The following is a 60,948-nucleotide window of genomic DNA, read 5'->3' as shown; positions in this document are numbered from 1 at the left end:
GAGACACAATCGAGTGTCAGTGCTCCTGCTGTCCTCAGCCATTTGAATATTGCCCCACACTCAGAACCTACCTTCTCCATGTGCCAGACACCATCACCTGGGCCCCCTCCTCCTCAGTTGAGTTCTTTGAACCATTCACTAGACCAGGTATCCATTTTCTCCAAGATCGACAGGGCCTGTGAGGAGATCTTGAAAAAGAATAAGAGATCCAGGGAGCAGACGCCGCAGAGGAAGAAGGCTAGAGAACTCCCACAGCTGGGAGGCCAGGATTCTCATGCTGAATGTGCCAGCCCCGATGGTACTGTCCTCATGGCCTCGGTTTGTGAGGATTCCTCATCCCAGAGACAAATGGGTGTCGATTTTCCTCCTCAAGTCAGCCCCTCCATTATTTCTCCAGACTCAGAATCCATGTTCTCCATGTGGGGGAGCACATTCCATGATAGCTTTCCTCCTCCCCTCAGCCCAAGTATTTTCCCAGACCCAGATTGCACCTTTTCTATCAATCAGACCAAGGAATGCCTCTTACCTGAAACATTGAAGTATGCACCAGCTGGCCAATCCCTGGCAGCTGAAGACAGATTCCCCGGTCAGTCTGCCAAGTGTGCGACATCTCCCCACCCGACACCCACCCAAGATCCAGACCCAGTCTGTCCCCCAGTTTCCAGCACAGCTTCAACAGCAGCTGCAGAGGCAGCCACCAAGACCGCTGGAACAGAAAGTGAGAAAGAATCAGCTGACCCCACTCCAGTCCCCGAGAATGATCAAGGCTACAAGGAGAACGCAGATCAACTCTTTATTGAAAATCTCTGTAAACTGGATGCCCTCCTAGGCCATGTGCCACAACCTGACTTATGTGACGACTTTCCAGTGCTTGACTTCTTCTAAGAACTCCTGATCCTGATGGTGCTTACACCCGTGCCTTCAACTACCACAGAATGGAGATCACACACAGCTTCCAACACCCAGTTCAGTTCTCTTTGCTGAGACAACATTCTAACTCTATGTATCCCAGGTTGACCTTTAATATTCAGAGAACTGCCTGATTTCATTCCCACAATTCTGTTACTGCGATTTGAGGCTGAGAATTTGGACACAGGGTATTAATTGTTCAGTGTTTTTGTTTCTGTTCGGGGTTAACTGTTTATAATGCATATGCAATATGTAAAAGTTGTGCAAATATTGTGAGAGAGCATTTCTTTGCATGGCTCAGGATGCCTAGACATTCTGGTTATCCTCTTTCTGCACATAGAATTGTGAGTTTCTCAGTGTGAGCTAATACACCTGGCCTATGAGCATCTCTCCTGAATTAGCAGATTGTATTAATCTATTGTTTTATTCATACCTTATCTTTAAATCAATAAATTGATTTTAGTGAATTTTATGTCTCTCTCACTATTTCATATTGTGTTACCACAATCAGAAAATTAAAATATTGGGCACTTGAGATGATTAGATCTAAAGGACTCTGGAAACACTTCATTTCCCAACATCTCTGTTCTGTGGCCCTGTGCTTACACGACAGGGCTATGACACACGTACCTCCAGTGCCATGTTCATATACTGCATTCATCCCCACAATGAAAGAGGTGGAATACTGAACAGGCCCTTGGCTTTCTCAAAGGGTTGACTGAGCTAAGCAGGGTGGCCTAAACTTTTAATTCCAGCAGAAAGAATCCATACGCAGGAGGCACTGAGATTGAGGCTAGCTTAGTCTATATAGTGAGTCCACGGCAGCCAGAACTATGGATAGAGACACACTCTCATTTAAACAACAGAAAGAAAGGAGTCCAAAGTAATACGAAGCAATGAGCATTACCCATGTGCCGCTTGCTGTATAGAAAACTGTTATCTGAGATGGTCTCCGACCATAATTCTCAAATTTATTTCATGCTGTATCACAAATAAACCAGGTCCCAGTCCCTGCTAATTTCTCAGCTTCCAAACTAATCAGCACTTTATACTCATGAAAGAAAGATGGTGTTGAGAGGAGCTGCTGGCCTGCTTTTCATCCCGCCCGGCTCCCTCACGGCCAGCTTTACACCAGAAATAACAAAACACAAACTGTATTCATTTAAACACTGCTTGGCCCATTTATATTAATGTGTGAAGCACCATGATGTGGTGACTTACCAGGAAGATTCTAGCCTACATCCATCCTGGGATGGAGCTTCATTGCATCTGCCCTGGAGAGGGGAGGCATGGCGTCTGCCTCACTTCCTCTTCCTCCCACCATTCTGTTCTGTTTACTCCACCCCACCTATGTTCTAACCTATCAGGCAAAGAATTTTCTTTATTAATTAAGCAATGACCTTCCTCCATCATTTTCCCTTTTTCTGTTTCAAACAAAACAAAATAAAAGGAAGGCTTTAACTTTAACATAGCAAAATTACATATAACAAAACAGTTATCAAGCAAGAATTATAATTACGATATTTATATCTACTTTATCTCTTATCATAACTAAGGAAAACAACAACTATCTATATATTCTTCAACTCCATCAAAGACTCTCGATGGATATACTATTACTTAAGCAAACAAGAAATAAGCAACTTCGAAACTCTAGAAATGACAGAGACATCTTGCTGCCTGGACAGTCACCCAAAGTTCCTCTATACCTTATGGGCATGCATCTTTGGCCTACAGGCCCATAGTATCCAGCAGACATTTCAATGAAGCAGTAGTTCAGTGACTATCTGCTGTGTCCTGCAGAATGTCTCGCAGAATCTTTCATGAATCAGGAACCCCAAAAGACCATCTTACCTTTCTCCAAGTTCAGCAGTCCTCTTTCTGTGGGTTCTCTGTGTCCAGTTTATGCAATAGTCCAGGCAAGGGCAGTTTCTTACCCAAATGGCTCTCAAACTCCATAAGGTGCCTCTTCGATGCCCATCTTCTTCTCGAAGTAGATTGGTTGTTGCCAGGAGCAGACGTGTCTCATTGTCATGAAAAACCGTAAGTTATTAAAACATTAAATGTCGGGAAGGAACCCGGTCGCGGTGGCGGACGGAACCCGGTCGTGGCGGCAGACGGAACCCAGTCGCGGCGGCGGACAGAGGTCGCCTTCCGCAGCCTGTGGGGACAGGTTGGGACCCAAGAGACAGCAGAGGATGCAAGCCGTAGGCCGCAAGAACTGTCCTGCAGCAGATACAGGCTGCAGAGTCCGCACACAGAGACCAGATCGCCCCAGTACAATTAAATCAAAGAGGTAGGCCTTTGGATGGCGAAGTCCCTGGCAAAGGAGGAACCAGGCACTATTCCTGAAGACCCTTCTGTGGGGTGAGAGGGACCTTGCCCCCCCCCGGAGGAACCAGGAAACAGAGTGAGGGCATTTTGTAAGAGGAGCCCCTGGCAAGCAGGGAAACTTGAACCAGCTTTAAAAGACCCATTAGATAGCATCAATAGGAGGAGATGGGCAGGCACCAAGGCAAGAATTCACCCAATAATCCGAAAAATAACATCAAAACACCAGAACCCAACGATCTTACAACAGAAGATCTTCAACACCCTAACACAGGAGAAGTGGAAAAAATTGACTTTATGAAAGTAATAGAGTCCCTTAAACAACATGTGAAAAATGCCCTTATAGTAATGGATGAGAAATATAACAAAATTTGAAGAAATGAGTAAATACGTACATAATACCCTGGGAAACCAAGAAAGAACGATCAAACAGGTAATGGAAACAGTTCAAGAATTGAAAACTGAAATGGAAGCAAGGAAGAAAACACAAACTGAGGAACAGTTGGATATGGAAAATCTAGGTCAACGAGCAGAGCCTACAGAAACAAGCACAATCAACAGAATACAAGAAATAGAAGAAAGAATCTCAGATTCTGAGGACCCCATAGAGAAAATAAATGCACTGATCAAAGAAAATTGCAAAGCCAACAAATTCTGATCACAAAACATTCAGGAATTATGGGACACAATAAAAAGACCAAACCTAAGAATAATAGGAATAGAAGAAGGAGAAGAGTCACAGCTCAAAGGGCCAGAAAATATTTTTAACAAAATTATGGAAGAAAACTTTCCCAACATACAGAAAGATATTCCTTTGAATATTCCAGAAGCATACAGAACACCAAACAGACTGGGTCAAAGAAAAACATCCCCTCACCATATAATAATCAAAACACAAAATATACAGGTTAAAGAAAGAATACTAAGAGCTAAAAGGAAAAAGGCCAAGTAACATATAAAGGTAAACTGATCAGACCTACACCTGATTTCTCTATGGAAACAATGAAAGCCAGAAGGTCCTGGATAGAAGTACTGCAGAAGCTAAGAGACCATGGATGCAAGCCCAAACTACTATACCCAGCCAAGCTTTTCTTCACTATCAATGGAGAAAACAAGACATTCCAGGATAAGAACAAATTTAAACAATACGTTGCCACGAATCCAGTCCTACAGAAAATAATAGAAGGAAAATCGCAACCCAAGGAAATCAACATTGCCAACACTGCCTACAATAACTGAGGCATCTAGCAACCTTCACCAGCACAACTCAAAGAAGGGAGACACAGAAATTCTACTTCCAAAAACAATAAGAATATCCGGCATAAACAACCACTGGTCATTAATATCACTTAATACTAATGGTCTCAATTCACCTATAAAAAGGCACAGGCTAAGAGATTGGATACGAAAACAGGATCCAACATTCTGCTGTTTGCAAGAAACACATCTCAACCACAAAGACAGGCATCTACTCAGAGTAAAGGGTTGGGAAAAGGTCTTTCAAGCAAATGGTCCTAAGAAAAAAGCAGGTGTGGCCATATAAATTTCTAACAAAAATGACTTCAAACTAAAATCAATCAGAAGAGATCGAGATGGACACTTTATACTCATAACAGGAACAATTTGTCAGGATGACGTCTCAATCCTGAATATCTACGCCCCTAATATAAAAGCACACACTTATGTAAAAGAAATATTACTAAAACTCAAGGCAGACATCAAACCACACACACTAGTAGTAGGAGACTTCAATACACCTCTCTCAGCAATGGACAGGTCAATCAGACAGAAACCTAATAGAGAAGTAAGAAAATTACTGGAGGTAATGAAGCAAATGGACTTAACAGACATCTATAGAACATTCCACCCAAATAGGAAAGAATATACCTTCTTCTCTGCAGCTCATGGAACCTTCTCAAAAATTGACCACATACTCGGAATCAAAGGAAACCTCCACAGATACAAAAAAATATCAGTGTCTACCTGTGTCTTATCAGATCACCACGGATTAAATTTAGAAGGCAACAACCACACTACCCCCAGAAAACCGACAAACTCATGGAAACTGAACAGTCAACTACTGAACCACACCTGGGTCAAGGAAGAAATCAAGAAGGAAATTAAAGTCTTCCTTGAATTCAATGAAAATAAAGGGACAACATACTCAAACCTATGGGACACTATGAAAGCAGTGCTAAGAGGAAAGTTCATAGCACTAAGTGCCCACTTAAAGAAAACGGAGAAAGCATACATCGGAGACTCAACAGCACACCTAAAATCTTTAGAAAAAAAGAAGCAGATGCACCCAGGAGGAGTAGAAGACTGGAAATAATCAAACTGAGGGCAGAAATCAACAAAATAGAAAAACAGAAAACACTCCAAAGAATCAATGGAACAAAAAGTTGGTTCTTGGAGAAAATCAACAAGATCGACAAACCACTATTCAAACTAATTAAATGACAGAGAGAGAACACGCAAATAAATAAGATCAGAAATGAAAAGGGGGACATAACCACAGACACAGAGGAAATTCAGAGACTCATTACATCTTACTACAAAAGCCTGTATGCCACAAAACTAGAAAATGCAAACGAAATGGACATTTTTTTAGATAAGTACCAAATAGCAAAGCCAAACCAAGACCAGGTGAACGATCTAAATAGACCTGTTAGTCGCGAAGAACTAGAAACTGTTATCAAAAATCTCCCTTCCAAAAAGAGCCCAGGACCAGATGGTTTCAATGCCGAATTCTACCAGAACTTCCAGGAAGAGCTAATACCTATACTCCTTAATGTATTTCACAAAATAGAAACAGAAAAGGCATTGCCAAATTCCTTTTATGAAGCTACAGTTACCCTGATACCAAAACCACACAAAGACCCAACCAAGAAAGAGAATTACAGGCCTATCTCACTCATGAATATCGAAGCAAAAATTCTCAATAAAATACTGGCAAACTGAATCCAAGAACACAATAGAAAAATTATCCATCATTGAAGACGTAAGTCATAAACAATGCCACACCAGTTTGGAATTATGATTAATAGGGTGGTATTGATTTAAAGGGGAAAAAACTTACAGATCAACGTCAGCCCTCTGCGTAACCAGGAAGGAAGTCAAGTCACCGGCGGAGCAGGAAATGAAGAGAGAGAGGAGAGGGAAGTGGCTGCTTTTTTAAAGGGAGAGAGACCACGCCCCAAGGGGCTGGTATCTCAGTGGCGATAGGCTGGAGGAGTGGGAGGACCTCCCGTAACACCTCCCCCTTTTGTTTAAATAAGAGAGTTCTAAACCTACTATGAAATTATATACAATAAGTACAAATATCCTATTCTAACTAGCTTAGGTCTTGTATAATAAATAACTTGGCTAAGTCATGAGAGAAAAGTAACTACATTTATATAGTCTTCAACCCCATCGAAGATCTGAGAAGGGAAATAATGTTAGCTGGTTAATTAGGAAGTTCAGTAAAACAACTTCCAAAACATGCAACAAATCACAGAAACAACTAGCTACCTAGGCAATCACCCAAAGTCACATTAGCAGCGTTGAAGCAACCAACTTTGGCTAAGGCCTAACATAACTGACACACCATTTTCAAAGGCAAGCAACTTTTCAAAACTATCTTACCCTGTCTTGGCAGGATAAGACAGCCCTGTTTTATCCATTGATGCACGCTCTGTATCTTTGTCAGTGGTTGAGGTATGGGCATTTCTTTGCCCCAAGGCCAGTTCTGCCAAAAGGAAAGGCTCCAGGTAGAGTGTCTTTGGTGCTCAACATTCTCTCGGGAATAGAGTGGTGTTGCCAGGAGCAATTGTGTCTCACTACCACAAAACTCTGAGTTAGATTAAAGGCCATTTTCTACAGCTCTTTGAAGAAGTTGAAGATTATCTATCTATACTGAGTATAATCTCTATATATCTAAAGAACCTGATTAGTCTAATTATAAATGACAAACTTAGATGACTATTAGTCTATATAATTCTCAATACTATCTAACTTAAAGTCTAAGACAATAAACGACTGTGAAACAAATGAGGACAATGACCTCCAAAGATAAACAATGTACAAATATACATTGCAGGAGGTAAATATATATCAATACACAAACATTATATAAGTATCTTAATCAGAGGTAGAAATGTACACTGCAATATGGTAAATATATGCAATATATATATATATATATCAATACAATATATGTCAATACATAAGAATGTTTTAAACAGAGGTAGAAACATGCATGCATACAATAGTCAATATAATTTAACTTTGTATCAATATACAAGAATCTATACCAATATATTTGTCTAAAAACAGTAACTCACAATTACAAATCTATTATCCCATCATCCCTCTTTTTTTTTCCAAAATGATCCCTGAGCTTATAAAATTCCTCCCCCAACCCTCAATCGTATACTAATTATAATCAACCCCTAAATGATGTCCCTAAACCCAAGGGCAAACTTTACTGGGAGAGGGGACGTCGTCCTCTAGAATTACTTCCAGCTGTCATGGGGGCGACGTTCTTTCTGGGGGATCCTGTGAAAGTAAAATGATGGTTAAACTTCAAGATCAATGTCTTTTAAAATTGCCAATAGTCTCTGAGTATTTTGTGCAGGTCTGGCCAAAATGTTGTATAAGATGTGCACCATTTCAGCTAACCAAGTTGGAACTGTCTTGGGCAGCTGGTACCCAAAGCAGGTCTTGTTGTAGCGCTATCAGTATCATGACATCATATCAACCAGGTGTAGTTGTTGTTATGGGGCCCCATCTTCTTCCTGGAAACTTCAAATGTCACTTCGGGAAAAACTCATTGTTCATTATGAAAAACTTAAGCATTAATCATATAGACATATATATATATATATATATATATATATATATATTCAATGAAAGACATGATAGATATATTCAATGAAAAGTATGATAGATATGAAGAAAAGCAAAGATGTTTTCTAAACTCATATTTCTTTCTGTCCCACATCATGGCTCTTGACATGAGAGAGAAACTCCAGAAGCTCTGGGTTTTTCTCTTACTAACAGGCTTGGAATTGGAGAGGGACTGAGCCAGAGTCCAACTTCAAAACCAGCTTTATAAATTTAGAAATATGGTTTAATATTACTTACACAACCCATTCAGTTTTCTTGATATTTCCTATCTGGCAGGTATTTTTCCATCTGTCAGTATCCAAACATCCAGGGTCCCTTGAATTTCTCAAAGATGAGTGTTTTCCTGTGGAGATAAGAACAGAACCCTGCCCCCATTCTATATGTTTTTCTTACCACCTGTATGAATATCATCATTGTGGATGAGTTGCCATTTCTCCTTTCCAAGAGGTTTCTCCTCTTCAAATCGAAACTTTATTAATTTTGATGGTATCCACAATTTTTCTTCTCCTGTGGAAACAAGAGCAAAACCCCTTCCCCAACGTAGCACATCTCCTGGCTTCCACTGAGAGGTCAGCACATCCTTGAAATAAATCGGTTGATTTAGTTCAGCAGACTTTTCCATTATCCAATGTCTTTCTGCTGCTGTCGTTCCTTTCTCATTAGCGTTAAGAAAATTCAAGGTTAATAAAGCATTATGTAATCTATTTCTGGGGGTATTTTTGGTCCCTTTCTGTTTGTTCAGCATATCCTTTATAGTACGATTTGATCTTTCTATAACTGCCTGACCTGTAGGATTATTTGGTATACCTGTAATGTGTTTTATATTATAATAATCAAAAAAGCGTTTCATTTTCTTAGATACATATGCTGGACCATTATCTGTCTTTATTTGCGCAGGTATACCCATGATGGCCATAACTTCCAATAAATGTGTGATTACTGAATCAGCCTTTTCTGAGCTCAGGGCAGTAGCCCATTGAAAACCTGAATACGTGTCTATGGTGTGGTGTACATATTTTAATTTACCAAATTCTATAAAGTGGAACACATCCATCTGCCAGATTTCATTTCTCTTAGTGCCCTTTGGGTTACTCCCTGCAGGCAACGGTGTTGATTATAGAAAGAACAAGTAGGACATCTCTTTATAATGTCCTTAGCTTGTTGCCAAGTAATGGAAAATTCTTTCTTTAGGCCTTTACTATTGACATGATGCTTCTTATGAGATTCTGAGGCCTGCAACACACTTCCAATCAATAATTGATCAATCTCAGCGTTGCCTTGGGCTAGAGGACCAGGCAGACCTGTATGGGAACGGATGTGTGTTATGTACATCGGACAAAGCCTGTTCCTGATTATGTCTTGTACCTGGATAAACAATGAAGTCAACTCTGTGTCATCTGGTATAAATTCAGCGGTGTCAATATGCAAGATAACTCTTTCTGCATATTGTGAATCTGTAACTATATTAAGAGGTTCTTTAAAATCCCTTAGCACCATAAGAATGGCATATAATTCTGCCTTCTGGACAGAATTATAAGGGCTTTGTTCCACCTTACTCAATTCATCTGACTTGTAACATGCTTTCCCTGATTTATTTGCATCAGTATAGAACGTACGGGCTCCAGTTATTGGAGCATCACATACAATTCTAGGAAGAATCCAAGAAGTTCTTTTTATGAGGTTAAGTCTACCACTTTTGTGATAGTTGCTATTAATTTCTCCCAAAAAATTAGCACAAGCTCTTTGCCACGGTTCATTGTCTTCCCATAACTTTTTTATTTCTTCAGTAGTAAAAGGCACTATAATTTCTGCTGGGTCTATACCTGCTAGTTGACGAAGTCTCAGCTTACCTTTTATAATTAATTCAGAGACTTTTTCCACATAAGTTTTTAATTTTTTACTTGGTTTATTAGGTATAAATATCCACTCTAAAATAATATCTTCCCTCTGCATTAGAATCCCTGTAGGAGAAATTCTGGAAGGCAATATGACTAGGATGCAGCTAAGATTTGGGTTCACCCTATACACATGTGCCTCCTGTAATTTTTCCTCAATCATTGTCAGTTCCTTTTCTGCTTCAGCTGTCAGTTTTCTTGGACTATTCAAATCTTTATCACCATCTAAGGTTTTGTTTAAATGGACTATTAGATCAGGTGTTATCCCAACAGCTGGTCGTAGACTGGAAATGTCTCCTAACAATCTTTGGAAGTCATTAAGAGTCTTTAACCGGTCTCTCCTAATTTGTGCCTTTTGCGTTTTAATTTTCTCTAACCCTATTCTGTAACCTAGGTAATTAATAGAATTTCCTCTTTGAATCTTTTCAGGGGCAATTTGTAATCCCCACCTAGGCAAGACTTTCTTTACTTCTTCAAACATCCTTTCTAAAGTATCTTTATTTGAATCAGATAACAAGATGTCATCCATGTAATGATAAATAATGGACTTGGGGAATTGTTTACGAATTATTTCCAATGGCTTACTTACAAAATATTGAAACAGTGTAGGACTATTGAGCATACCCTGTGGGAGGACAGTCCATTGATATCTCCTATTGGGCTGAGAATTATTATAAGTAGGCACTGTGAAGGCAAATTTTTCTCTATCCTTTTCTTGTAACGGTATAGTGAAAAAAACAATCTTTCAAATCAATAACTATAAGAGGCCATCCTTTTGGTAACAGAGAAGGCAAAGGAATTCCAGATTGTAGTGAGCCCATAGGTTGAATTACTTTGTTGACCGCTTTTAGATCTGTCACCATTCTCCATTTACCAGATTTCTTTTTTACAACAAACACAGGAGAATTCCAAGGGCTGGTTGATTCTTCAATGTGGTGAGCATCTAGTTGCTCCTGCACCAGCTGTTCCAATGCCTGTAGTTTATCTTCAGCTAGAGGCCACTGTTTGATCTATATTGGCTTCTCAGCCATTTTAAAGGTAGGGCTGTTGGTACCTCTAAAGGTTTGGTATTTGCTGTATGTTCTTGTACAGCCTGAATGGCTGGTGACCTTTTTCCATAATACCTCATCATATACTTTCCAGAATTATGAGTTCCTGGAACTACAGGAATCTTAATCTGGGTATTCCATTGCTGTAGCAGGTCACGGCCCCATAAATTTATGGCAATATTGGCTATATATGGCCTTAGTCTTCCTATTTGCCCTTCGGGCCCTATGCATTCAACCCATCTTGTGCTTTGTTTTACACGAGATAGGGTTCCAATTCCCAGGAAATGAACATCTACCTCTTGAAGAGGCCAATTCGGATGCCAAGATTCTGGGGTAATGATACTTACATCCGCACCTGTGTCTAATAAGCCTTCAATAAAAGTGCCATTTATACAGACTCTTAGCTTTGGTCTTTGATCATTAATAGAAGTCTGCCAAAATATACGTTTACTCTGTCCAACTGGGTTTTTTGACTCATCCTCCACATGGATTTCATCATTTAGACCAGTATTACTTTTTACAGCAGAAATTGGAGCTTTTAATTTTCTTGGTGAGGCACGTTCTCCACTGTGACTGGGAATGACTGGGCCACTGTTGGCTTGGGGGCCTGCGAGAGGCCCCTCAAGGAGTTTCCCAACGGTATCGCGTTGCCTTGTTTGTCTGTTGTTGACCTGCATTCATTGGACCAATGTCGGCCTTTACCGCATCTCCTACATATACCTGAAGGCCTAGGTCTCCTATTTTTGTCATTCCCAGAGGAGATAATATTCCTAGAAATTCTGTGCCTGCAATCCCTTTTCAGATGTCCTAATTTACCACAATTAAAACACCTGGCAGTTTGATGTCTCCTCATTGCTGTGGAAATCGCTTCTCCTACCCAAGATTCATCGTTATAGCTAAACGTCTCAACATTCATCGTATGCTGAATCCATTCATCCATAGGTGCTGATCTAGACTTTAAAGGCCCAATTATCTTTTTGCATTCTATGTTTGCATTCTCAAAAGCTAGAGATTCAAGAAGTATTCGTCTAGCTTCTGGGTCTGTTACCCCTATGTCCAGAGCCTTAATTAATCTTTGCAAAAAGTCAATAAAGGGTTCTCTCTGTCCCTGCCTAATTCTGGTATATGATTCAACCCTTTTTGCTGGATCTTGTATCCTATTCCAAGCATTTAAAGCTGCTTGGTGACATAGACACAGTACTTCATCATCATAAAGAGCTTGGACCTGTGGATCAGCATATTCTCCTGCACCAAGAATTTGATCTTGGGAAACCTCAATACCTTTTGCTCTTCCTTGCTGTTCCATATGTTTGGATTCTTCTCTGAAATAAATTCCAAACATCAAGGAAGGTCCATTATCTAAAACTGCAGAAACTAACTGATGGAAATCATGGGGGGTAGCTCTAGCATTAGAAGCCCAAGTCTTTATCATTTCCTTTACATATACAGAGTGCAAGCCAAAATTAACAATAGCTTGCTTAATTTCTTTTAGATCATTCATTGCTATTGGCGTCCATCTAGCTTCTCTGACTCCCTTTGAGCCTTTAGAAGTTGACGCTTTGTCAGAATTAAGTATAGGGTATGCTGCTAAAACCTTTGGTAAGCCAGTTCTAATAGCTGGTGTTGGCATTGTATCCTGTCCTTGTGCCTTATTACTCTGTTCACCAGCTCCAATCATTTCTTCAATCATTTCAAGTCTTTTTATTATTGTCTCTTTTGAATCCTTAATCTCCTGACCTGCATGAGTTTCTAGTAAAGATTGTATGGTTCTTAGGAGTGCCATGATCTTCCTAAATGATAGAATATGCAAAAGAATACTGAAACCTAGTAACCAGTAAATTAAGTTATCCCCATAGTCATATAAACCTTGCATGATATAACCCATTGTATTGGTAACCAGAACAGTAAAATTCGCCTTGGAAACGAGAACTGCCATATTACCTATTATCCAGCAGGTGGCACTGTTGCCAAGTCTCGACGAAAACATGGTCCTGTTTCAGAGTCCGCCTAGTATTTGTTAAAAACTGGAAAATGTAAGTTGCTCAACAATGTAAATGTAATTAAATCAATTCCAGAGATGGAACCAGAAACCAGAATCCAGGGGTAGAGAAGAGCAACCTGGAAGCCACTTATGCCTCCATGTGACAGAGTCACCCTGAGGGGTTGCAGCTTTCAGCAACCACGTGCTCTGGTTCGCGCCACTTAAGAGCTGTGCTTGCAAGGGAGATTTAAAAACGACTCAGAAAAGAGCAAACCAGGCGGGCAGAGACTACGCAGGCCTGTGGAGTTTAAATCCGACTTGGGGAGGCCAAGGCCGCAGCCGCAAGGCACAGGTGGCGGCTGAGGAAGGGAGGGCTCCCGCCAAGCCGCGGCCGGCAGCCGAGTGGGGAAAGGATAGGTTCTAAAACCAAACGTTGGGTGCCAATTGAAGACGTAAGTCATAAACAATGCCACACCAGTTTGGAATTATGATTAATAGGGTGGTATTTATTTAAAGGGGAAAAAACTTACAGATCACCGTCAGAGTGCCCTCTGCGTAACCAGGAAGGAAGTCAAGTCAACAGCGGAGCAGGAAGTGAAGAGAGAGAGGAGAGGGAAGTGGCCGCATTTTTAAAGGGAGAGAGACCACGCCCCAAGGGGCTGGTATCTCAGTGGCGATAGGCTGGAGGAGTGGGAGGACCTCCCGTAACACATCATGATCAAGTAGGCTTCATCCCAGAGATGCAGGGCTGGTTCAACATACGCAAATCTATCAATGTAATCCATCATATAAATAAACTGAAAGAAAAAAACCATACGATCATTTCATTAGAGGCTAAAAAATCATTTGACAAAATTCAACACCCTTGAATGATAAAAGTCTTGGAGAGATTAGGGATACAAGGGTCATACCTAAACATAATAAAAGCTATATACAGCAGGCAGACAGCTAACATTAAGTTAAACGGAAAAAAACTCAAAGCCATCACACTAAAATCAGGAACACGACAAGGATATCCACTCTCTCCATAACTCTTCAATATAGTGCTGGAAGTTCTAGCAATAGCAATAAGACAACATAAGGGGATCAAGGTGATTCGTATCGGAAAAGAAGAAGTTAAGCTCTCTTTATTTGCAGATGATATGATAGTATACATAAGCCACCCAAAGAACTCTACCAAAGAACTCCTACAGCTGAAAAACACCTTTAGTAATGTGGCAGGATATAAGATAAATTCCAAAAAATCAATGGCCTTCCTATACACTAAGGATAAGGAAACAGAGAGGGAAATCAGAGAAGCATCACCTTTCACGATAGCCACGAATAGCATAAAATATCTTGGGGTAACTCTGATCTACTTGACAAGAACTTTAAGTCTTTGAAGAAAGAAATTGAAGAGGTCACCAGAAAATGGAAGGATCTCCCTTGCTCTTGGATTGTGATGATCAACATAGTAAAAATGGCAATTTTACCAAAAGCAATCTATAGATTCAATGCAATCCCCATCAAAATCCCATCAAAATTCTTCACAGATCTGGAGAAGACAATAATCAACTTTATATGGAAAAACGAAAAACCCAGGATAGCCAAAACAATCTTATACAACAAATGATTGTCTGGAGGCATTACCATCCCTGACTTCAAACTCTACTACAGAGATACAGTATTGAAAACAGCTTGGTATTGGCATAAAAACAGAGAAGTTGACCAATGGAATCAAATAGAAGACCCTGACATTAACCCACAAACCTATGAACACCTGATTTTCGATAAGGAAATAAAGTATACAATGGAAAAAAAGAGAGCATCTTCAACAAATGGTGCTGGCAAAACTGGATGTCAACCTGTAAAAGAATGAAAATAGATCCATATCTATCACCACGCACAAAACTCAAGTCCAAATGGAATAAAGACCTCAATATCAGTCCTAAAACATTGAACCTGATAGAAGAGAAAATGGGAAATACTCTACAACACTTGGGCACAGGAGACCACTTCCTACGTATAACCCCAGCAGTACAGACATTAAGGGCCTCATTGAATAAATGGGACCTCCTGAGACTGAGAAGCTTCTGTAAAGCAAAGGACACGGTCACTAAGACACAAAGGCAACCCACTGACTGGGAGAAGATCTTCACCAACCCAGCAACTGACAAAGGTCTGATCTCCAAAATATATAAAGATCTCAAGAAACTAGACCGTAAAAGGCTAATCAAACCAATTATAAAATGGAGCACTGAGCTGATCAGAGAATTCTCAACAGAAGAACTTCAAATGGCCAAAAGGCACTTAAGGTCATGCTCAACTTCCTTAGCGATCAGGGAAATGCAAATCAAGACAACTTTAAGATACCATCTTACACCTGTCAGAATGGCTAAAATCAAAAACTCCAATGATAGCCTTTGCTGGAGAGGTTGTGGAGAAAGGGGTACACTCATCAATTGCTGGTGGGAATGCAAACTTGTGCAAGCACTTTGGAAAGCAGTGTGGTGGTTTCTCAGAAAATTCGGGATAAACTTACCCCTCGACCCAGCAATACCACTCTTGGGATTATACCCAAGAGAGGCCTTATCATACAACAAAAGTATATGCTCAACTATGTTCATAGCAGCATTGTTTGTAATAGCCAGAGCCTGGAAACAACCTAGATTCCCTTCAATGGAAGAATGGATGAAGAAAGTATGGAATATATACATATTAGAGTATTATTCAGCAGTAAAAAACAAGGACTTCTTGAATTTTGCATACAAATGGATGGAAATAGAAAACACTATCCTGAGTGAGGTAAGCCAGACCCAAAATGAGGAACATGGAATGTACTCACTCATATTTGGTTTCTAGCCATAAATAAAGGACATTGAGCTTATAATTCATGTTCCTAGAGAAGCTAAATAAGAAGGTGAACCCAAAGAAAAACATATAGGCATCCTCCTGAATATTAACCTTCATCAGGTGATGAAAGGAGACAGAGACAGAGACCCACATTGGAGCACTGGACAGAAATCTCAAGGTCCAAATCAGGTGCAGAAGGAGATGAAGCACGAGCAAGGAACTCAGGACCGCGAGGGGTGCACCCACACACTGAGACAATGGGGATGTTCTATCGGGAACTCACCAAGGCCAGCTGGCCTGGGTCTGAAATAGCATGGGATAAATTTGGACTAGCTGAACATAGCGGACAATGAGAAAGAACGGGAACTCAAGAACAATCGCAGGGGGTTTTTGATCCGACTGCACGTACTGCCTTTGGGGGAGCCTAGGCAGTTTGGATGCTCACTTTAGGAGACCTGGATAGAGGTGGGCGGTCCTTGGGCTTCCCACAGGTCAGGGAACCCTGATTGCTCTTCAAGCAGATGAGGGAGGGGGACTGGATCGGGGGAGAGGGAGGGAAATGGGAGGTGGTTGCGGGGAGGAGGCAGAAATCCTTAATAAATAAATAAATTAAAAAAAAACAAAAAAAAATTTTCAATTGCTTAAAATAACCCTGACACCAAAAGGTAGAAGTAAGATAAAAACTACATTAACATTATACAAGAAAATGAACAAACCAGTGGAGTTTGCGGGCTACATTCATAGTTAAACATTCTGTTTCTAGAACAAATTAAGTCCTGCTCATAGACCAAAGCATTCTACAGGCACACCATTCCTTAGGTGGAATCCAAAGTTATCTCCTTAAGGGAACTGAAACTTGTTTGGACTCTTATACTTTTGTTTGAGGTAGTAACATATATATTTCTATATGCTCGAAATACAAGCTCTGGCTATTAGCCACATCTGTTGACAATAACCTTGAGAGAGGAGAGATCTCTGATCTAAATCTAGGTGGGATCTTTGTATGAAGTAGAAGCACCTTGAAGAACTAGAGCTAAGTTCAAACTCTCTGATCATTGGTCAGTGTGGAAACATGCTCACATTGTTGGGCCTCCACAGACAGTCAGAGTTACACAGAGAAATTCTGTCTCAGGGCAGAAAAACTTTTTATGGGATGTTAAGAGTAGAACTGATCTTCCAGGGGACCTGAGTTCAATTCTCCACACCGACAGTATCACACAGCGGTTAGCAACTAATGCCTGGAAATCAGGCTGACTTCCTATAAAAAAAAACCCACAAACAAAACACCAAAATATTAAAATTAACTTATCTTTAAAAGGTGGTGAAATTTTGCTGTAAGGAACTCCAATAAAAGTCCCTATTCACAATTTGGATTTTGGTGCTACTGTGCTCATTTTCTGTCACTAGTTTCAGGCCTGGAGTGAGAAGACATTGGTGTGCTGCATCTCTACAGGAAAAGTGTGGTCACAGAGAAAGATCTGACAGTAAGGTAAAATTTAAAATATCAAACAAAGTGGTGCACGCCTTTAATGCCAGAACTCAGGGAGATAGAGGCAGGTGAATGGTGTGGGATTTCCCTCTCTGTGCATAAATATGTTTTATTACCATTGGTTAATGAATAAAGATGCTTCAACCAATGGCTTAGCAGAGTAAAGCCAGGTGGGATATTCAAACAGAGATATGGAATGTAAGTAGGCAAACTCAGGGAGATGCCATATAGCTGCCAATAAAGAAAGACATGTGGGAACTTTACCCAGTAACCCACAGCCTCATATTAATATGCAGATTAATAGAAATGAATTAATTCATGATATAAGAGCTAGCTAGAAATATGTCTGAATCATTAGCCAAAAGAGTGTTATAATTAATATAGATTCTATAAGATTTTTCGGGGCACGAAGAACTTTGTGAATTGAGGCCGGCCTGGTCTACAGAATGAGTTCCATTCCAGGATGGTTAGAGATACACAGAGAAGCCCTATCTTGAAGAAAAAAAATAAAGAACGAGCATCCATAAAAAAGCGTGGTAACACAAAAAGCTTTAATCCTAGTACTAGGGAGGAAGAGGTGAGTGGATTTCTATGGGTTCTATGCCAACTTAAGAGTTCCATGACAGCCAGGGATACAAAAAGAAAGCCAGTTTAATGAATAAAAGAAAGAAAATGAAAAGTCAAGTTTTAAACCTAGTATAGTACAGCCTTGGATTAACAGGCTGGGTGTGGTGGTTAACACTTGAATCCCAACACTCAGGAGGCAGAGCCTAGAAGATCATACTGAAGGTCAATCCAGCCTGATCTACACCAAGATCTCTGTACCAGCCAGGTCTATTTGTGGAGAGGTTTATCTCAAGACAAAAAATAGGCTGGGCAGTGTTGGCTCACACTTTTAATCCTAGCACTCAGCAGACAGAAGGAGGCAGGTCTCAAGTTCAAGTCCAGCTGGGTCTACCTGGTTTATAAGACAGTCAAGGCTAAACACAGAAAGCCTATCTCAAAAAATAGATATACACCATATTGTGCAAAAAGGCCAATGCAAATTACTACCATTTTGAGATTTTACCTTACCTAGTCAGAATGGCCAAGATCAATTAAAAAAGACATCCTATGCTGGTAAAGATTCTAAAAATAGAATCTATTGTACTAGGGGTAAAAAACCCAGAAGCTCTTCTAATTCCTCCCCAACACTCAGCAGCTAGTAGTACAGCATTAAGGGGAGAAAAAAGAGAGTTCAGTAAAATGGTCATCCATCCATGCTGAAATAGAGTTGGAATTAATGTCAGAAAATAACTGATATGCATGCAGTAGCAACTTCTGCTTTTTACCCTACTGTCTGGAAGGGTAAGGTAGGAGAGACAGTAGCTCTAGGAAAGCCCCACCCATATAAAATAAATAAAACCTCAGTGAGTGAACAATTAAGTCATAAGGTAAAAATTTTCTAAAGTACAAGTGAGCGTTGAATCTATTTACAAACCAAAACAAAAATATGATCAGTAGTATTTAAGATATAGGAGCACAAAACTATCAACCCCCACACATTCAGAAATCTCCTGAGCCTTGAATACATGACTGCCTCTTCCTTAAAATCAAGATTTTTTTTTAGCTAGAACCAAGGGTTCTTTTTCCATGGGTAAGAGGGGCTGTGTGACACCAGAAAGTAACTCTAAGTCTGCAAGTCCCCTGAAGGGTTCAATTTTCAAAGGTGTGTTTCTAGAGCTGCTCAGAAGATGGTTCAGAAAGGTGAGCATCCTTCTTGACTGGTTCTAGAGCACCTGTTGCAACTGGAGCTTCAGCTAATGCTGGAACTTCAGTTAATGCATGGGACAGTTGGAACTAGAGTTGTTTCAAGTTAATCAGGTTCGGGAGCTGCAGATGGGTCTTGAAAATCAGGCAGGTCCCTCTGGAGACGACACCTGGTACCTTCCCAGGTCTGATCACCATAGAGAAAAGTTTCCAGGATGTGGTTCACTTCGGAAATAGAGCCCAGAGAGAATGTGTCTGGAGACATGGACCCTACACTGAGAAAGAAAGGGACACTTGAGCAACCACAGGGACAGATTGAACCAGCAGCTGTTTATGAGCTTTCACTTATCTCTGGCAATCATTACAGAACCTTCTGGAAATTCTTTTGTTTGTAATTATGCCTTGGTTCCTGAACTATGTCTGCAAAACAAAAAAAGACAGTGTAAGACTTGAGTGTCACAAACTTGGCCATAAGTTGAATACTGAATGGAAAAAAAACCATGGTTACATCAATACAGACACACACACACATAGACACACAAACATACACACACACAGGTCTGGATCTCTTGATGCCAAGAAGGAGGTAGGAAGGAAAGTTGAGTAGGACTTGACGCCAAAAGACTAGGGAAGCTTCAGCTAGAAAATTTAGGGGTTTCACTTGTATCTCTGATGTCTAGGTCCTTAATACTCTATTGACACATTAATGAGGATCCATTTGTTACCCCATTGAAGAAGAAAACTACTACAGCCTCAGATGCACATTGTTCAGTATCCCCAACTGTCCCAAGCTGCCTCAAGCACAGTAGATATGTTCAGGGTGGGACATTATAAATGTTCAGATGACTTATGGAGGATATCTATTTCAACAACAGGAGAAAGGGACTAGAGACAGACCAGGGTCTGGTACTCCATCACTCAAACTTTCATACAATTTCTACATGTTTCTCCACGCTAGAGTACATGCAAGAATTAAAATATTTTTGCAGGAGGAGCTATTGTTCTTAGTTGTACACACTATGCTACTTTTACTGTTTCCTGGGACTTTTGAAAAAACTCTCCAAGTGCTCAACTCAGAATACATTCACATACAAACAGAACTAAATGGACTCAGTATGTTATAATAGCATGTGATTATATGCTTGTTTCAATAAATATTAATGAACACATAAATATGGGAAATAAAGGGATGGTTGTATGGGGAGAGGGCGAGGGTTGGAGTCATATATGCAGCTGAGGAAATATGAGTTTCTGAAAAGACAACCACTATTTAAAAAAGAAATTGCTTGTTGCAACATTTTGTATGATCTCTGTAATTTTTTGCACATTTGAAACCACCGTGAAAGCTAAATTGAATTAGAAAGCATGATAAGTGAGTCCCATTTCCATGACCTAGCACTTATTATTGAGTTTCTGGTTTGGAGTCATGAACTCAGGCTCAGAAATGCTGGAGAATGATCTCTGTATGAGTTCACAATTGCTTAATACAACAACATTTGATTTACTGTTACAATATCTCTTTCATCCTCTCAGTAGTTAGTTTTGGAATGAACCATGGGCTGTTAATGATTTCTTTTCGCTGTACTATAAATATTAGCTCTCAACATTAGCTAGAAGCTGTACAGGTGGCTAAAGGTGGAATCCTAACAGCACCCACAAAGAGCTCTTGGCCATGTCAGACTACCTTTGGTATGAAGGAATACCTTTTCTTGCATTAGGGTTTGAAAAAGAAATACTTGAAGAAATCGGTGATAAGTTTGTGGTTAGAGATGAAGACACAATCATATTGACTTACCCCAAATCAGGTAAGGACTGTTAGTGAGAATGATCTTGAACTGTATGCGGAAGGTTGGGACATTGATCATCATTAATTTAGGCAAAGAGTAGAATGTCCTGTATATCAGATGTTTAAAATGCTTTGTGGGTAAGGAGAGCTTTCTGTCAGCACATTTACACTCAGAGAAAGACTTTAGCCTTATCTTTGAGTTCGAAGATCAGTTAAGACAGGATTATTTGGGGGTGGTGTGGGAGTGTGTGTGAAGGAAATGGTAGGAGGGGAGGGAGTGGGAATTTTGGTTGGTATTTTTTTAAAACACATTAAAAATTATTTTTTTCAAAAAAGAAAGAAAGAGAGCAATGTCAATGGATCCTAAGGCAGACTCTGGCATTGCTGTGTCTCTGTGTAGAAGAGTGAGTGAAAGAGGGAGAATCATGAGAATAAAGAAAGGAAATAACATCAATAGAAAAAAGGCATGGACATAAGAATATGTGATGGAGAGTAAAATGTCATGGAGAGAATTACCATGGTTCTTGTTCAGGTTGTAGAAAGAGTCTCAAACTCAAGGAACCAAAAAGAAGCATCAAGACTTTTGGGGAAGGGATGTTTCCTGGGTGGAGGAAGCATTGACCATTAGGAAAGTAATAGGTTGCTGACAAGGAATGTGCAATAACTTGGAAAGTGAAGGACAGTAGAATTCAGGATAAAGATTCAGACAATTGCCCAGGGAAGAAAGGTAGATAAATATCCACTGATAAATGAGCATGCAAACATGGATAGTGTGTGTGTGTGTGTTAAATAGACAAGAGGGCATTTATTTACCTTAAGGACAAGCAGTACTCACAGACACACTGCAGGATGGATGCATCTCAAGAGCATTGTATTAAGAGAAGGGAGCTCATCTAGATTTTTTTGTGCAAGCTAGAACAGATTTTATAACTTCATCCCTGTGAAATATCTGGGATATTCAAATTCACTGCACCAGAATGTAGACTGATGAACGTCCAGGACTGCTGGGTATGTTTAGGAGGCAGGTGAAGTATACTGAGAATAATCTCCGTTTTTCCAAGTGAAGCATTGGGGGTGTGCTAGATCAATATACATTGTGCTAACACCATGTAGACATTGTGAACACCACAGGTCTGTGTACTTGGAAACAGCTGCACTGTAAATAGTGTGACTGTAAATTCTACTTGAGGCTTTTTAACAAATAATGTTGAAATTACTGACCATCAATTTTTCTTCTTGTTCAGGAACTAACTGGCTGATTGAGATTGTCTGCTTAATTCACACCAAGGGGAATCCCAAGTGGATTCAATCTGTGCCTATCTGGGAACGCTCACCCTGGGTAGAGACTCAAATAGGATATTCAATTTTAATCAATCAGGAAGGACCACGCCTCATCAGCTCTCATCTTCCCTTCCATCTTTTCCCCAAGTCTTTCTTCAGTTCCAAGGCTAAGGTCAGTATCCAGTGATTGAGAAATGCTTGGTCAAATGCTCATTGAACTTATTCTACCATGACAGACCCTAGAGCTCTTGTTTAAATGGACTCTGATTTTTTTTAGGTTGATGTAGGAAAGCTGGTATTCTCATGCACTAGGTGATATTGATGTGTTCCCTCCTCAGACTAAATCAAAGTACCATGATGTCAATCACCATACAGTGATCCTGGCAGAGATATGACAGAAAGTGGAACAACACATTAGAGCATCAGGGAACTATATATACAGGTCAAATAGAGTTAAAATTATAATGTACAGTAGATATTACTGTTTGTCTGTCACCAAAGTAGTTAATTAATTAATTAATTAGCTAATCTTGATTCTATAAATACCCCATGCACAGTGGGTGAAACACCCAACACATACTACCTCATAGGTGAAACAACATGAACAGGCATTGAAACACGTAGATGTTCAACAGTTATGGCTCATCTGTATCCATGGTGTCTTGCTGGGTCTAGCTGACCATTGAGATCCGTAACCAGAGGAATCACCCATGTTCCGGATAGAAGAACTAGAGAAAGGTTCAGAAATATTCATAGCTTCTTGTTAGTAAGAATGTTTACTGGTAGTCTTTCCACCACAGAACTTAATATTATTTTATGCTTAAACTACAAAGACATTCTTAGAGGAACTATCTCTCCTAAAAATACCACAATTGAGTTGTGACCATTCAAAAATATGTGTTTGTGTCTTATCTGAATTTGGCAAACTCTTGTCTGGAGAAATTGAGGCATAAAGAGATAAATTCTAGAATAATTCCACAAATGCATTGGTTCAAAATATAAGTATCCTTTTATTAAATTTATTCACTTTTAACTTATTTCTTTTATTTTTGAGATTATAATTTAATTGTATACTACACTCTCCCAACCCCTTCCTCCACACTCATTTATATAGATCTCATTTTCCAGATTTATGGTATCTTTTTCATTGATTTTTATTATATATGTATATTTATACATATCTACATATGTATAAATACTTAAGTATAATCAATCAGCTCTGTCTGTACAATGTTCCTTGTCTGTATGTTTTCTGGGATGAGCATTCAGCATTATGTGACCAATAGTTATGCTTTTCCCAAAGGAAATTGTTTTCTCTGACTCTTCCTTACTTAGTTTCCTGTAGGTCTTTGTTTTCACCAAGGTTAATGGCACATTGGCTTTAAGCTCTGCACCATGACTGTTTTGAGGGTTATATTTGGTAGTTATAGTTACAGAAACCAAAAAGTTTGTCATATCACAGATTGATTGAACACAGTACTCAATATTCTGTGTAGATAAATTACTCTTTCTTAGCAGGTGGATGATATTTCACACTGTGAGATATTGTTTTTAACAACTATAGAATCAGTGTTAGATTTTTATTATTGTTTTTGTTTTTTACAATAATAGTGACCTCAGTCATTTGGCTGTTATGTATTTGTAAATCAAATTAAAGTCCGAAAGAGGATCTTGACTGTATCGTACTTAAGTATGGTTTTTCCAAATAAAATTAATAAATGATTTTAGAAATGTCATGATATTTGATTGACATTTCATATAAATTGTAACAGGTAAAAGTTAAGAATGACTGTATTGACCCTCATATACATGTTTTTCCATTTTAGATGATCTATGTCATCAGAAATCCAAGAGATGTTCTTGTGTCTGGTTATTTTTTCTTTCATAAGACAAACCTTGTTAAGAATCCAGGTTCCCTGTTAGAGTATTTTGAATGGTTCCTCAAAGGAAATGGTGAGTGTCCTATTAAATATAGGAGTTGCTATTGGCTCAAAGGCATTTCTTTCATTTTATTACTTTAAAAATTACCAACCCAAATTTCCACTTCCTCTCCTCCTCCCACTTCCCTTCCAGTCTTCCACACATCCTTCTCTCACCTTCTCCAATATTAAGAGAGGAGAAGGCACCCTGACCTGTGGGAGGTCCAAGTCCCTCCCCACTACATCCAGCTTGATCGCAGTATACATCTAAAGAGAAAAAAATCCCAAAAAGCCAGTACATGCAGTAGAGACAAATCCCAGTGCCATTGTCATTGTTTCCTCAGTCTGCCACAACTGTCAACCACATTCAGAGAGACTAGGTTGATCCCATGCTCATTCTTTGCCCGGTCAGTTGAAGTTGGTGAGGTCTCATTAGCTCAGGCACATTGTCTTGGTGGGTGAACCCCTCGTGGTCTTGACTTCCTTGCTCATACTCTCCCTCATTCCACTCTTCAACTGGACCTTGGGTGTTCAGTCCAGTGCTCTGATGCAGGTCTCTGTCTCTGTTTTCATCTGTTGTTGGACAAAAGTTCTATGGTGATATTAAAGATAATCATCACTCTGACTACAGTGCAAGGACAGTAGAGACACCCTCTTTATTGCTAGGGTCTTAGTTGGGGTCATCCTTGTAGATTCCTGGGAAATTTTCTAGAGCCAGTTTTCTTGCTGACCCCAACATGGCTCCCTCAATCAAGATATCTCTTATCTGTCCTTCCTCCATCTCAACTATGCGATTCCCTCAAGCTCTCCCCAAAACCCCCCTTCTCCACTCCTATTCCCCTTTTTTCCTTCCTTCTACTTCTTTCCCTTATGCTCCCAAATGTTGTCAGGCAATATTGTCTGCTTCCAATTTCCAGGTGGATCTATATATGTTTGTCTTTGGATTCACCTTATTACTTAGCTTCTCTAGGATCATGAACTATAAGCTCAAAGTCCTTTTGTTAATGGCTAGTATCCGCTCATGAGTAAATACATACTATATTCATATTTTTGTCTCTGGGTTAGCTCAATCAGGATAGTGTCTTCTATTTCCATCCATTTGCACACAAAATTCAAGATGTCATTGTTTTTTTAACGCTGAGTAGTACTTTAATGTATAGATTGCCACGCTTTCTTTATCTATTCTTCCACTGAGGAACATCTTGGTTGTTTCCAGGTTCTGGCTATTATATATAGTGTTGCTATGATCATAGTTCAACAAATGATTTTGTCGTAGAATTGAGCAACTTTTGGGTACATTCCCAAGAGTGGTATAGCTGGATCATGAGGTAGGTTGACTCCCAATTTTCTGAGAAAACAGCACACTGATTTCCAAAGTGGTTGTACAAGTTAGCATTCCCACCAGCAAAGAATGAGTGTCCTCGTTACTCCAAATCCTCTCCAGCATAAACTATCATTATTGGTTTTTTTTTTCTTATTTTGCCATTCTGACAGATGTATATAGTAATAAGGGCAGCGGCGGGGCTGCGTCTCCAACACCCAGCCGCCTGCCCGGCTAGCTTTACCCGAAATAATTACACAGACACTGTATACTTTTTAACACTGCTTTGGCCCTTGAGCTCTGGCCCTTACTGGCTTATTCTGATATACCGATCAACCCATCTCTAATAATCTGTGAGCACCGGTCTCACCGGGAAGATTCTAGTCTAAGTCCATCCTGGGTCGGAGGTTCATTGCGTGCGTCTTCCCTGGAGCAGGTAGCATGGCGTCTCTCTCTGAAGCGTCTGCTTCCCAGCGGAGAGCTGTCGAGTCTGACCCCACTTCCTCTTCCTCCCGGCATTCTGTTCTGTCTTCTCCTCCCACCTATCTTCTAACCAATGAGAGCCAAGCAGTTTCTTTTTATTCAACCAATGACCTTCCTCCATCATTTCCCCTTTTTCGGTTTAAACAAAAAAAAAGGAAGGCTTTAACTTTAACATAGCAAAATTACATATAACGAAACAGTTATCAAGTAAAAGTTACATCAGAAACATTTATACATATAACAAATTGACCTTAAATCTCTATAAATAAAGCAAAATCTATACTAATGCAAATTATTCATATCTATATCATATCCCTCTTTAAATGTAAAAGAACGTTTATAAACCATATTTGGGAACATGGGTGCAGTTATTTCTCTCCAAACTGCTTCCTGCTTAATGGGGGCGTCGTTAATTAGGCCTTTCATGGTATAACCTGTGTGCCAGGGTCATCTCAGTTGGCAGTTGAGCAAAGCAATTTTCTGAAGATGTTCACAGCAACCCTTCAGGAGGACGTGGTCCATCATACCAAATCGGAATTGAAGAAATCAACAGGGTCTCATCCTCTGTGAAAACAAAATAAGAAACTCCTTTCTAAAGCATCATGTCCTTAAACCCAAATTCTGAAATCATACCCTCATGATATCCGTTCTGTTTCCACTTGGCAGCCCATATAATAAAATGTCTCTCTGTACTTAGCTCCTTCACAGTCAAAAATTTTAAAGAAAACACAATGTACATAATCCAGACTCTCTGTGAATTTTCCATTTTTACGCGGCTTATTTTTATTTATATCTATAACTATCTGTACTCTGTCTCTTTAAAGACTTTACTTTTACTTTTTTCTTTTTAAACCATTAACTTTATTCTCTATATTCTTTTTCTTCTCTCTCCCAAGCCTACGTACATTCATCCAACAGTGTGACTCATTTAGTGGTCTGAATCTGTCCTATTGTGAATCTGCAATTTTTTACTATCTAGGAGCACTTTTGATTTGCGCCTTTAAATCACTAGGTGCTTAAGAATCTAAGCTGTGTCATTTCTAAGTTAACTTTTTGCTTTTTGAGCTTATATCTGTAGACCAGGCTGTCTTTGAACTCTCAGAGATCTGCCTGTCTCTGCCTCCCAGGCATTGGGATTAAAGGTGTTTGCTACTACACCTTGAACTCACAGAGATCTGTTCGTCTCTGCCTTCTAGGCACTGGGATTAAAGGCGTGTGCTACCACACCTTGAAGTCACAGAGGTCTATCTCCCTCTGCCTCCCAAGTGTTGGGATTAAAGGTGTGTACTAGGACACACAACAACTCTCTTCCTTTTTTTAAGAACTTCAACTTTTAGCTTGCATATATTTTTAACACACAGTAAACCATTTAGAAAATTTCTTTGTCTCTGAATCTCTCTTTACTGTATATCTCTCTTTGTTTTTCTGACCACATGAGTCTTTAATTTACCAAGCAATCTCAGTAGGACTAAAGCCGTGGCATTGCCAGCTAGATCCAGTCCATTCCTTAGCTTTCCAGCCTCATGGGGGATATACAGGCTGCAGCCATGTTTATAGCCACACCTCTATGGCGTTTCAAGGTCCCTGCCAGCCAGCAAGCTAAAACAGACAACACTCAAATCCTCTCTTGGTAGCCGGCCATCCTGCCTCAAACAGTCAGAGTTTGCCCTGGCAGGATGGCCCAGAAAGCCGGCATTTTAAAACAACACAGGTTTGTTCCTGCTGCTGAGTCAGGAAAATTTCAAAATGGAGGACGTACCATTTTGTGCTAGCTCTGGGGCTACCAGGTAGGAGCGGCACTCAGCAGTTTAATTCTGAGACTGAGCGTGCAGCACAGAAATTCTTTTCATCCAAGTAACATCCAAATCTGACACGCAGAGCACTGCCCAATCTGAAAACACGTCCCTGTATGGCGGCAGGAATCCGCCATGCTCTTCCGCCTGCCTAAGCCTGATTTTGCCTTCTGCCCATGGGCAGTCGGGGAGCTCTGAGTCATCCTCATGGTCTCAGAGCACTCTCCTTCCGATCCCGAGCGGGAACACAAACATAAAGCCAGAGTTTGCACTGGCGGCACAGCCCCAGGAAGCCACGCTTTGAAATGACACAGCGTTTTTTCTGCTGCTGTTGCCGAATCAGGAAATCTCTCTACAGCACGCCACCAACAAACAGCAAAAATCTGTGTTAAACTCTCTCTCCATTATTTTTAAGCCTTCTCAGGTTTTTTAAGTGGGTTTAGTCCATCATGTGGGGCGCCATTTGTACTAATATGGGCGGCGGCGGGGCTGCGTCCCCAACACCCAGCCGCCTGCCAGGCTAGCTTTTGCCCCGAAATAATTACACAGACACTGTATATTTTAATCACTACTTTGGCCCTTGAGCTCTGGCCCTTACTGGCTAATTCTGATATACCGATCAACCCATCTCTAATAATCTGTGAGCACCGGTCTTACCGGGAAGATTCTAGTCTAAGTCCATCCTGGGTCGGAGGTTCATTGTGTGCGTCTTCCCTGGAGCAGGTAGCATGGCGTCTCTCTCTGAAGCGTCTGCTCCCCAGCGGAGAGCTGTCAAGTCTGACCCCACTTCCTCTTCCTCCCGGCATTCTGTTCTGTCTTCTCCTCCCACCTATCTTCTAACCAATGAGAGCCAAGCAGTTTCTTTTTATTCAACCAATGACCTTCCTCCATCATTTCCCCTTTTTCGGTTTAAACAAAAAAAAGGAAGGCTTTAACTTTAACATAGCAAAATTACTTATACTTATATGTATAAGTATATGAAATTTTGTTATACATACTTAGGGTTATACTTAGTAAGTGCTCTCCTGTGCCCATGCATTGAAAGCTACTTCCCAATTTCTCGTCTATTAGATACAGGGTGGTCAGATTTTTATTGAGGTCTTTAACCTATTTGAACTTGATTTTTGTGCATGGTGATAGATACGGATCTATTTTCAGTCTTCTACAGGTTGACACCCAGTTCTGCCTGAACCATCTGTTGAAAATGCTTTCTTTCTTCCATTGAATACTTTTAAATCCTTTTTCAAAAATTGGGTGTTCATTGGTGTGTGGATTAATATCCAGGTCTTCAATTCTATCTCATTGGTCAACATCTCTGTTTTTATGCCAATACCAAGCTGTTTTGATTACTGTAGCTCTGTAATAGTGCTTGAAGTCAGGGATGGTAATGCCTCTGGAAGTTTCTTTATTGTATAGGATTGTTTTCGTTATTCTGGGCTTTTTGTTTTTCCATATGAAGTTGATTATTGTTCTCTCAAGGTCTGTGAAAAACTATGTTGGGATTTTGATGGGGATTGCATTGAATCTATAGATTGCCTTTGGTAGAACTGCCATTTTTACTATGTTTATCCTTCCTATCCAAGAGCATGGGAGATTTTTCCATTTTCTGGTATCTTCTTCACTGTCTTTCTTCAAAGACTTAAAGTTCTTGTGAAATAGGTTTTTCACTTCCTTGGTTAGTGTTAACCCAGGATACTTTATGGTATGTCTGGCTATTGTGAAGGGTGAAGTTTCTCTGATTTCCCTCTCAGCATCTTCAGCCTTTGTGTATAGGAGGGCTGCTGATATTTTTGAGTTGGTCTTGTATCCTGCCACATCACTGAAGGTATTTTTCACCTGTAGAAGTTCTCTGGCAGAATTTTTGGGGTCACTATCATATCATCTGCAAATAACAAATGTTTGACTTCCTCCTTTCCAATTTGAGTCCCCTTGGTCCCCTTATGTTGTCTAATTGCTCTTGCAAGAACTTCAAGAGATATGGAGAGCGTGGACAGCCCTTACTTGGTCCTGATTTGAATGGAATTGCTTTGAGGTTCTCTCCATTTAATTAGATGTTAGTAGTCAGCTTGCTGTATATTACGTTTTTTACATTTAGATATGATCCTTGTATCTCTAATCTCTCCAATACCTTTATCATGAAGAGGTGTTAAATTTAGTCAAATGCTTTTTTGGCATCCAATAAAATGATTGTATGTTTTTTTTCTTTCACTTTTTTTATATGATGGATTACATTGCTAGATTTTCATATGTTGTACCAGCACTATATCTCTGGAGTGAAGCTTACTTGATCATAATGGATTATTTTTTTTATGTGTACTTGGATTCGGTTTGCCAGTATTTTTATTAAGAACTTTTGCATGTTCATGAGTGAAATTGGTCTGTAATTCTCGATTGGTTGAATCTTTGTGCAGTTTTTGTATCAGGATAATTGTATTCTTCATAAAATGAGTTTGGGAATGACCCTTCTCTTTCTATTAAGTGGAACACATTGAGGAGTATGGGTATTAGCTCTTCTTATAGCCCAGGGCTCAAAGACATTTTAAAGACAAGATGAGATATAGTTTTGGCTGGTCTTGAACTCTCTATATAGTCAGGGGTGACTTTGAAGCTCTGTTCCTCCTGCATCTACCTCTTGATTTCTAGGACTACAAGCAACTACAACCATGTTCTGTTTATTGCATACTGTGACTCAAAACCACAGTGTCATGCATGTTATCAAACATGGCTACATCCCCAGCCTTTAGTATATTATTTAAAATTCAGATGGCTCCATCTTATTCCTCAAAACACAAACAATCTGTGGCTTCCAGACTCATAACCATCTTTATCCTGGTGATGTAGACTTTCTGTTCTCAAAGACCACTGCATAACAGGGTTTAGGAAGAGCTGGTCCCATGAAAACCCATTCTGGCATCATTTGGAGAGTCTGTTCTTCCCAGCAGGTATTATCCTATGTGGTGAATGAATTAGAAATGATCCACATGTATAATGGCATTTGAACACTTGTTTTCCAGTTGATGGCAGTTTCAAATTTATGAGACACAACGTTCTAGGAAGTAATACATCATTGAGTGTGGGATTTGAGAGGAAGTATATTCTTTTATAATTTGCTCATTTACTTTATCATGACCTCAGTTTCCCCCTCCTCATCCCATTCCCTCTTCCTACCTATCTCCCAACTCTACCTCCCAATCCACTTCTCCTCTGTTCAGAAAGTGACAGGCCTCAGCATGGGTGTCAACATAGAATGACATGGCATGTTGAGGTAGGACTAAACTCACCTTATATTAAGGCTGAGCAAGGCAACCCACTATGAGGAATAGGTTCCTAAATAGCAGCCAAAGCAATAAAGACAGGCCCAACTTCTACAACTAGGAATCCAAGTAAATCAAGCTACACAGTGTCAAATATAAGAGGCCATAAGTCAGTTCCATGCAGTCTCTCTGTCAGTCCATAAGCCTATAAACCCATATAAGTCATTTCTGTGGATTTTCTTGTGATAACCTTGACCCACCTGACTCATCTGATCCATCTCATTCTCTTCAGGTGAATTCCTATAGTGAAGCCCAGTGTTTTGCTGTAGGTCTCTGCATCTGTTTCCATCCATCACTGGATGATGACTCTGATGAAAAGGTGGGCTGTTATTGTCCTGATTACAAGAGGTGGCCAGTTCAGGCTGTCTATCCACTGTAGCTAGTCCTTGATTTGAACATCCTTGTAGAAGCATGGGAGTTTCCCTAGCAGTAGGTTTCTATCTAACCCTAAAATACCCCCATCAAGATGTATCTCAAATACTCTCCCATTCCATACATTCTCCCATTAAAATCCGTCATGTTCCCACCCCTGCCAGCACCCAGTTAACTCATTTTCCCCATTTTAGGGACATATCCCTATCTGCAATCCTTGCTACCTTGCCTTTCTGGGGCTGTTGATTGTTGCATGGTTATCCTTTACTTTACAGATAATATTCACTTATGAGTACATACATACCATATTTGCCTTTCTGAGTCTGGGCTTCCTCACTCAGGATGATTTTTTTTAATTCCATCCATTTTCTTTCAAGGTTCCTGATGATGTTGTTTTTACCAGGTGAGTAGCATTCCATTGAGTAAATGGACCAAATGTTCTTTATCCATTCTTTGGTTGAGGGGCCCCTAGGTTGTTTCCAGTTTCTGGCCATTATGAAACATGCTGTTATGAATACTGGGAAGAGGATTGAAAAGGTGGGGCATTTCTGGGTCAGGTAAATCCTTGCACAAAAGAATCTCACAGGAATCTATAAGGAAGCTCCAGCTTACACTCCTAGCATATCAGATATGTAGCCTGAACTGGCCATCTCCTATGACCACACTGGTTCCTAGCCCGACAGTAATCAGAGTGACATCATCAAGTAACAGATGGGAACAGATGCAGATCCATAACCAAACATTAGGTGGAGTTCAGAGAATCCTGCAGAAAATGATGAGAAGGGATTGTAGGTGCCAGAAGGGTCAAGGACACCAGAAGAAAACTCATAGAATCAACCTAGTCTCATAGAGCTCACAGACACTGAACTGAAAACCAGGGTGCCTAGAGGGGATTGACAAAGGCCCTCTTCATATATGTTACAGTTGCGTAGAGTGGCTCTCTTTTGGAACTGCTAACTTCTTATAGAATGTCTCTGATTCTTTTACTGGTTCTTGGGGCCTTCCTCCTTGTACTGGGTCACCTTGTTCATCTTTAATACATGGGTAGATGCATAGTCTAATACAACTTAATATGCAATGTTTTGGGACGTTTTTTGGGTTTTTTTATTTTTTTGGTTTTTCAAGATAGGGTTTCTCTGTGGCTTTGGAGCCTGTCCTGGAACTAGCTCTGTAGACCAGGCTGGTCTCAAACTCACAGAGATCTGCCTGCCTCTGCTTCCCGAGTGCTTGGATTAAAAGCATGTGCCTGGCGGATGTGCAACGTTTTGTTGATATTCATGGGAGACCCTCCCTTTCCTAAACAGAAATAGTTGAGAAATGCTTGGGGATGTTAATAGAGCAGTGGGTGAGGGACTGGGAGGAAATGAGTTAGGAAAAACTAAGGCTGGAATGTAAAAGAAAGATAAACTTATTTTAAAAACAAAGGAAAAGCAAACAAAAAATCAAACTATTTCACCCATCCCTCTGGGCAAATCACCTGCTCCTCTCTCAAAGCCAATCCTCACTCATATCCATCACATCTGCTGTGTCCAGTTTCATTATACTTGTAGTACTTTGCTAACCCATCATTCTCACCTTTCCATATTTGTTCATCATAATAGCATTGGGAGCTAAGATATGTCATGAAGTATACCCTTTTGCCCAAACAGCTTTACCTATAAATATTCATTGCAATGAGATGTGTTCGCATTCAGGGTCTCTGGCTTCTGCTACACCATCAATAGTGGACCCTCATCTAGATGTGGATGAGGATATTATTGGATATCTTGGATATTCTATTATTGCTCAGACTCATGATTATCTAGTGGCTATTGTTCCACAGGGCTTGTCCTTTCCATCTTCTCCAGAGCTTACTGATAGTGTCTATGTTGAGGTAAACCACTCAGTGCCCTGGATCTGAACCTCAATGGTAGCTGAGTTGTTCAGTCCTGGTCTTTGCTATTCCTTTTCCTAATCCAAAAATGGCAGGCAATGGGCAGGGTCAGGCCTGATTAATTTTAAGGTTCATTTTATTTTATGTGTAGATGTGTTTTGCTTGCATGCATTTGTCTTGCTGCATATGTGTCTGATACCCACAAACACTGAAAGAGTACACTGACAACTATCATGTAGATACTGAAAACTGAATCCTGGTCCTGTAGAGAAACAGTGAATGCTTTTAACTGCTGAGCCTTCTCCCCACATATACCTGTTTATTTTTTAAACATTTTAAACATTGGAGCACAGGACTGAGCTCCCAAGGTCCAAATGAGAAGCAGAAGGAGGGAGAACATGAGCAAGGAAGTCAGGACCGCGAGGGGTGTCCCCACCCACTGTGACAGTGGGGCTGATCTATTGGGAGCTCACCAAGGCCAACTGAACTGAGACTGAAAAAGCATGGGATAAAACTGGACTCTCTGAACATGGCAGACTAAGAAGGCTGATGAAAAACCAAAGACAATGGCACTGGGTTTTGATCCTACTGCATGAACTGGCTTTGTGGGAACCTAGCCTGTTTGGATGCTCACCTTCCTAGAACTGGATGGAGTGGGGAGGACACTGGACTTCCCACAGGGCAGGAAACCCTGACTGCTCTTTGGACTGGAGAGGGAGGGAGAAAAGAATGCGCGGAGGGTAGAAAAGTGGGGGGGAGTGGGGCAAGGAGGGAGAAGTTGCGGGAGGGAGTGGGCAATGGGAAGTGGGAGGAGGCAGAAATTTTTTCAATAAAAAGAAGAAATAAAATATTTCCATATGCTTTAGATTTTCCAGTTTGGTGGAATTTCTTAAGGTAAATTCTAATAATTTTCTGAATTTCACTCGTGATTGTCATAGTGCTCCATTTTCATGTCTTATGTATTAGTTTTGGAAATTGTTCTTCCCTTTGGTTAGTTTACCTAAGATTTGTCAACATTGTTTACATTTTGAAGGAATCACATCTGTTTCATTGACTCTCTGGTTTGTTTTGCTGTTGGGATGCTTTCAAATTTTTTATTTCATTAATGTCTGTGCTTACTTTAAAGCTACTGATTTTGGCATTTGACTTTTTCTTTTTCTAGAGAGCGCTAAGGTGAACCATTAACCAATTTATTAGATATCTAACTGATTTCTTTATTAGATATCTAAATGATTTCTTAATGTAGGTACATTGACCTTTAAACATCCCTCTTAGGTTTGTTTACATTGCATCACACAGATTTTAAACTCTGTTGAAATCTCAGTTCTAACAGACCTTCTATTACGTTAGACTTAGTGTTTCTCTCTTGACAATTTCAATGTGCTTTCTTTGTTTACTTATACAATTCTGAGGGAAGATTCTTTTTTGGTCTTTGTGGTGCCCCAATTTCCAACTGTATCTGAGTTGGCTTCTGTTCCAACAGAAAGCAACTTATAGAGATGTTGTGGAATATTATTTTAAGATGTGTTACAGTCATTTATGTTGTAAAACATTTATTTTAATGTTTCAAAGATGTGTTGCATTCATTTATGTTTAATTTGTTTAACTCTGTGAAGCTGTGAAACTTTGCCTGTCTAACACACATGATGATATAATAGAGAGCTAAGCAGGCAATATTGAGGCAGGAAAAAAGGATAGGCAGGGTTGGTAGGCAGAGAGAACCTAGTTGAACACAGCCACTAGGTCTCATAACTTGATATATATAAACTAAAGTGTAAGAAAATAATATATCCAGGCTGAGTAACATGGTAAAAGCCTTCACCCATGACATTTATGGGATGGATACAGTGGATCAATAGTTCAAGTAATCCTTTTCTACAAAACAGACAGAGACAGCCTTCTTGACATTTACTTTGTAATCCCAGCCTCCAAATAAACACATTATCTTCAAAAATGACCTCTAAAGCAAACCAAATGTTAATTATCAGCAACATATGTGTTATTGGCTTATTTTTGATGCTCTCACTAACATGCTTTTGGTTTTTTGCTTATTTTCAGACATGATCAGGTGTATCTCAAATTGGCCACTAATTCACAATGTAATGGAAAATGACATTGAAGCTCTAGTCTTCTCTTGACTCTAACTCTGAGTTTCAGTATTATAAATGTGTGCCACCACTTCTGGCTTGGCTTTTAGTCTTTTTTGATGGACATAGGTGTGTGTATCCATGATTGTACGGAAACAAATGTGTGACTATGTCTGTTCTTGTGCCAAAGCTTGAGTGTGGAAGACCAACAACAACATTAGGTGTTGAACCTTAATTTCTATTTCATTCAATAGTTCCTGAGGATTCAAACTCAGGTGCTCACACTTACAAGGCAAATGCATTCCACTGAGCCATCAGCTGAGACCAGCTTTCAATCTCTTTAAGTGACTTAATTCTGCCATTTCTTGTGGAATTCACTTTCTCTCTACAACTTCCCGGTAGGTCATTTACCCTCAGTTTTCAATTAAATCTTAGAATCCTTGAATTCATATATTCTACTGCTCTTACCCTGACTTAACTCTTACCTTCTTTCCTGATTTGATTCAGTTATTTCTTCAGATAATGGGTAACAGTGCAAGTGTGAAATGGAGGCTGAGACAAGAAGAGAGTGCACTAGACCAGGATCTATTGTGAACACATCACAATAGCCTTAGGAACGTAAATGAAGTTTGGATGTAAAGGTGGATGTCTATGCTTGGAAGGTCTCTACTTGTCTGTGGTTTGGAGGCTTGGGTGTTGAAGAGTGATATTAAGTAGTGCAGGTAACTTACAGGCGGAAACCAATAGAAGGTGATCTCCCTCGTAATTACTTAAGATAGTTCTTCAGACCAAGCCTAACCATGTCCAGAAACCTCTGGCTTACTGTATTGGTGTGATTGCTTTCCCCAACACATGCCTCAGTCATTGATACCCAACAGGAGGATGTCTCCTCATGGCATCAGTGGTAAAGCAGTGGGGTGATGAGCTTACTAGAGTTTTTGATTTTATCAGCTCATTGTAGTGTATGTATCATTTGTTACATTGAATATTGTAATTGTCAGTTTGATTTTTCTTAATAAAGGTATATACCATTTGCACAAAAGTGAAGAATATCAGGCAGTGCTCACTTTTATTCTTTGTAACCAACACTTTCTTCCTCCCTTCACACAGTTATATATGGATCATGGTTTGAGCACACCCGTGCCTGGCTGTCCATGAGAGAAAGGGACAACTTCCTGCTTTTGAGTTATGAAGACCTGAAACAGGTAACCAACATTCTTATTTCAACCACAAACCCTCTCACAAACCCACCCATGGAGCACCTCACATTCCTCAGTGTTTCCATGTCAGGGTTAGGCTTATGAACACTCAATAAAAGTTAGATTATTGTTATGTTCTTTATTGACCTGCATCTGACATTTCCTCTCCAGCCTCTGAGTCCATTTTCCATGTCTTCTTTATCCTACTTTATCTTGAGAAAGGGAGGGGTAGCTCACACTTGCACTACAGGTTTTTAATTCTATCTAGGCGGCACATTTGATACATCTGATAATGCAGTGGTCAGTGGTTAGTGGGGATAGTAATGTTATTCTACTGTTGTGCCAAAATGTATGTCATCTACCCTTGACTACAAAGAAGAAAACTATCATCGAGTTCTGGGAGAATACAAGTGCTGGAGTGTAGGGGAAACTCTGACCAAGGGAGGGCGTGTTCACCTCGGGCTAATGTTTACATATAAATCTGGTGGCTTGAGCCCCACTGGCTCCTCTTTTTTGTATCTCCTGCTCATCGCTGGATCCCTGGTGTTGTAAGCTATTCCTTCATTAAAATTTGCTGTTTCATATTAAGGTAGCCTGGTTATTAAGCCATCTACACTGGAGTCACAGGAACAGTACAGAGTGCTACACAAATCTGACTGGACATTTACAGGGTGCAGACAGTCAGGAAAGATGTTGTCCTGTGCTCTGCAGTACAGAGGGTTCTTCAGGATGGACTAGATTACACTATAGATATCCGAAGTGCTAGTAGAGATCATTTAAAATGTTTCACCATTAAGTAATGCCATATATTTAAATAGACTTGTAGACTATACATTTACCTGATCATTGAAGGTTTCATTTCATTAAAATGTCCAATTGATGGTATGAGTATGTTTAAGTACTTTGGGTGTGTCTCAAATATCTCTTATTTTAAAAATTAAAAAAATAACTCAGCAGTGTGTCACTTGACTGAAAACCAAGCTCTGAGATATAGAGTCAGATTCAGGGGTTGCAGATCATCTTTACTTACATGTATGGTTGGTTTGAGATCAGTTTTGGCTACAAGAGACATTGTTTCAAAAGACCATTAAGAAAAAATAATTTTGTGTATTTTATGTTCATTTAGTTAAAAATACTCCCTCTTGATGATGGAAGTTACAAAATAATCCCACACTAGTTCAGGATTATGTATTATAAATGTTTATTTATTTAGGGGTAGGATCACAGATCACAGTCCTCTGCACTAATGGAAAACAGGAACTGAAGATAGGAGACAAAAATGAGAGTCCAAAGAGAGAGAGGCAGCGCACTATTTACAGTTGCATTTATACTATGAGACCATGCCCTAGTGAGCTGGTATATTAAAGGTTATTGCATGAATGAGCTCCCAAAGTACCTCCCCCTTTTGTTTAAATAAAAGAGTTCCAAACCTAATACAAAACTAAGTACAATAGGAACAGATATCAAGTATAAAATTAGAATTACAACCAGCATAGACAATATTAAGCAAGGAACATATCCTAATGTTTTAATAAACGTTCTATCCTAAGGAGTCTAAGATTGCAGTAGAAATGGCTTGACTAGATCATAAGAGGATGGTAATAATGACTATCTAGTCTTCAACCCCATTGAAGACCGGAGAAGGGAGATAATATTAACTTGAGTAGGCAGGAAGCACAATCAAGCAGCTTCCAAAATGTACAGTAGATGACAGAGACAACTGGCTGCCTAGGCAATCACTCAAAGTCTCATTTGCAATGTTGAATCAGCCAACTTTGGCTAACACCTAGAGTAACTGACAGACCATTTTCAGAGGCAGGAAATTTTCAGAACCATCTTACCCTGTCTTGTGAATGTTCGGCAGCATTTTTTCTTGTATCATGCTGGGTCAAGTCCGGTGATTGTGCACTTTGTCATTGATTAATGCATAGGCAAAAAGCCAATTTTGCCAAGAAAAAATCAAACTCCAAGTGGAGTGTCTTTGGTGCTCAACACTCTCTCAGGAATAGATCAATGATTGCCAAGAGCAATCGTGTCTCACATTAACAAAATCCCAAGTTATTTAAATGCCATGTTCTACACATCTTTGAAGTGGTTAAACTTTACCTAGCTATGTGGATAGATACAATCTATCTCTATGTATCTAAAGAACCTGATTAGTTTAACTGTATGTAGACAAACATGGATGACTATTGACGTATAATACTTAACACCTGTATAACTTAAAGACTAAGACTTCATATTAGAATATTAAACAATCTTTAAACAACTGTACAACAAATAAGTACATTAACCTCAAAATGTAAACAATGTATAAATATCTTGATCACAGGTAGAAATATATAATGCAATATGATAAATATATCCTAAAATTGTATCAATATACAAAATGTCTTAAACACAGGTAGAAGCATGCATGTATACAATCTGACAAAATAACTTTGCATAGGTATACAAACATACAGATAAATATACAGTTAAGCATAAATCAGAGCATATTCAATATAACAAATAGAATTTGAACTTATATCAATATACAAAAATTTATACCAATGTAAATTGTCGGTAAATAATAGCTCTCAAGTATTCACTCTATTACTCACTATTATTATTATTAGTGTGAGTAAGTTCCCACTAATCTACCTATCATCCCATTCAGTTTTCCTTCTTTATTTTTTCTGGATTTTTTTTAATCTTTGAGGCTACATGATTTCCACCCCAACTCCCCACGCTATATGAATTATAATCTTCCCCAAAATGGTGTCCCTAACCCTAAGGACAAAGTTTCTTGGGGAAAGGGGATGTCATCTTCTAGAGTTGCTCTCAGCTTTCATGGGGGCAATGTTATTTCTATGGGATCCTGTAAAAATAAAATGACAGTTAAGTTTAAAATTACTGCTTTACATAATTGTGTAAGGTCTTTGAGTAGTCGATAGGGTTTTTTTTTTTAAGTTCTTATTTGAAGTTCTGACCAAAGCATTGTAAGAAGGCTCACCATTTCCACAGCTAGTCCCCAAAAACTGGTCTCATAGTAGCACTATCAGCATCATGATGTCTTAATTAACCAGGTGGAGTCATTATTGTCAGCACCATCTTCTCCCTAGAAGTTTCAAAGGTTACTGCAAGAAAATCTAATGTCCATTGTTGAAAACTTAAATATTATTCATATAGACATGTATTCAATGAAAGATATGATATACACAAAATGGGCATGAAGAAAAGTAAAATATTTCCTTCAAATCTATCTTCTTTTTGTCCCATACCAGATGGCTCCTGACATGAGACAAAAATTCCGAATGTTTTTTTTTTTTGCAACATGCTTTGATTTAGAGAAGGATACTCGTTGTCCAACTCCAAAGCCAGCTCTTATTTATAATTAAAGATGTACACATGTCTGGATAATCAAATTTTACCATACAAATGATGTCAGATTTCTCTTCGCATGGTGATTCTTTCTGCATAGCTATCGTTTCATCTTTAGGCATCTAGATGTCCAAGGTCTCTTGATTCTATGAAGATGAGTATTTTCCTTAAAGACAAGAACAGAACTCTTCCCCCATCCTTATGAGGTTTTCTTACGATTGTCACCTCTGGAAATGAGCTGTCATTTCTCTTTCTCAAGAGGTTTCTCTTTTTCAAATCAAATCTTTATCAATTTCGATGGTATCCATAGCTTTTCCTCTCCTGTGGAAACAAGTGCAAAAGCACTTCCCCAACATAGCTCCTCTCCTGGTTTCCATTGTGAGGTTAGCATATTCTTGAAATATACCAGCTGATTTAATTCAGACGTTTTTTCTATCATCCAATGTCTTTCTGCTGCTGTTATTCATTCCTCATTAGTGTTAAGAAAACTCAAGGTTAATGAAGCATTAGGGAATGTATTTTTGTGGGTATTTTCCACCTTTTTCTGTTTGTTTAGCATATCCTTTATAGTTCGATTGTAGGAGAGAGACCACTTGTTTTTCCCGGCTGCCCAGAACCGAAATAATCACACAAAAACCATATTAATGAAAACACTGCTTGGCCCATTAGCTCTAACTTCTTATTGGCTGACTCTTACATTCTTAATGTCCTACATTCTTAAAACATTTTAAATGCCATATTTTGTTGTCTTTGAAAGATTTAAAGAATACATATCTATCTGAAATACATCTCTGTACTTCTAGAAAATCTAACTAACATGACTACAAGCTTAACTATTATAGATGATTATCTATTAGCCTATATTTCTTAATTATACATTGCATTTTTAAAATGAGCTGGACAAACACAATACCTTAATCAAGATCAGAAATACAAATACACCATATAACAAAATTGACCTTAAATTTGTATCAACGAACCAAGATCCATACCAATGCAAATCTCTATAGCATATCCCCCTTTAAATGTAAATACACATTTGTAGACAATATTGGGAATATGGGCATAGTTCTGTCTAATCTTCTTCCTGTTGTTTATTATGTGAAGTAATTTTTTGAGGGGTATTTAAGGCAACCTTTGAGGGGTTTTGGTTCATTAAACAGCATTAGCCTGGAATGAATTCACAGGTTCTCATCCTCTGTGGAAACAAAAGAACAACTTTTTTCCAAAGCAATATATCCTTAGACCCAAATTCTGAAGTCAAGATACCTTAATAATATAAATGCTGATTTAGCTTATCAGCCTGTACAATAAATGTCTCTGTGTATTTAGCTCTTCACAGTCAAAAATTTCAAAGAAAACATAGTAATATACATAATCCAGATTCTCTGAGTATATTCCATCTTTTTGTGGTTTATTTTTACTCTTTAATTTTTCATATTTATTTTATTATCTTTACTCCTTTAATCTATGACTATCTGTACTGTCTCTTTAAATATATTGTTTTATTTTTTTAAAAACCATTTACTTCTTTTTATAACTCTCTATAGTTTCTTTTTTTCCCCAAGCCTATGTACATTTATCCAACATTGTGGTCCATTTAGAGGTCTTTCATGTCTGAATGTGTGCTATTGTGAATCTTTAATTCTCTGGTGTCCAGGAGAACTTAAAATGCTAAGTGCTTCTTAAAAACTTGAGCTGCAGCATTACTAGGATATATAGAGTACTTCTGGATTGCTCAGTACAGAACAAAAATGGTAGAAGTCCTTTAGTGCCTGAGACTTCCAGGTGGGAGCCATCATCACCACCTCAACTCTGATAACCAGTTGGCCATGCTGCCACCAAGTAACTTGCAGTACACTATCCACAAACCCCATTTAAATGCTCAATAGTCAGACTTCCCAAAAGAGGCAGAGCTATTCATGCTGGCAAACTAGGAACCTGCTGTTTGTTGGTTTTTTTTTAAAAGAAGTCACACAGATTTTACTGGTCCCCACCACACCTTACTCACTGAAAGCCCATCTAGAGAAAAAAATGTGGATACTAAGAAACTGTGCTAAACTCTGTTCTTTTATGTTGAGAATTCCTTTTAAAGCTCTCTCAGGATTTTAAGTGGATTTAGAGTGCCACGTTGGTGCACCAATTTGTAGGAGGGAGGCTGCTTGTTTGTCCTTGTTGTCCAAAACTGAAATAATCACATAGAAACCATATTAATTAAAACACTGCTTGGCCCATTAGCTCTAGCTTCTTAGTGGCTGACTTTTGCATATTAATTTAACCTATTTATATTAATCTGTGTATTGCCACATGGCTGTGGCTTACCAACTAAAGTTCCATCTGGCTCTAGTAGGGCTACATGGCTTCTCTCTGACTCTGTCCTTCTTTATCCTAGCATTCAGTTTAGTTTTCCCTGCCTAGCTAAGTTCTTTCCTGCTTTAGGTCCAAAGCAGTTTTTTTATTTGTTAATGGTAATCACAACATACTGAGGAAAATCCCACATCATTCACTTTGACCTTTCTATAACTACCTGACCTGTAGGATTGTTTGATATACCCATAATATACTTTATATTATAATAAGCAAAAAAAACTGTTTCATTCCTTAGAGACATATCCTGAGTCATTATCTGTCTTTATTTATTTGTACATGTATACTAATGATAGTCATAGCTTCTAACAAATGTGTGATTACTAAAGAAGCCTTTCCTGAGCTAAAGGCAGTTGCCAATAGAAAACCTGAATAAGTGTCAATGGTGTGGTGTACATATTTTAATTTTCCAAATTCTGTAAAGTGGAACACATCCATGTGCCAGATCTCATTCCTTTGAGTACCCTTTGTGTTACTCCCTGCAGGTAATGGTATTTGGTCATAGAAAAAGAAATTAGGACATGTCTTTATAATCTCTGTAGCTGGTTGAAATGCAACAGAAAATTTTCTTTAAATCTTTGCTATTGACATAATGTTGCTTGTGAAACTCTGAGGCAAACAGGACACTTCTAGCCAATAATCAGTCAATTTCTGCATTATTACCTTGTGCTAGAGGACCTGGCAGACTCGTATGAGATCAGATGTGTGTGATGTATATGGGACAAAGCCTATTCCTGATTATGTCTTCTACCTGAATGAATAATAAAGCCAGTTATATGGTATAAGTTCAGTGGTTTCAATACGCAAGACAACTCTTTCTGCATACTGCAAATCAGTAACTATATTAAGAGGTTCTTTAAAATCCTTTAGTACCATGAGAATAGCATATAACTCTGCCTTTTGGGCAGAATTATAAAGGCTTTCTTCTAACTTACTTAATTTTTTCTGATTTGCAACCTGTATTTCCAGATTTATTTTTAATTTATTTATTAAAATTTTCCACCTCCTCCCATTTCCCTCCCACTTCCCTTCTCCCCCTCCCTCTCCAGTCCTAAGAGAAGTCAGGGAGCACTATCATTTTAGAAGTCCAAGGCAATCTCCCCTCCATCCAGGTCTACGAAGATGTGCCAAACAGTCTAAGCTCCCAAATGCCAGGAGAATCAAAACCCAATGTCATTATCTTTGACTTCTCAGTCATCCCTCATTGTCAGCCACATTTAGAGAGTCCAGAATGATCACATGTTCATTCAGTCTCAGTCGAGCTGGCCTAAGTAAGCTCCCATTAGATTAGTCCCACTATCTCCATGGGTGGACACACTCCTCGTGGTCCTGACTTCCTTGCTCATGTTCTTGCTCCTTCTGTTATTCTTCTACACCTTGGGAGCTCAGTCCAGTGCTCCAATGTGGGTCTCTGTCTCTATCGACATCCATCGCCAGAAGAAGGTTCTATGGTGATATGCAAGATATTCAACAGTGTGCCTATGGGCACCCTCTCCTCTGCTGCCCAAGGACCTAGTTGGGGACATCTCTCTGGACGCCTGGGAACCGCTCTAGAGCCAAGTATATTGCCAACCCTAAAATGACTCCCTTCATTAAAATATCTTCTTCCCTGCTCCCATATCCACCCTTCCTCCATCTCAACCATCTCATTCCCTCAAATTCATCCCAATCCTTTCCTTCTCTCTTCTCTCTCTTCATCTCCCCTTCCCCAGCCCTACCCCCACCCCTGTGCTCCCAACTTTTGCCCGATGATCTTTTCTACTTCCAATATCCAGGAGGATAAATATATATTTTTCTTTAGGTTCACCTTATTATTTAGGTTGTCTAGGATCATGAACTATTGGCTCAATATCCTCTGTTTATGGCTAGAATACACTAATGAATTAGTACATACCATATTGATCTTTGTGGGTCTGGGTCATCTCACTCAGTAAAGTGCTTTCTATGTCCATCCATTTGCATGCAAAATTTAAGATGACATTGTTTTTTTGCAACTGAGTAGAAATATTATGTGTATTTGTGCCACACCTTCTTTTCCATTCTTCTATTGAGGGGCACCTAGGTTGTTTCCAGGTTCTGGCTATTACAAATAGTGCATCTATGGACATAATTGAACAAATGCTTTTGTAGCATGATTGGATATCTCTTGGGTATATTCCCAAGAGTGGAATTGCTGGATCCTGAGGTAGGTTGACTCCCAGTTTTCTGAGAGACCACCACACTGATTTCCAAGGTGGTTGCACAAGTTTACAATCCCACCAGCAATGTATGAGTGTTCCCCTTACTCCACATCCTAACCAGCATAGGTTATCATTGATATTTTTTGATTTTAGCCATTCTGACAGGTGTAAGATGGTATCTCAAAGTTGTTTTGATTTGCATTTCCCTGATTTCTAAGGAAGTTGAACATGACTTTAAGTATATTTTGGCCATTTGAACTTCTTCTGTTGAGAATTCTCTGTTCAGTTGAGTACCCAATTTTTAATTCGGTTAATTAGAACTTTAAAGTCTTGTTTCTTGAGTTCTTTATACATTTTGGAGATCAGACCTTTGTCTGATGCAGGGTTGGTGAAGATCTTCTCCCATTCAGTAGGTTTCCTTTTTGTCTTAATAACAGTGTCTTTGCTTTCCAGAAGCTTCTCAGTTTTAGGAGCTACCATTTGTTCAATGTTGCTTTTATTGTCTGTGCTACTGAGGTTATATGTAGGAAGTTGTATCCTGTGCTCAAGTGTTGCAATCTACTTCCCACTTCCTCTTCTATCAGGTTCAGTGTGGTCAGATTTATATTGAGGTCTTTGATCCATTTGGACTTGAGTTTTGTGCATGGTGATAGATATGGATCTATTTACATTCTTCTAGAAGTTGGCATCCAATTATACCAGCATCATTTCTTGAATGTAAACCCACCCAGCGGGTCAGTTATTCCAGGGTCCCAAAGAGGCACTATCTGAAAAAGACATGGGCAGGAGGGAGAAATGGAGACCAAGCAAGAGCCAGACAAGATTCTGTTCTCGATTTGTCTAGGTCTCACTTTATTGGCGAAATGGTTGTGGTTTACATAGCCCTTGAATGAGGAATTTGGCTTGGGATGGGGGCAGGGGCATGGCAAGGGCAGGAAGGGATCTTGCCGGGGCAGGAATGGTCACGAGTCTACACTCGGTCACGAGTCGACACACCTAGTGTTCTCTATGCAAGCAGAATCATTCCTTTTGTGATTCCAACCACAAACAATTCTCTAGATAGTTGGGATGTGGGGTGGGTTCCGCTGACAGATAGCTCTCAAGATAGTTGGGTGTAGGTCACCCCGCAAACATTCTTAGGACAATACTCCCTGCTATATTTTTGGGGAAATGGCTCCTGACAGTTAAAGATGCTTTTTTTTCTTCCATTGTTTAATCTTAGCTCCTATGTGGAAAATCAGGTGTTCATAGGTTTGTGGGTTGATGGCCAGGTCTTTGAATTGATTCCATTGGTCAACATCTCTATTTTTATGCCAATAGCAAGCTGTTTTCAATACTGTAGCTCTGTAATAGAGTTTGAAGTCAGTGATGGTAAGGCCCCCAGAAGCTCCTGTATTGTATAGGATTGTTTTGGCTATCCTGGGTTCTTTGTGTTTCCATATAAAGTTGATTATTGTTCTGTCAAGGTCTGAGAAGAATTTTGTTTGGATTTTGATGGGGATTGTGTTGAATGTATAGATTGCCTTTGGTAGAATTGCTATTTTTACTATGTTGATCCTACCCAACCAAGAGCATGGGAGATCTTTCCATTTTATGGTGTCCTCTTCAATTTCTTACTTCAAAGCCTTAAAGTTCTTCTCAAATAGATTTTTCACATCCTTTGTTAGAGTTACCCCCAGGATACTTTATGCGATTTGTGGCTATCGTGAAAGGTGAATTTGTGATTCCAGCTTAAGGGTATCTGAAGCAAGAAGATTATGTATGTGATGGATATATGAGTTATAGCATGATAACCTAACTCAATACAGAATAAAAGCTCCCTGAAATAACCCCAAGAAATGAATATTGACATCATTCTTATGAAAGTGCTACAAAACTATATTATTTTAGATACCCATAGGAAACAGTATTACATGGTGTAAACATTAACTTCTCTCAAAATCTTTGTGCACACTGCCTTCATTCCCATGTATCACTATCTGAAAGTAACTCTTGAAGTCTCTTTAAATGCTCAGGCAAGTGGGGTATGGTGGTGAACACCTTAAATGCCAGCACTTAGAAAGCAAATTCAGGTGGTGGATTACCTATTTGAGCTTGAGGTCAGTCCAGTCTCCATATCATGTTCCATCCCACCAAACAAGGCTGCATAGTGAGACCCTATCTAAAGGAAAAAATATCCCAGTGCATTTAGTGGGCGTGTTAGCATGCATCTGTGAACACAACTTTACAGAATTGGAAACTGGAGGATCACATGTTCCAGGTCTTCATCTACTACAAAGTAAGTTTAAGAACAGCCTTGTTGTAGTTGCTGAGGAATCTCATCAGGACGGGTGAGTGTGTGCTATCCAGGGGCAGACTGTCCCGGAAGAGAGCACAAACCCCCTCCCCCAGCTCCTTCTGCAGGGCTGTCTCTCTTTCCCACGATCCAGCCCCCCCTGCACCCCTCCCCAACCCTGCCCTGCTGTATGCTAGGACCAGTGCTCAAGTACAGTTTTAAGCTCCTAAACTAAGGCGACCCACCCAGAGCGGTGAGTGCCTGCCTACCGGGCAGACCTCAGGGTCCCCTGTAAGGGAGCCGGGCACCTTCAGCTCTGGCGCCAGGCTTCCTGCGCGCTCCTGGATACCATCCCCCCCTTGCTCCATTCATCCTGTTGGCCCTGGATCATTGGGCTACTGGCGGCCCTGCTTAGTTGCTGAGGAATCTCATCAGGACGGGTGAGTGTGTGCTATCCAGGGGCGGACTGTCCCGGAAGAGAGCACAAACCCCCTCCCCCAGCTCCTTCTGCAGGGCTGTCTCTCTTTCCCACGATCCAGCCCCCCCTGCACCCCTCCCCAACCCTGCCCTGCTGTATGCTAGGACCAGTGCTCAAGTACAGTTTTAAGCTCCTAAACTAAGGCGACCCACCCAGAGCGGTGAGTGCCTGCCTACCGGGCAGACCTCAGGGTCCCCTGTAAGGGAGCCGGGCACCTTCAGCTCTGGCGCCAGGCTTCCTGCGCGCTCCTGGATACCATCCCCCCCTTGCTCCATTCATCCTGTTGGCCCTGGATCATTGGGCTGCTGGCGGCCCTGTTTAGCTGCTGAGGAACCCCATCAGGACGGGTGAGTGTGTGATATCCAGGGGCGGGAACGGTTCCTACTTCTACACTGAAGAGATATACCCAGAGAGTCAATCACAGCAAAGACTGGACCAAGAGACCAGGCCTCTCCTGGCTCCATTTGAAGGAAGAGATGGGAAGGCGCCAATACAAGAATTCCTCCAACAACCTGAAAGGCAACATGACACCACCAGAAACCAGGGATCCCGAAATAAGAAGAATTGTACACCCTACTCCTGAAGAAATAGAAGAAATCGACTCAAAAGTTAACTATATGAAAATAATAGAGGACCTTAAACAGGAGGTGAAAAACTGCCATAAACAATTAGAGATTACAAACAAAAAGGTAGAGGAAATGAATAAATCGCTCAAAGACACACAAGAAAACCAAGAGAAACAAGAAAAAGCAATCAAACAGGTTAGGGAAGCGGTTCAAGACATGAAGAATGAAATGGAAGCATTGAAGAAAGCACAAACCGAGGGAAGAATGGAGATGGAAAATCTGGGTAAACGAACAGGAACAACAGAGACAGGTACTAACAACAGATTACAAGAGATAGAAGAGAGAATATCAGACACTGAAGATACCATAGAGAAAATAAACACACTGATCAAAGAAAACAGCAAAACCAACAAATTCTCATCACAAAACATTCAGGAAATTTGGGACACAATAAAAAGACCAAACCTAAGAATAATTGGAGTAGAAGAAGGAGAAGAAGTGCAGCTCAACGGTACAGAAAATATACTTAATAAAATTATAGAAGAAAACTTTCCCAACCTGAAGAAAGAGGTACCTATGAAGGTTCAAGAAGCATACAGAACACCAAATAGGCTGGATCAAAAGAAAACATCCCCTCGCCATATAATAATCAAAACACAAAATATACAGAATAAAGAAAGAATATTAAGAGCTGCAAAGGAAAAAGGCCAAGTTACTTATAAAGGTAAACCTATCAGACTTACACCTGACTTCTCTATGGAAACCATGAAAGCCAGAAGGTCCTGGATAGATGTACTGCAAAAACTAAGAGATCATGGATGCAAGCCCAGACTACTATATCCAGCCAAGCTTTCGTTCACTATAAATGGAGAAAACAAAATTTTCCAGGATAAAAACAAATTTAAACAATACATAGCCACAAATCCAGCCTTACAGAAAATTATAGAAGGAAAATCACTAACCAAGGAGTCCAACAATGCCCACAATAACTCAGTCATCTAGAGACCTTTCACCAGCGCATCTCAAAGAAGGGAAACACACAAACCCTACTACTAAAAAAGTGACCGGAGTTAACAACCACTGGTCATTAATATCACTTAATGTCAATGGGCTCAACTCACCTATAAAAAGGCACAGACTAAGGGATTGGATTCGAAAACAGGATCCAACATTCTGCTGTCTACAAGAAACACACCTCAACCACAAAGACAGGCACCTACTCAGAGTAAAGGGCTGGGAAATGGCCTATCAGGCAAATGGACCTAAGAAACAAGCAGGTGTGGCCATACTAATTTCTAACAAAGTGGACTTCAAACTTAAATCAATCAGAAGAGATGGAGAGGGACATTTTATACTCATAACAGGAACAATTCATCAGGATGAAGTCTCAATTCTGAATATCTACGCCCCTAATATAAAAGCACCCACGTATGTAAAAGAAACATTACTAAAACTCAAGGCAGCCATCAAACCACACACACTAATAGTAGGAGACTTCAACATTCCTCTCTCACCAATGGACAGGTCAATCAAACAGAAACCTAACAGAGAAATTAGAGAATTAATGGAGGTAATGAAGCAAATGGACTTAACAGACATCTATAGATTATTCCACCCGAACAGGAAAGAATATACCTTCTTCTCTGCAGCTCATGGAACCTTCTCGAAAATTGACCACATACTCGGTAGCAAAGCTAACTTACACAGTTACAAAAAAATATTAGTAACCACCTGCGTCTTATCAGATCACCATGGATTAAAGTTAGAATTCAACAACAATGCTACCCCCAGAAAGCCTACAAACTCATGGAAACTGAACAGTCAACTACTGAACCATACCTGGATTAAGGAAGAAATAAAGAAAGAAATTAAAGTCTTCCTTGAATTCAGTGAAAATAAAGAAACAACATACTCAAACTTATGGGACACTATGAAAGCAGTGCTAAGAGGAAAGTTCATCGCACTAAGTGCCCACTTAAAGAAAACAGAGAAAGCACATATTGAAGACTTAACAGCCCACCTGAAAGCTCTAGAAAAAAAAAGAAGCAGACTCACCTAGGAGGAGTAGAAGATTGGAAATAATCAAACTGAGGGCTGAAATCAATAAAATAGAAACACAGAAAACAGTCCAAAGAATCAATGAAACAAAAAGCTGGTTCCTGGAGAAAATCAACAAGATTGATAAACCCCTATCCAAACTAATCAAACGGCAGAGAGAGAACACGCAAATTAATAAGATCAGGAATGAAAAGGGGGACATAACCACAAACACAGAGGAAATTCAGAGAGTCATTAGATCTTACTACAAAAGCCTGTATGCCACTAAACTGGAAAATGTAAAAGAAATGGACACTTTTTTAGATAAATACCATTTACCAAAATTAAACCAGGACCAGGTGAACAATCTAAACTGACCTGTAAGTCGCGAAGAATTAGAAGCTGTTATCAAAAACCTCCCTACCAAAAAAAGCCCAGGGCCAGATGGGTTCAATGCGGAATTCTACCAGAACTTCCAAGAAGACCTAATTCCTATTCTCCTCAATGTATTCCACAATATAGAAACAGAAGGGTCACTACCAAATTCCTTTTATGAAGCTACAGTTACTCTGATACCAAAACCACACAAAGACTCAACCAGGAAAGAGAATTACAGGCCGATCTCACCCATGAATATCGACGCAAAAATCCTCAACAAAATACTGGCAAACTGAATCCAAGAACACATCTGAAAAATTATACATTATGATCAAGTAGGCTTCATTCCTGAGATGCAGGGCTGGTTCAACATACGAAAATCTATCAATGTAATCCAGCATATAAACAAACTGAAAGAAAAAAACCATATGATCATTTCATTAGATGCTGAAAAAGCATTTGACAAAATTCAACATCCATTTATGTTAAAAGTCTTGGAGAGATTAGGGATACAAGGGTCATACCTAAATATAATAAAAGCTATATACAGCAAACCGACAGCTAACATCAAATTAAACGGAGAGAAACTCAAAGCCATCCCGCTTAACTCAGGAACACGACAAGGCTGTCCACTTTCACCATACCTCTTCAATATAGTGCTGGAAGTTCTAGCAATAGCAATAAGACAACATAATGGGATCAAGGGGATTCGAATTGGAAAGGAAGAAGTTAAACTTTCGTTATTCGCAGATGATATGATAGTGTACATAAGCGACCCCCAAAACTCCACCAAAGAACTTTTACAGCTGATAAACAGCTTTAGTAATGTGGCAGGATACAAGATCAACTCCAAAAAATCAGTCGCCCTCTTATACACAAAGGATATGGAAGCAGAGAGGGAAATCAGAGAAGCTTCTCCATTCACGATAGCCACAAACAGCATAAAATATCTTGGGGTAAATCTAACCAAGGAAGTGAAAGATCTATTTGATAAGAACTTTAAGGCATTGAAGAAAGAAATTGAGGAGGATACCAAAAAATGGATGGACTTCCCTTGCTCTTGGATTGGGAGGATCAACATAGTAAAAATGGCAATTCTATCAAAGGCAATTTATAGATTCAATGCAATCCCCATCAAGATCCCATCAAAATTCTTCACAGATATGGAGAGGACAATAATCAACTTTATATGGAAAAACAAAAAACCCAGGATAGCCAAAACAATCCTATACAATAAAGGATTGTCTGGAGGCATTACCATCCCTGACTTCAAACTCTATTACAGAGCTACAGTAATGAAAACAGGGAGGTACTGGCATAAAAACAGAGAAGTCGACCAATGGAATCGTATAGAAGACCCGGATTTAATCCCACAAACCTATGAACACCTCATATTCGATAAAGGAGCTAAAAGTATACAATGGAAGAAAGAAAGCATCTTCAACAAATGGTGCTGGCACAACTGGATGTCAACCTGTAGAAGAATGAAAATAGACCCATATCTATCACCATGCACAAAACTCAAGTCCAAATGGATTAAAGACCTCAATATCAGCCCGATAACACTGAACCTGATAGAAGAGAAAGTGGGAAATACCCTACAACAGATGGGCACAGGTGATCGCTTCTTAGGTATAACCCCAGAAGCACAGACATTAAGGGCAACATTGAATAAATGGGACCTACTAAAACTGAGAAGCTTCTGTAAAGCAAAGGACACTGTCACTAAGACACAAAGGCAACCTACTGACTGGGAGAAGATCTTCACCAACCCCACAACAGACAAAGGTCTGATCTCCAAAATATATAGAGAACTCAAGAAACTAGACTTTAAAAGGCTAATTAACCCAATTAAAAAATGGGGCACTGAACTGAACAGAGAATTCTCAACAGAAGAAGTTCAAATGGTCAAAAGACACTTAAGGTCATGTTCAACCTCCTTAGCGATCAGGGAAATGCAAATAAAAACAACTTTGAGATATCATCTTACACCTGTCAGAATGGCTAAAGTCAAAAACACCAAGGATAGCCTTTGCTGGAGAGGCTGTGGAGGAAGGGGTACACTCATCCATTGCTGGTGGGAATGCAATCTTGTGCAACCACTGTGGAAGTCAGTGTTTCGGTTTCTCAGGAAATTCGGGATCAACCTACCCCTCGACCCAGCAATACCACTCTTGGGAATTTACCCAAGAGATGCTCTATCATATGTCAAAAGCATTTGTTCAACTATGTTCATAGCAGTATTATTTGTAATAGCCAGAACCTGGAAACAACCTAGATGCCCTTCAATGGAAGAATGGATGAAGAAAGTATGGAATATATACACATTAGAATACTACGCTGCGGTAAAAAACAATGACTTCTCGAATTTTGCATGCAAATGGATGGAAATAGAAAACACTATCCTGAGTGAGGTATCCCAGACCCAAAAAGATGAACATGGGATGTACTCACTCATAATTGGTTTCTAGCCATAAATAGGGACCACGGAGTCTACAATAGGCGAATCTAAAGAAGCTAAGTAAGAAGGTGAACACAAGGAAAAACATATCGTTATCCTCTTGGATAAGGGAAGTATACAAAATTGCCGGGGAGAAAAGTGGGATGTTGGGGGTGGGGTGGGATGGGGGTAAGGAGAAATGGGGAGAGAAAAGGTAGAAGGAAAGGAGGGGGGACTTGGGGAAACAGGAGGATCGGGATAAAGGAAGGTTGGATAGGGGAGCACGGAACCCCATTTCTTAGTTAAAGGACCCACTTTAGGATGGGCAGGAGACTTGACCCTAGAGGGGATCCCAGGTGCCCAAGCTGAGGCCCCCAGTTAGTTCCTTGGGCAGCTGAGGATAGGGATCCTGAAATGACCCTATCCTAGAGCAATACTGACGAATATCATGCATATCATCCTAGAACTTTCATCTGACGATGGATGGAGATAGAGACAGAGACCCACACTGGAACACTGGATAGAGCTCCCAAGGTCCCAAGGAGGAGCAGAAGGAGGGAGAACATGAGCAAAGAAGTCGGGACCACTAGGGGTGCACCCACCCACTGAGACAGTGGAGCTGATCTACTGGGAGCTCACCAAGGCCAGCTGGACTGTTACCAAAAAAAGCATGGGATAAAACTGGACTCTCTGAACATGACGATCAATGAGGGCTGATGAGACGCCAAGGACAATGGCACGCGGTTTTGATCCAACGCAATGTGCTGGCTTGGTGGGAGCCTAGCCAGTTTGGATGTTCACCTTCCCAGATATGGACGGAGGGGGGAGGACCTAGGACTTTCCACAGGGCAGGGAACCCTGACTGCTCTTTGGACTGGAGAGGGAGGGGGAGAAAAGTGGGGGGAAGGGGAGAGGGGTGGGAGGAGGGAGAGAAGAATGGGAGGAGGGGGAGGGAAATGGGAGGCTGGGAGGAGGTGGAAATTTGTTTTTTTTTTCTTTCTTTTCTTTATTCTCCTTTTATCAATAAAAAAATACATAAAAAAAAGAACAGCCGGGCGGTGGTGGCGCACGCCTTTAATCCCAGCACTCGGGAGGCAGAGGCAGGAGGATCTCTGTGAGTTCGAGACCAGCCTGGTCTACAAGAGCTAGTTCCAGGACAGGCTCCAAAACCACAGAGAAACCTTGTCTCGAAAAATAAAAAAAAAAAAAAAAAGAACAGCCTTGTTATGTGAGATGCTGTCTCTAGTATCCTCTCCTCCCTAAAAGAAATCAGTCTCTGTCTTTTAGGTCCAGACATCAGACACATTGCCAGCCCCACTCATTACAAAATGCTGTTTGTGTGACTTCTGCCATCTGTAAATGCCCTGTTTCTTTCCTCAAATCTTTCAATGCTCTTTTCATTTCATGGTGTCATTTCTTTCTCCATGCCCCCTTTCCAGTGTCCATCCACAGTTAACTTCTCTGCATCTGTTCTCTCAGATCTCTCTGCTCATTAGCATCTTTTTTGTTTCTTCTATTTTAGGACACAAGAGGAACTATAGAGAAGATCTGTGACTTCCTAGGAAAGAAATTAGAGAAAGATGAGCTGGATCTTGTCCTCAAGTACAGTTCCTTCCAAGTCATGAAAGAAAATAAAATGTCCAATTTGAGTATCGTCCCAGAAGATGTGGTTACTAATGGTTTGAAACTCATGAGGAAAGGTGAAGAAAAATACATCTAACTTCAAAATATGTCAGAATATGTGGAGAGCTTGTTGTTTCAATGAGACTATAAGAAAGTTGGGAATGTTTCAAAAGTCATTGCTCATTACAACATAGTTTCATACAGACCTTAAAATTTGAATCTTTCCATGTTGATGATGCGGCTTTCAGGAACTCTGAAAAAGAATTGACTTGTTGTGGGAGAGTATCTTGGCATTGCATCTGTCCAGTACCCTCAATATAAAATGAAGTGCAGACATGTTGCAATGAGGCTCTGTAAGGCTCCCTGTATCTTAGAACTCAACTCTAAACAAAATTTCAATGCATGGGACAAAGATATATCTGGGATGATAAACACTGAAATCACTTCCTTCAAAATGATTTGAAAAGCTGTTGAATATGTCAAGATTACTGACTCATAGCAGGCTGACTCCAGACCCCATAAAGACAATGCAAATTATTCACCACTGCTACAATATAATGGTTTTTTCCAACTTAAATTTGAATTGTTTCAGACTCAGGGCTACTCAGTTGGTTCTGAATTGTCTCTCCTGGAATAGTAATATCCATCTTCTCTATGTCTGTGCTACCTCTCTATGCTGGAAAGAGATTGTGGGCATGATTTCATTGCTTTAAAATTAAGGAGTAACTTTGCCAGAGTGAATAACACCTGGAAACTCACCTACACCTTTCTAGCAAATAATAGGTGAGATGGGAGTCAGTGTTGAAGAAGAAATGGGTCAGATGTCAGGTCTCTGGAGATGAGTAAAGAACTAGGGTATAGATGCAGGAAGCAGAGAACAATGGATTTCATTTTCTTCTACCAATAATTTAGATTCTTCAGCCTTAACCTTCAGGCTTCCTCCATCATAGAGTGGTGGAGCATGAGACCAAAATAGGATTTTAGCTTTTTCTTTCCCAAAATATAGTATGGCTCCTGTATCATATGTCTCAGTAGGATATATTTATATTCATTTACGTACACATATATGTGTGTGATTGTATGTGTGTATATGTGAGTTTGTGTACGAATGTCTAAGACATTAATCTTAGACAGAGACAGAAAAAGACCTACAAGAACAAAGAAAAAGAACTTTTAGAAAAACATCTTGTTCTAAAAGTGATGATAACAAACAAGCTAAGAGTAGAAAAGGATACTTATAAGTTTCCACCATAACAGATGGCAGTATTATATCCATATCAAATAGTGGTACATTATTTCAATATGGTATATCAATATTTACCATTTAATTATGAATTTTTCATATATTCTTTAATAAATACTACTAGAGGCTTAAAAACTTACATGATTCTTCCAGAAAAAATGTGATGTTCTGGAGATATGACTCAGAAGTTAAGAACAATGACTGTTCTTCTAGAGGTCCTGAGTTCAATTCCTAGCAACAACATGGTGGCTTGCAGCCATGAGTAGTAAAATCTGGTGACCTCTTCTGGCTTGCACAGATACATGCAGGCAGAATGATATATACATAATTAACAAACAAACCTTTAATAAAGAATACAATATGATAAGGAAAGGCTGACGTTTATTGCCAATCTTTTTCTCTTCACAAGAATTCATCTATATCATGTTGGGTAAAATCTCAAGGACTCATTTTTCTGCATCAGCAAAATGGAACAAAGCCAATAGCTTCTTCATTCACTCAGGAATGCTTTCAACAAACCCATGTTGAACATTTGCCTGATGTGCTTGATTAAAGGAAAGATTTTACATTTATGAATCATTTTACATTTCAAATATATTAGATTTTGTGCATACATACAAAATAGAAATGAGTAGAGCAGGTCAAAGTATCACAACTATAAAATAAAATACAACAAAGATAGGGGATTCAGAGTTCTGCTTCGACGAAAGGAAGAAATGATTACATTGGCATTACTAAGAAAACAAAAGAACGACATTATTATATGGAATATATGAGCACTCCAGTGTGAAGGTACACACTACACAGTGTGAACAGTTGGACAATTTAACATTACAACTAGAGACATCTTATAATGCAGTTATCAAAACCAAAGATTATAAAAAGGACAGAGGTTGAAATAATGTAGATGTGCATACATTACCAAACACCATACTGATTGAAAACAGGAGTCCTGGGACATTCACTGCTGACTGTGTCTCTTACATCTTTACTGTCATGTAGTTCACAACTGTGCATATCTCCAGCTCCAAGAGATACACTGCCTCTAACTTCTGAAGGTACCTGCTTTCATGTGCCCCTATACACATAATTAAAATTAACTTTAAAAGATGTTTTAAAAGTTGCTTGCATGCTTTTCAGAACTTCTCTAAGTAAACACTAAAATGTAGAAAGAACAATTGAAGTCAGCTTGGATAATTAAGATAAAAAACTCAGTTGGGATGAACAGTGTGGTGCAATCAGGTATAGTGGGGAGCAGAAATAATCTGGCCATCTAGAGTGTGAGCTAGTGTTGATGCTGTTAGATTTTGTAGTTGAGAGGATGGGACAGAATAAGGTGGGTTAATATTTCTACAGAGGTAGAAGTCTGTTTGCATATTATTGCAAGGCATAAGAAGAATTATATAGGGAGTCACTGGTAGTTTCACTTTATATACTGTTTGTTCCTTGTCAAGTATGTTAAAAGAGGATTGAGAGATATGTTAAGCATTTTAAGTTAAGGAGTGATAGTGTTAAGATCATCATTAACCCATCTTTGTGTCTGCTTCACATTTTCCAGGCACGACTGGAGACTGGAAGAATCACTTTACTGTAGCCCAAGCTGAAGCCTTTGATAAAGTGTTCCAGGAGAAAATGATTGGTTTCCCACCAGAACTGTTCCCATGGCAATAAATTCTTAAAACTTTTAAATCATGTATTTGTACTGTGAATGACTGTGTGGTCAAAAAATAAATCCTATAATTAAATTGTGTAGTTCTTTAATAATTAGTAGTAGCAGTAGTGATAATAGTAGTAAGAGTAAAGTAGTGCTAGCTTTATTGTGTGTGTGTGCTTACATGTAACATGATCGAGGCCTACTTGTTGGGGTTTTTGTCCCGCCTGGTACCCCACAGACAGGAAACCCCAAAGAAAATCACACAGAGATCTCTATATGTTATAAAGCTGATTGGCCGATTAGGTCATGCTACTTAATAGCTCATGTAGCTTATGTTACCCCATTATTTCTGATCTATATTATCCATGTGGGTCAACACTTTTCAGTGGGGCAGATCACATCCTGTTGCTTCGGTGGTCTGGGCAGGAGTGGGATGGATCAATTTCCTCCTTCCCAGAATTCTCCTACTCTGATTGCATCACCTCTACTTCCTGTCTTGTTTTCCCACCTATACTTCCTGCCTGGCCAATCAGCATTTATTTATAACATGATTGACAGAATACAGACGATTCTCCCGCACCATTTACACATTTCTGTATGTAGTGCCTTCCGAGGCAAAAAGAGTGCATTGATTCTCATGGAATTGCAGTTACATGATGCTGTTAACCACTAGCTTTGTGACCTAGCAACTGAAATCAGATCCTATACAAGGGTAATACAATGCTCTTGACCTCTGAATCATCTATACAGCCAAGAATCTTGGTGTCTTGAGTCATCAAATAGCTGTTTTTCTCCATTTATTACTGGTCTGTTATACATTGTCAGCTAACTCCAATGTGCTTCATGTAATTAGCTTCAAAACAATCCTTGTAATATTTTAAACATAGAAAACCTAGAATAAACTGTACTTTATAGTCTGTGACATTTAAGCAATAGAATAAATAAATTGTATTTATAGAGATTTTCAAACCTCATTCAAATAGCGTATGGTGTAAGACTTTTATAAACTAACATTTACTTGGAATTTCATATTTGAATTTTACTTTTTCTTCTTTTTGATAAAAATGTTTAGTGGGCATATAAAATTATTGACTTTATTATGACACTCTGATAAATATATGCACAGCATTGTAATTTACCTAGTATTGCTCCTCCACTGTCAGGTCCCATACTTTTGTTCCTATTATTACATTCTCTTCTCACACAGTGCCATTCTACTTGCATGTCATAAACACACTTATATTTAAATCAGAATGTGAAAATGGAAGAAAGAATACAATTTTTTTATATTTTTATGGTTAAGGGGAAGATTTTCCTGATAGGTAAAATGGAGAATACAGAAAGAGGCATCTGGGAATGCCTAGAACAGAGAGAGAAAGGAGTAGACTAAACATGACCAGCAGAATTGGCCAGACCATGATTTGGGGAGCAAGCAAGGAGGATCAACAGAGAGAAAGCCAAGAGAGCAAGAGTCACCAAGAAGACCAAGAGAGTCAAGAGAATAACAGAGTTATATAGGAATCAGAATCTGAGGAAAGGAAATGTATTACCTGGAGAAGTTTGGGGTAGAAGATAGAGTAAGAAGACCTGAAAGGAGCCAGGACACTGAATATCTCTGTGGACTCTCCAACAGGCACTTGGCCAGAGAGCTTGGAGGTCAGCATGCACTGTGGTATGCTAACAGGCACTACAATTCCTTATTTGTCCTATATGTATTTTGGCCTCAGGTACCAGTTTACTGTTGATGATAAGGGCCAATGTAATCTATTCTGTAACTTGCAGAAATAAGGATGTTGTCTGTACCAGGAAAGTTTGGAATTTGTTTGACCTGTGACAGGTGAATCCAAGTCATGACTCCTTGAAGCTTCTATGAATCTTTTTAAGTTTCCAAAAAGAGGTAAAGGTTTTAGATATATTAGCAATAATACGGTTTATAGTTTGTATGAAAACCTGGGTCCTGAGTTCACCTGGAGAGATGAGTGACTGGGATCCTGGCTGGATCCTGCTCATTAATCCCTAGCCCCCAAAGCAGATCCCAAACCCAATTCCAAACACTGAAGACCCAGAAACCTGCTAGTAGCCTCCCCCAAACACCTCCCCCATTGTTATCTGCAACCACCAGAGCCTTGACCTTGACTATACCTGGAAAATTGAGTGTCTGGGTTCCTGGATAAAGAGCCCTCCTCTCTATGCCCTAGCACATTCTGCACCCCACTCCCACCCACCAAAACCCCAGAGACCTTCAGCCTCCCCATGACCTGAACCACCACCACCACATCTGTGATTTACAGAGCCTTGTCCCTGCCTATATCCGGAAAGTTGACTGTCTGGGTTCACAACTGGATGCCCCTACTTTCTTCGCCCTAGACACTAAAGCCACATGCCAACCCCCACCTCTACCCACCAACACCCCAGAAACATGGGTTCTGCCTCCTTATGCTCCAAAGCATTCCCCACTACAATTGTGACCAGAAGAGAATTGACCCTGACTGCACCTGGAGAGGTGAGTGTCTGGGTTCCCAGTTAAAGGGCCATCCTCTCTAGGCTCTAGCCATTGGAGGCACACTCCAAGCCCCACTCTCAATCACCAAAGTCCCAGAGACCTGAGAAGAATCAAAACACACTTCCAACAATCCCTCACCACATCTGTGATCACTTGACTCTAGGCTGACTCCTACACTTGGAGGAGCAACCCTGGGGCCTTGGCCCTGCATACACATGGGTGGGTGACCACCAGAGCCTTGTGTTGTAATTGGAGCAGCTGGGCTCCGTGCCCAGCACCCCCGCAGCCTGGCTAGCTTATACTCCAAAATAATTACACGGACACTGTCTTCTTTTAAACACTGCTTGGCCCATTATATCTAGCCTCTTCTCGGCTAACTCTCGCACCTGTACTAGCCCATTTCCAATCATGTGTCTAGCACCCCAAGGTGCACTTACAGGGAAGATTCTAGCTTACGTGCATTCTGGATTGGAGCTGAATCACGTCTTTTCAGGAGAGGGGAGCATGGCATCTCTCTGAGCTCACTTCCTCTTCCTCCCAGCATTCTGTTCTGTTTACTCCTCCCACTTATGTTTTAACCTATGAGGCCAAGCAGTTTCTTTATTACTTAACCAATGACCTTCCTCTATCATTTCCTCTTTTTCTGTTTAAACAAAAAGGAAAGGCTTTAACTTTAACATAGCAAAATTACATATAACAAAACAATTATCAAGTAAAAATTACAGTTACAATCTTTATGTCTATTTTATCTTTTATCATAACAATGGAAAACTATAACTATCTATCTATTCTGCAACTCCATCAAAGACTCCAGAAGAATACAATATTACCTAAGCAAACAAAAAGTAAGCAATTTTCAAAACTCTAGAAATGACAGAGACATCTTGCTGCCTGTACAGTCACCCAAAGTTCCTCTGTACCATTGGGGCATCCATTTTCAGCCTTTAGGCCCATAGTATTCAGCAGACATTTCCATGAAGCAGGAAATTTCAAAGTCAGTTCAGTCACTATCTGTTGTGTCCTGCAGAATGTCTTGCAGTCTCCTTCATGAATCAGGAACCTCAAAAGATCATCTCACCTTTAGGCAACTTCAGTAGTCCTCCCTCTGTGGGTTCTATGTTTCCAGTTCATGCAATAGTCCAGGCAAGAGCAGTTTCTTGCCCAAATGGCTATCAAAATCCATAAGGATCCTCTTCGATGTCCATCTTCCTCTTGAAGTAGATTGGTGCTGCCAGGAGCAGAGTGTCTCATTGTCATTAAAAATCCTAAGTTATTAAAACATTTAAAA

At 39.8% G+C, this 60,948-nt stretch overlaps 1 protein-coding gene across 1 annotated transcript; it reads left to right on the top strand.

The window, feature by feature from the left end:
* The first annotated feature begins 20,738 nt into the window (after positions 1-20,738).
* On the top strand, positions 20,739-57,192 carry LOC142841914 (sulfotransferase 2A1-like). The gene is made up of 6 exons (XM_075958969.1): positions 20,739-20,930; positions 22,156-22,364; positions 24,019-24,145; positions 36,465-36,559; positions 54,160-54,337; positions 57,062-57,192. The coding sequence occupies exons 1-6, from the start codon at positions 20,798-20,800 to the stop codon at positions 57,172-57,174; spliced, it is 855 nt and encodes a 284-aa protein (XP_075815084.1). The 5' UTR covers positions 20,739-20,797; the 3' UTR covers positions 57,175-57,192.
* The last annotated feature ends 3,756 nt before the right edge of the window (positions 57,193-60,948 follow it).

Source organism: Microtus pennsylvanicus, chromosome 1, assembly GCF_037038515.1.
Source record: "Microtus pennsylvanicus isolate mMicPen1 chromosome 1, mMicPen1.hap1, whole genome shotgun sequence".
Classification (NCBI taxonomy): domain Eukaryota; kingdom Metazoa; phylum Chordata; class Mammalia; order Rodentia; family Cricetidae; genus Microtus; species Microtus pennsylvanicus.
Note: the sequence above shows the minus strand (reverse complement) of the source record. Positions and strands in the feature narration are given on the sequence as shown.

Bases quoted from the DNA above. Each gene is read 5' to 3' on its own strand.
- LOC142841914 (XM_075958969.1), top strand. From the start codon at position 20,798: ATGTCAGACTACCTTTGGTATGAAGGAATACCTTTTCTTGCATTAGGG. The intron at 24,146-36,464 runs GTGAGTGTCCTA...CCCTTCACACAG, and splicing joins ATGGTTCCTCAAAGGAAATG to TTATATATGGATCATGGTTT. The intron at 54,338-57,061 runs GTGAAGAAAAAT...CACATTTTCCAG, and splicing joins TTTGAAACTCATGAGGAAAG to GCACGACTGGAGACTGGAAG.